Source organism: Caretta caretta, chromosome 1 (genome assembly GCF_965140235.1).
Source record: "Caretta caretta isolate rCarCar2 chromosome 1, rCarCar1.hap1, whole genome shotgun sequence".
In the NCBI taxonomy this organism is placed as follows: domain Eukaryota; kingdom Metazoa; phylum Chordata; order Testudines; family Cheloniidae; genus Caretta; species Caretta caretta.
The window spans coordinates 85,145,403-85,217,491 of record NC_134206.1 but is presented as its reverse complement, the minus strand read 5'-3'; the positions used below and the strand labels follow the sequence as shown (position 1 = coordinate 85,217,491).

At 43.3% G+C, this 72,089-nt stretch overlaps 1 protein-coding gene across 1 annotated transcript; it reads left to right on the top strand.

Annotated features, from left to right (window-relative positions):
• Positions 1–51,707: 51,707 nt before the first annotated feature.
• Positions 51,708–53,586, top strand: LOC125628225 (uncharacterized). Its single transcript, XM_048833158.2, has 2 exons — positions 51,708–52,597; positions 52,980–53,586. The coding sequence occupies exons 1-2, from the start codon at positions 52,018–52,020 to the stop codon at positions 53,129–53,131; spliced, it is 732 nt and encodes a 243-aa protein (XP_048689115.2). The 5' UTR covers positions 51,708–52,017; the 3' UTR covers positions 53,132–53,586.
• Positions 53,587–72,089: the final 18,503 nt, after the last annotated feature.

Genomic DNA, 72,089 nt, shown 5'->3' with positions numbered 1-72,089 from the left:
CTTGAATATTACACTACTCTTATTGCCAACTGCCAATAAAGCCTCCCCTAGGAGCCCTCTTGTCAGGTTTTGGCATCACAGGTCTCTTCAGTTATCACTGGTCATGTGAAAGCGAAAGTGGAAAAGGAGGATGGCAGGTGCACTAGTGACTGAAATCTTAACTTGAACCAGATGGATTATGAAAAAGGTATTTTAAAGTTATATGTTATGGTTCTGACAGAGACAAAGAAAAAATGTTTGCAGCCACTATAGCACCCGCAGTCAGCAAATTTTTTTCAGGTTGAGGGCAGCATGGGTTAATATAATTTCTTACTTCTTTTGACCTCTCATTGTGAGAAAACAGTTTCCTATTTTACAAAGGAAACTCTGATTTTGTACATTTTGTAGAAATGTGGAAGCAGACTACATATTTGAGGGAACAAATCCTATCTTCTTAGCTTGAATTTTGACCAATGTCATTCTCTGAAGAACTGGAGGGGCTAGGAACGCTGACTTTTAAATTGTACATGAGATCCATATCTTTCCTGGCTGGTAAAGGCCTGCAGAGATGTTTCAGGCCCATTGTTGTCAGAGATTGCCCATGCCTACTTGAGGGAGCGCAGAAGAATGAAAGAGGAGGAGGAGATGGAGATGTAGGCCGGAGTGAAGTTGTGCATAACTTTGGCAGTGATACTGAGGAGTTTTAATATGATGCAGAATTGGAGGTGTGGGACAATAGAGCCCCTCCCCCTTCCTCTCCTCCCCTTCCTCCTGCCAGTCCGGAGTCTTTAGGGGGTGGGTGTATTTATCCATCAAATGCACAATTCCAGAATGGGGGCAGAAAACATAGGACACAGAATGATCAAATTCTCTTTGGAAGACCTATGATATTTATTATATCCAGGAGAAGAAGAGGAGGAGGTGTCAGTTACTCAATGGGTAAGGGAGTTACTGACAGAACTTAAGAAAATGGAGTTTAAAGTGTCTGATACCATTGAAAAAGCAAGAGACTATGTGGATTCTTGTGTGGCTCATAACAGTAAATTATGGAAAATTGGGGATAGAGTAATGTATTTGAAATTAACATAGAAAAATCATGTCCTGGAGCAGGGGTGGACAAACTATGGCCTGCGGGCTGGATCCGGTCCCTCAGGGCTTTCAATCTGGCCTGCAGATTTGCCACCCCCACGGTGCCATGGGCTCCACGCTGCTCCGGGAAGTGGCCAGCACCACATCCCTGCAGCCCATGAGGGACAAGAAGGGGGACAGAGGGCTCCGCGTGCTGCTCTTGCCTGTGGGTATCTCCCCTGAGGTTCCCATTGGCTCGGAACAGGGAACCGCGGCCAATGGGAGCTTCGGGGGAGGTACCCACAGGCGAACAGAGTCCTCTGCGCCCTGTCCCCCAGGGGCTGCAGGGACAGTGTGCCCTTGTTGCCAAGAAGGCCAATGGCATTTTGGGATGTATAAGTAGGGGCATAGCCAGCAGATCAAGGGACGTGATCGTTCCCCTCTATTCGACATTGGTGAGGCCTCATCTGGAGTATTGTGTCCAGTTTTGGGCCCCGCACTACAAGAAGGATGTGGATAAATTGGAGAGAGTCCAGCGAAGGGCAACAAAAATGATTAGGGATCTGGAACACATGACTTATGAGGAGAGGCTGAGGGAACTGGGATTGTTTAGTCTGCAGAAGAGAAGAATGAGGGGGGATTTGATAGCTGCTTTCAACTACCTGAGAGGTGGTTCCAAAGAGGATGGTTCTAGACTCTTCTCAGTGGTAGAAGAGGACAGGACAAGGAGTAATGGTCTCAAGTTGCAGTGGGGGAGGTTTAGGTTGGATATTAGGAAAAACTTTTTCACTAGGAGGGTGGTGAAACTCTGGAATGCGTTACCTAGGGAGGTGGTAGAATCTCCTTCTGTCAAGGTTCCTCCCCCACTCTGAACTCTAGGGTACAGATGTGGGGACCTGCATGAAAACCTCCTAAGCTTACTTTTACCAGCTTAGGTTAAAACTTCCCCAAAGTACAAATTAATTTTATCCTTTGTCCTTGGAATAACAACTGCCACAACCAAACTCTAACTGGGTTTACTGGGAAACGTAGTTTGGACATGTCTTTTCCCCCAAAATCCTCCCAACCCTTGCACCTCACTTTCTGGGAAAGGTTTGGTAAAAATCCTCACCAATTTGCATAGGTGACCACAGACCCAAACCATTGGATCTGAGAAGAATGAAAAAACATTCAGTTTTCTTACAAGAAGACTTTTAATTGAAATAGAAGTAAATAGAAGCAAAGGAATCACCTCTGTAAAATCAGGATGGTAGATACCTTACAGGGTAATTAGATTCAAAACATAGAGAATCCCTCTAGGCAAAACCTTAAGTTACAAAAAAGACACACAGACAGAAATAGTCATTCTATTCAGCACAATTCTTTTCTCAGCCATTTAAAGAAATCATAATCTAACACATACCTAGCTAGATTACTTATTAAAGTTCTAAGACTCCATTCCTGTTCTATCCCTGGCAAAGCAGCATACCGACAGACACAGACCCTTTGTTTCTCTCCCTTCTCCCAGCTTTTGAAAGTATCTTGTCTCCTCATTGGTCAGTTTGGTCAGGTGCCAGCGAGGTTACCTTTAGCTTCTTAACCCTTTACAGGTGAGAGGATTTTTCCTCTGGCCAGGAGAGATTTTAAAGGGGTTTACCATTTCCTTTACATTTATGACATGTCCCCCCAAATCTCAGCTAGGGTGAAACACTGGCTGGGATTTCTTCCTGGAGCTCTAGGAAAAACAGAGTTAATAAGACACATGCATCTCTAAATATACTACCAAGTACATAAAGACTAACAATATTTTCCACATCTCAAGGACAATTTTAACCAGTTGATTCTGGGAAACTTTCACGGGAGAGTGCATCAGCCACTTTGTTAGAAGCTCCTGAGATGTGTTGGATGTTGGTTGTTTCTTTTTGGTTAGGTCTGTCAGTGGGGCGGCAATTTGGCTGTATTGCGGTACAAATTGTCTGTAATAACCAGCCAAGCCTAAGAAGGATTGAACCTGTTTCTTTGACTTTGGGATAGGCCACTTTTGGATAGCATCCACTTTGGCCTGTAGGGGGCTGATAGTTCCTTGACCCACCTGGTGTTCAAGGTAAGTCACTCTGTTTAGGCCTATTTGACACTTCTTAGACTTAACAGTTAGTCCTGACTCCCTTATGCGCTCAAGGACTTTTTGTAGATGTTCCAGGTGGTCTGCCCAAGAATCCGAAAATATGGCCACATCGTCAAGGTAGGCGACTGCATATTCTCCTAATCCCGCTAAGAGACCACCTACAAGTCTTTGGAAGGTGGCGGGTGCATTTCGCAGCCCGAAAGGGAGTATATTAAATTCATACAGCCCGAGACGTGTGGTGAAGTCTGACCTTTCCTTGGCAGATTCATCTAGCGGTACCTGCCGGTACCCCTTGGTTAAGTCCAAGGTAGAGATGAACTGGGCCCGTCCCAGTTTCTCTAATAGTTCATCTGTGCATGGCATTGGATAGTTGTCTGGGCGAGTTACAGCATTTAGCTTATGGTAGTCCACGCAAAAACGTATTTCCTCATCTGGTTTGGGAACTAGAACCACTGGAGATGCCCATGCACTTCCAGAGGGGCGGATTACACCCATCTGTAACATATCCTGGATCTCCCATTCTATAGCAGTTTTAGCTTGAGGAGACACGCGGTAAGGTTGGTCTCTAATTGGGTAAGCATTACCTGTGTCAATGGAGTGGTATGCCCACTCAGTCAGTCCTGGGGTGGCAGAGAACGTTGGCGCATACCTAGTGCACAGCTCCTGGATCTTATGTCGCTGCATACGCCCAAGTGTCATGGAGAGGTTCACCTCTTCCACACCACCAGCACTTTTCCCTTCGTAGTAGACTCCTTCAGGCCACTCAGCGTCGTCTCCTTCCTGGGCTGTAAACTGACAAACATTTAATTCTCTAAAAAAGAAAAGGAGTACTTGTGGCACCTTAGAGACTAACCAATTTATTTGAGCATAAGCTTTCGTGAGCTACAGCTCACTTCATCGGATGCATACTGTGGAAACTGCAGAAGACATTATATACACAGAGACCATGAAACAAAACCTCCTCCCATCCCACTCTCCTGCTGGTAATAGCTTATCTAAAGTGATCACTCTCCTTACAATGTGTATGATAATCAAGTTAGGCCATTTCCAGCACAAATCCGGGTTTTCTCACCCTCCGCCCCCCCGCACACAAACTCACTCTCCTGCTGGTAATAGCCCATCCAAAGTGACCACTCTCTTTACAATGTGTATGATAATCAAGGTGGGCCATTTCCAGCACAGATCAAGGTTTTCTCACACCCCCCCACCAAAACACACACACACAAACTGACTCTCCTGCTAGTAATAGCTTATCCAAAGTGACCACTCTCCCTACAATGTGCATGATAATCAAGGTGTGCCATTTCCAGCACAAATCCAGGTTTTCTCACCCCCCCCACCCCCATACACACACAAACTCACTCTCCTGCTGGTAATAGCTCATCCAAACTGACCACTCTCCTTACAATGTGTATGATAATCAAGGTGGGCCATTTCAAGCATAAATCCAAGTTTAACCAGAACGTCGGGGGGGGGGGGTAGGAAAAAACAAGGGGAAATAGGCTATCAAGCATTCTTACAACTACAATACCCACCTGCGGAAGTGAAGAAACAGATTGATAGAGCCAGAAGAGTACCCAGAAGTCACCTACTACAGGACAGGCCTAACAAAGAAAATAACAGAATGCCACTAGCCGTCACCTTCAGCCCCCAACTAAAACCCCTCCAACGCATTATTAAGGATCTACAACCTATCCTGAAGGATGACCCAACACTCTCACAAATCTTGGGAGACAGGTCAGTCCTTGCCTACAGACAGCCCCCCAACCTGAAGCAAATACTCACCCACAACCATATACCACACAACACAACCACTAGCCCAGGAACCTATCCTTGCAACAAAGCCCGTTGCCAACTGTGCCCACATATCTATTCAGGGGACACCATCACAGGGCCTAATAACATCAGCCACACTATCAGAGGCTCGTTCACCTGCACATCCACCAATGTGATATATGCCATCATGTGCCAGCAATGCCCCTCTGCCATGTACATTGGTCAAACTGGACAGTCTCTACGTAAAAGAATAAATGGACACAAATCAGATGTCAAGAATTATAACATTCAGAAACCAGTTGGAGAACACTTCAATCTCTCTGGTCACGCAATTACAGACATGAAGGTCGCTATCTTACAACAAAAAACTTCAAATCCAGACTGCAGCGAGAAACTGCTGAATTGGAGTTCATTTGCAAATTGGATACTATTAATTTAGGCTTAAATAGAGACTGGGAGTAGCTAAGTCATTATGCAAGGTAGCCTATTTCCCCTTGTTTTTTCCTCCCTCCCTCCCCCCCGCCCCCGACGTTCTGGTTAAACTTGGATTTATGCTGGAAATGGCCTACCTTGATTATCGTGCACATTGTGGGGAGAGTGGTCGCTTTGGATGGGCTGTTACCAGCAAGAGAGTGAGTTTGTGTGTATGGGGGTGGGGGAGTGAGAAAACCTGGATTTGTGCTGGAAGTGGCCCACCTTGATTATCATGCACATTGTAGGGAGAGTGGTCACTTTGAATAACTTATTACCAGCAGGAGAGTGAGTTTGTGTGTGTGGTTTTTGGAGGGGGTGTGGGGGGTGAGAAAACCTGGATTTGTGCTGGAAATGGCCCACCTTGATTATCATGCACATTGTAGGGAGAGTGGTCACTTTGGATGGGCTATTACCAGCAGGAGAGTGGGGTGGGAGGAGGTATTGTTTCATGGTCTATGTGTATATAATGTCTTCTTCAGTTTCCACAGTATGCATCCGATGAAGTGAGCTGTAGCTCACGAAAGCTTATGCTCAAATAAATTGGTTAGTCTCTAAGGTGCCACAAGTACTCCTTTTCTTTTTGCGAATACAGGCTAACATGGCTGTTACTCTGAAACCTTTAATTCTCTGGAATAAAAGGGCTTTAGAGAATTAATATGGTACACCTTAGGCTTTCGGTTGGAGGTGGGGAATGCTATGAGATAATTAACAGCTCCCAGGCGTTCCTGGACCGTGAATGGCCCTTCCCACAATGCTTCCATTTTATGGGCCTGGAACGCCTTTAAGACCATGACCTGGTCCCCTACTTTGAAGGAACGCTCTCTGGCATGTTTATCATACCAGGCTTTTTGCTCTTTTTGAGCATCCTGTAAGTTTTCTCTAGCAAGGGCTAAAGAGGTTCAGAGGGTGTTTTGTAGGTTGGTTACAAAGTCCAGAATGTTAGTTCCTGGAGAAGGTGTAAATCCCTCCCATTGCTGCTTCACCAACTGTAATGGCCCCTTAACCTCATGGCCATATACAAGTTCAAATGGGGAAAACCCTAAACTGGGATGTGGTACAGCTCTGTAGGCAAAGAGCAACTACTGCAACACTAGGTCCCAATCATTGGAGTGCTCATTTACGAATTTACGTATCATGGCCCCCAAAGTTCCATTAAACTTCTCCACCATGCCATTTGTTTGATGGTGGTAAGGAGTGGCAACCAAGTGATTTACCCCATGAGCTTCCCAAAGGTTTTCCGTGGTTCCTGCCAGGAAATTAGTCCCTGCATCTGTGAGGATGTCGGAGGGCCAACCTACCCTGGCAAAAATGTCTGCTAGTGCCTGGCACACACTTTTAGCCCTGGTGTTGCTTAGAGCTACTGCTTCCGGCCATCGGGTGGCAAAATCCATGAAAATCAGTATGTACTGCTTTCCTCTGGGTGTCTTTTTCGGAAAAGGACCCAGAATATCCACAGCTACTCTCTGAAATGGAACTTCAATGATGGGGAGTGGCTAGAGAGGGGCTTTGACCTGGTCTTGGGGTTTTCCCACTCTTTGGCATACTTCACAAGACCGGACATAGGTAGAAACATCCTTGCCCATTCCCTCCCAGTGGAATGACCCCCCCAAACAGTCTTTGGTCCTGTTCACCCCAGCATGGCCACTAGGGTTATCGTGGGCTAAGCTTGAGAGCTTGGCCCGGTATTTAGTTGGAACTATCAACTGTATATGAGGATGCCAGTCTTCCCGGTGTCCACCAGAAAGAGTTTCCTTGTAAAAAAGTCCTCTTTCTACAAACCTGGATCAATTAGAAGAGCTGAGAGGTGGTGGGTTGCTCCGTGCCGCCGTCCAAGCTCTCTGGAGGCTTTCATCTGCTTCCTGTTCAGTCTGGAACTGTTCCCTTGATGCTGGAGACATCAGTTCCTCATTGTATTGTGGACCTATGCTTGGTCCCTCTGGAAGATATAGGGGATGGGGCTGTTTCCGTTGACTGTGAACTGCTCTCCACTGGGACACTGTGTTGGGATTCAGGCTCCGGCTGAGCCTCTTGTGTAGGGTTATAGGCTGCTGCCGGTTCAGGTTCGGTGGGGCCCTCTGGTGTTGAGGTTGCAAGTACTGGATTCAGTGCTGGCAATGGGTCTGGTGTTGGTTGTTCGGCTGGTTCCGGTTCTGGGATTGGTTCCATCTGGGTCTCTGGAACTGGATCCACTACTGCTGTTGCAGACATTGGCCTGGGGTCTGAGTCCATCACCTCTGACTGGTTCTGATAGAAGTTTCCGGAACAGAGCTAGGCCTCACGGCTTGTTTAGCCTGGCTACGGGTGACATTCCCACCCTCTTGGCCCGCTTCACATGATTGGCCAAGTCTTCCCCCAACAGCATGGGGATGGGATAATCATCATAGACTGCAAAAATCCACGTTCCTGACCAGCCCTGGTACTGGACAGGCAACTTGGCTGTAGGCAAATTGAAAGAGTTGGACTTGAAGGGTTGAATCGTCACTTGGATCTCTGGGTTGATTAAACTGGGGTCCACTGAGGAAGCATGGATAGCTGACACTTGTGCTCTGGTGTCCCTCCATGCGGTGACCTTCTTCCCGCCCACACTCACAGTTTCCCCCCGCTCCAAGGGTATCTGGGAGGTATCTGGGCCTGCGGACCTCTGGTGTGATCCCGGTGCAATGAACTGTAATCTGTTGGGGTTCTTGGGGCAGTTGGCCTTTTCATGCCCCAGTTAGTTACATTTAAAACATCGTCCAGCTGACGGGTCACTGGGGCGAGGTGGGTTGCTGGAGAACGGGGTAGTGGGACGATAAGGGGTCTGGAGGGTTCTTTGGGAGGTAGGTGGGGCTTTGGGTGGCCCCCGGTAATAGGGTGTGGTCTGGGGTTGTCCCTTCTGCTCTCCGCTCCAACTGCATGACCAGTTTTCTTCTTCTCTGCCACCTCCACCCATCTGGCTCCAATCTCTCCTGCCTCGATTACAGTTTTGGGCTTCCCATCTAGGATGTATCTTTGTATTTCCTCAGGAACACCCTCTAAGAATTGTTCCATTTGCATTAGGAAGGGCACATTTACTGGAGATTCAACACTTGCTCCTGATATCCAGGCATCCCAATGTTTCACAATGTGGTAGGCATGTCGGGTAAATGACACGTCTAGCTTCCACCTTAAGGCTCTGAACCTCCGACGAGACTGCTCGGGTGTTATCCCCATTCTGACTCTCGCCTTGGATTTAAACAGTTCATACTTGTTCATGTGTTCTTTAGGCATTTCAGCTGCCACCTCAGCTCAGGGTCCACTGAGCTGTGGCCTCAGCTCTACCATGTATTGGTCAGTAGAAATGTTGTACCCAAGGCAGGCCCTTTCGAAGTTTTCTAGGAAGGCCTCAGTATCATTGCCTGCCTTGTAGGTGGGGAACTTTCTGGGATGGGGAGTGGTACCTGGAGAAGGATTGCTAGGGTTTGTTGGTATATTCTGCTGAGCATTTACCTTCTCCATCTCCAGTGCATGCTTCCTCTCTTTTTCCCTTTCCTCCTCCACATGCTTCCTCTCTTCTTCCACATGCTTCCTCTCTTCTTCCTTCTCCTCCTTCTTCAGCCACATGAGTTCTATCTGTCTTTCATGTTCCCTTTGTTTTTCCTTAGCCTGAAATCTGGCTAATTCCAGCTTTTGTCGATCCATGGATTTTGTCATCCTAACCTCTCTGTTTTTTAACTAACTTTACACCCGAGGTTTAGAAATAAACAAACAAAACTTGGCTGTAAAATTTTGCTGTGCTGGAATAGAATACCTATTCTCTGATAGTGATTATCAACCTACAGAAAAAGACAATTCTCTTGTCTCTGCTCTTTCCCCAAATCAAAGCAAAAAACCTCCAACTACTTGGAAACCTGCTTACCAGCAGCCCAAAGGAGAAAAAAAAATTCCTTTTCAAACTTGTGCTCCTTGTAAAAAAAAATCAAAATCCTAAAAAAAAAGCCTCTGCCACTTTTATCTCCAGGCAAATGGGTAGAACCCCCCCCCCCATTTACTTTTAGGGGAAAAAAAAACCCTTCTGGTTTGGAAGACTGTGAATTTCCCTGCAGGAGTTAAGTACCTTGCCTCCGGGTAAAGAAAACCTGCAATTCACAAAGATAATCCCCATTTGTCTCTTCTCTGGCTTCAAAGCAGAGAAAAAACAAGCTGCTTTCAGTTGCAGCTGCTTTCTGGACCTCTTTTCCAGCAGCCCCAAAGGAAAAAAAAATTCCTTTTTAAAATCTGTATTTCTAGTTCAAAAAATCTCAAATTGATCTCAAAATGATTTCAGGTTAATCCCACCACTCTGCCACCCTGTCAAGGTTCCTCCCCCACTGGGGCAGGCAGGCAGGGAACCTTCCCTGGCCCTGCTGCTCGCTTCTGCCACCCCAGAGCTGCTCCAGGTAAGTGGCACCAAACGCCTTCTGCACCCTGAACCCCAATCCCCTGCCCTGATTTCCCTGCTGCATCTTGCACCCCTCTTGCACCCCAACCCCCTGCCCTGAATCCCCTGATGCACCCCACACCCCTCCTGCACCCCAACCCCCTGCCGTGAGCCCCCTCCTGCACTCCACACCCCTCCATGCACCACTGCACTGAGCCCCCTCCCGCATTGTGCACCCTCTCATGCACCCCAACCCCCTTCCCTGAGCCCCCTTGTACATCCCACACCCCTCCTGTGCCCCAACTCCTTGCCCTTAGCCCCTTCCTGCACACCTCATCCCCTCCCACACCCCACACTCCCTCCCGCAGCCCAAGTTCCTGCCCCAGCCCTACATTCATGGCCCTGCAAGCAATCTCCCCACCCTAATGTGACCCTCATGCCAAAAAGTTTTCCCACCCCTGTCCTGGAGTCTAGATGGGTTGGACTATTTTACATCATGAATAAAATTTCACCTGCTATAATGCAGATTAACCTGGGAGAATAGGGAAAGTGGGTCCATATATCGCAATTAAAGTTATGGCCTGAAGATTAAATAATGTCCCTTTCTTTTTCTTTTTAGTTTATTTTGCAGAGGGGAAGGAATGCCCAATTGCACCAGAAATCATCCTATACAGACCTTGGATTTTGAGTGTGAATATGGTGCTGGAATTTTTGTAATTGGCTAACTGCTTATGCTTGCTTGGCTTTGCATTTTTTGCTTAGTAGAAGAATTGTGTTGTGTGCGTTATATTTTAGGATGAAAAAAAATACCAGAGTTCGAGCAAAGATAGAAGAGGTCAGTGTAAGTGTTTAAAATAATACAGCCAGAAGCATCAGACATTATTCCTATGGAATGATGGCAATGGCTTCAATATCAAGGATCCTAATAATTCAGGAGAAATGGAAAAATCTATGTCACTCTGAAGAGTGGATAATGTGATTTTTGGCTTTTATGTTTTATGAATATTTGGGGAAATTTAAAGGTATATGGATATACATATGGGAGCACCTCTCGGACGGAGGTATGGATTAAAGGGGACAATACATTTAACTACTTGCGGGACAGAATGGGAAAAACAGGACCAAATTTGAAGAAAAACCTTTTGAGGTAAAATGTGAAATATGGTGGGAAATTTGACATGGGAAGATGTAAAACCAAAATATTTGGAAGACTAATGGAAATATTTGTATATATTGAGGGGAGAAGGTTGGCTAATGTTTAGATTTAGTTATGATGAAAATAATCTGAATATGAGTACTCTGAATTGTACCTCTTGGAGTTTGGGATTTGATGTAGCCACCCTAGATGTGATTCATGAACAAGAATTGACTAATATTCATGTGGGATGGAATGAATCAATGGCTCTCAAATTATGGGAGTATGGTATAATGGTGCATTCTTCCATAATGATAAAATTGAGTTGCTTCCAAAAAATTAATGAGTGAATATATTTTGGGGGATATGGTCGGGTTTTTTATGTTTATTAATCAAATACCAGTAAACAAAATTGCACCAAGAATCACGGCAGATGAGCACCCATATAGAAGGGGAGAAGTAATTGAGTCCCCAACTATTGTGGACCAAACAATTTGGTTGCAAGGAATGCAAATAAACATAAGTGCATCCAGAGTGTATGCCATATACCTTACCTGTATTACGAGCATGGCAACAACAATGGGGGGACAAAGGGGACTATATTGTTGCTGGAACTGGAGTTTTAAACCCATTTAATATTGAAAGACAGTACAAGAGAAAATGTCAACCTTAGGTAAAATTTGTAGTGCAAAAATTTGGTGCATTTTTGGAGAAAGGAATAAGAAGTATGGAGCTCCAGTTGAAACAAACTCAAGCCTTGGAAACATCTCGACATGTAAATCTGTTTGGTGTGTCTGAAATTAACAATAAAACTGTACTAGCAATACGATGTGTACAGATGCAAACTTATGGGATATAATATATAGAAAGAATGGTCAATCTGTAAAGTAATGGGCAATGGCCTTTTGAAGGGTTCAAAGATCCTTGTATATGGAACCAACTAATTGCGAGATGGAAGAAATATATGGAGTTTAATTGGAATCAAGCCACTCTGAGAGTGGAAAGGCAGAATGATGTGACACTACCCAGGGAAGCAGAGAAAAGCAGCAATGGTCTGGGTGTTGCCAAAAATTATTAGTGAAGAATTATGGCAAATATAAATAAGTTGGACCCACTTCATTCAAGAAGAAAGAGGTTATAAATTAGTAGAATTAACAAAACATTGTGAGGAGTGGGAGCAAAATAAATGGGTGTGCCTACAGCTAACTTGGTCTGTAGAGGGATGTCATTTGGACCATTCAAATGGACAATGTACCATGGAATATTTAGCCTCTAATGGCAGAAGAGTGTCTGATTTGGCAATGGGTGTATTTGTGTGGCAACCATTAAAAAAACATATATTTTGGGGAAGTATGTCAGAAAAAGACCCAACTGAGTCATGTAACTGTAATGTAACAGAGGTCATTATTGATGGAATTATTTATTGAGGTCTTCTATTTTTTAAAAAGGAAATTGTTTTGGAATCAAAAGATGTGGACTGGGCCTTTGATTTGGGGATACATTGGGAACAACGGAAAAAATGATTGATGAAAGTGAAAAAAATAAGGCAATATGCAAAAGACATACCTAAGTCTGCTCAACTGGGCAAAGTAAACATTCTGGTCCACAATGCTCAAATATTAAAATTGGGGAAAGAAGGAGAAGAACTGGCAATTTCTCATTGGTATGATGGTTTTTAAAGGATGGTCTCCTAGTGTCACAACTCTTCTAAATGTAACGCTACATTCTATTGTGATATTATTTGCACTAATGATTTTGTTAACCTTTATTATGCTATGTCTATATTGTCAAATAAGAAAACAATAAAAATTTCTGAAGCAAGTGATATATAAAGTTGAATTGCTTCCAAAATTATAAAGTGATACAATAATTAATGGTATTAATCAGGTATCAAAGGGGGGAAATGTTGGGATATGTATATATATTGTGACAGGGCAAGGCCAGATGGCTATAGAAAAATAGTGGGAGATAGATATATTACCTCCAGGCTAAACAAATCCCTGGTACCAGGATAAGTGAAATGGCAGCTGTTCCAGGTCAATTAAGACATCTGGGGCTAATTAAGAACGTTCCAGAAGGCAGGGAGAATGCTAGGTTGATTGGGACACCTGAAGCCAATCAGGGGCTGGCTGAAACTAGTTAAAAGCCTCCCAGTTAGTCAGGTGGGTGTGCATGTCAGGAGCTGTGGGAGGAAGTTGTGCTGTTGGAGAGACTGAGTAGTACACACCATATCAGGCACAAGGAAGGAGGCCCTGAGGTAAGGGTGAAGTGGAGCTTGAGGAAGTGAGGGCTGCTGTGAGGGAAGTAGCCCAGGGAATTGTACATGTCCTGTTTCTAAAAGGTCAGCTACCATAGCTGATACTATTAGATCTTTGGGATGGAGCCCAGAGTAGAGGGTGGGCCTGGGCTCTCCCCCCCCACATGCCCTCCCCCGCTTTGTCCCCTGATTAATCACTGAGACTGGGAGACAACAGAGGCTGTGCAAGGAATGATAACTTCTCCTCACCTCCCTCACTGGCTTATGATGAAAATGGCTCAGTAGACTGTGACCCTTGTCTCTAGAGAGAGAAGCGTTATGTGGAGTGTCACAGTGAGCCTCTGAGGCTAGTGAGATCCGCCAGGAAACGCGGGACCCACGGAGGCAAGGACAGAGCTTTGTCACAATATATATATAACTTATTACATGAATATAAAACCATATATCCATGTAATAAGTTATAGGCCATCAAGGCCTAGTGTGGATGGAGTCTGTTTGACATAAGTACATACACTGCAAGTTGGCAAGTGAAGCAACAACTTAAGTTTCAAGTGGTCAAGGACTATTTCTACAAAACAACTTTTTTATGTCCCTGGGAAATATATGAAGAATCAGCAAATAAGGAAACAACACCAGCTGGACCTCTATAAAAAATGTATAAGAATTGGAACACCTTGGATCATGGCTGTCTGCCTGGAACTGAATTGTGGGTGAAATGCCCAGACAACAGAGACAAAAGGCTAATGCCATCACAAAGTGGATTATAAATGGAGGCTTCACACATTTGCGATTTGGAGTCAGAAATCGATCCAGAGCCCTGATTTTGAAGAGGGGTAGAGCGCAAGCTTCCCACACCTTCTGATGGGAAGCAGAACTCAACTGGCCATTGAGTCTTTGTTCTAATCTCTGGTGCAGTATGAAAGAGGTGTGAATGTGGAATGAAAGAGGTTTATGTTGTTAGCAATAAAGGGTACTTAGAGTATTATATACCAAAACTGTGTCCAGTATCTGCCTTCTCCCCCATCCCGTAGGGAGGCCACTGTTGCAGATCTAACAATGATAGTTACAGAAATGAAGCCAAGAAGTGCATATCAAAATTAGATAGTAGCAAAAATACATAGCTCTGTGACCAACTGGAAGTGTCTGGAGAATGACAATTCCATTTTGTGACTGATTTTAAGGTTTTGAAATTTGTTTTTGTTCTGCATTGGAATGAAAACAAAACCTTCTGCCTATTTTTGAAAAATTGAATTGTAGAGGAGTGTCAGTTCAGATTGAAAAGGTCAGGATTTTGACTTGAATCTCTCTGAAAGTGATTGGCCAGTCCCCCTGGGACCTCAGAAATCTTCCAATTGATAACTTAATTGAAATAACTATGTCACTGCTAAATGTTTTGGATTTGATGAAACAGCATATTTCAACAAAGATAATCTTATAATCAAAAATGTTCCAACCAGCTCAGTTACCTAGTTTTGTCCAAAATACTCATCCTCCTATCGAATACTAAGTGATTGTTACCGAAAATGTTATGGAATTGGTTCCAACTTTCAATCTGTAGAATAGAATCTTTGTCATTTTGGTGTATGTTAATTAATAGAGAACTATAGTGGAAAAATTACTACAAGATATATCTATTTACATAGCTTCAAAGGACCAGGTAAACTCAGATTAAGAAAAGGCAGAGTATTTTTGTAGGTTGTATATATGTTTGGAAGAGTTTCATAATTCTTGTTGTTGTTTTTTAAGAGTACATTTTGCTTTGTTCAGTAGGCTAAAGCTATGCTCTTCACAGTATATAACTGTTCAATGGTCAGATTTCACATGAGTCCAAATTGAAAGAAACCATAATAGAAACAAAGGGATAAATGTTTTTGAACAAATATACCAAGATCCTTTCAAGTATTCGGAAAATAAAAGTAATTTTGAAATGTATTTTTCTTCTTATCTGATACAAGTTGTCAGGTCTTCCTGACATTAAAAATACAAACTTAAATATTTCAAAGCAAAATCACTACCAAAAAAGGTTATATCTACTTACTCTTTAGGGTCTAACAAAAATAAAGTCCAACAAAAATAAAAAAAAGAACTTTTCTTCTAAATTACAATAAACTTCTCTAGTCAAAAAGCATTAATGATGTGTATGACTCTTCCATTTCTTGAGCCAATCTTCCCTCTTTATTTTTCCCTCACCTCAAGGTCTCATGTATTTATTAGCCATTTCATTTACATATTTTGGCAATTTGATATTTACTGTAGTCAAAGCAGAGGAACAGCACACAATTATTATAATTTCCACAGCATAAAACAGTTAGTCATTAACTTTTCATATCCTTTGTGCTTTCTAGCAATGTTTATAAGATGAGACATAAACAGGTTCAGCATATTTGTCAATAGATTTTTGAGCCTGTGTTTGGCTATGTGTTTCTTAAATGCTTGTTATCAGTATTTTGGTTGTGGTTCAGATGCAGAGAGTTCCCCCGCCATATGCTTCACAGGTCAGAAATAAAAAAAAAACCCAAAACTTGAGTGTCTTTCTTGATTTTTGTAGAACTGTCATAACAGACCCTTTTCTGGTCATTCAGGGCATTCAAGGAATCCCACTCATTAATTCATGGCAACACAAAAGCTGTTCAAAATAGCAGCCCCTGTCCTCTTTAGTTTCATAGCTTTGCTCCCCCTTCTAAATGATGATTTAAATGGGAATTGATGATTTAAATGGGAATTGGTCCTGCTTCGAGCAGGGGGTTGGACTAGATGACCTTCTGGGGTCCCTTCCAACCCTTATATTCTATGATTCTATGATTCTATGATTCTCCACTGGCTCAGAGACAAAAGCTGCCACACCTGGAGAAGTGATCTGCTCCATCTTAGTGTGCGTCCCCTGTAATTAAGGGACAGCACTGGGAGAGATTGTGCATCTCCATGGGGATCAAAGGTTAGCAGTATTTTGTGGAAGTCATTAGAGAAGTAATGGCTGATATGATTACCATGAATCAGATAAATTTGAAAATACTAACTATATGTTAGCAAGGGAAGAGCCTTCCACACTTCAGCTTGATTTTCAAAGGTCCTAAGCACATAGCATCTTTTTTTCACCTCAGCACCAATCTTGTGGAGGGTCTGGGTTTACAGTTCTCTTCAGGGATGCATGGCAGTGAAAATAAACATACACTGATTTTATAAGGCTTCCAAAAACCCATCATCCTTTGGCTACATCTGCACTTGGAGCTAGGGGTACAATTCCTAGCTCAAATAGGTACCCTCACACAAGCTCTGAGAGATAGCATGCCACAAATAGTGTAGCCACAGCAGTACGGGTAGCAATCAGCAGCGGCACAGGATGGCCGCCCCAAGTACAAACCCACCCAGACCCCATGGGAAAGTACTAGCCCTCATCCAGCCACTTTCCTTCTTCCTTAGCTGAGCATGGAGTGAAAAAGGACCTCTTTGATACAAAAGCATCCTCCTCTCTCCAGCTCAAGCTTCAAGTTTATCTGTGAGTCCCCTAAGTTTCCCCTGAGCCTTTCATGCCCTGTGGTACTTAAGACCCAGCATTAACATTTTACTTTAGTTCTCCTGTTTGAAGATTTTCCAAATGTCCTCCCCTGCAGACTAAGATGGTTGGACTTTTTTTCCTAAGCTTCAGACATCCTAGTCTCCCACTTGAATGGGATCCACCAAGCTTTAAGAACCATCCTTTGTTCCTAGTTAGGGGGATACACGACACAGCCTTGACAGCACATGATTGACTCCAAGTATGCCAAGACATCCAATGATACAGCAATTTCATAACAGACAGAATTCATAAGTTTCACATAGACTCTCAATACAGCTGTAATGGCTGTATTCCTTGGTAGGTACATGGAGCTTACACAAACCATCAGCAACAGAGGCAATAGTTTCATAGCAGTACTGAAAATTGATAACAGAGGACTCTTCAGTCTAGTGGATAAAAGATATAACAAGATCAAATAGCTGGAAGTTGAAGATAGACAAAGTAAGAACAGAAAAAGGTGCCATTTTTTTAACAAATAGTTCAGTTAATCACTGAAACAACTCACCAAGGATTGTGGTGGCTTCTCCATTGCTGAACATTTTAAAATCAAAATTGTATTTTTTTTTTTTTTGCTAAAAGATGTTTTAGTTCAAGCACAGCTTTTGGACTAGAAGCTGGAATTCATACAGGGAAATCTTGTTTTCTGTGTCATGCAGGAGGTCAGTCTAGATGATCACAATGTTCCCTTCTGGTCTTAGAAAAAAAACAAAATATATATATTACTCTCCTATACCAATTGTTTCTGTACAGGCTAGAGTTGACTGTTTTGTGAATAAAATACTAGCAAGCAGACCAAAGATTCTGTAAGTTTCGAGTAAAAGTGTCCTATACCATACTTTGATTAAAATTCCCAAGTCCCTCAACAAATGTTTGTTCACAGTGACTGATCAGTAATGCTGGTAACTGGTTGGAAAACTGGTATTTCCCCCCCATTCAAGAGAAAGTTCAAATAAAAATTGTTTAAAATATTTTGTTGTTGCTTTTCCCATGGGAAATTTTGTACCAATTTGAAAATAAAAACTTTTCTTTTCAGTTGACAAACAAAACTATCATTTTAAGTTGAAATGATAATATAATTAAGAATTTTGTGAAAATGTTGAATAAGTGACATTTTAAATGTAAGCTAATATAGTTATGATTGTGTTTGTAATGACATGATGGCAGAAACAGAACAAAAGAAAAAATTCTTGGGGTAGAAAGGGGAGCGAACCAGTGCTAAAGGAAATGTAGCTAGATGTTGATTCAAGATTATTTTCCACCTTTGATGGTTAGCAGAGTTTGGAACAACATGGGGCATTTTATAGCCTAGGGAGCTTAGCTAACAATGGCATCTTAATAGCACACTTCCTGTAGCTACAGAAAATAGAACTTTTAAAAACAATGCAAGGGTTATTTTTACAATAGCTAATAAAGAAAAATTGTGAGCAAAGCTGATTTTCAGTGCTTGGGCACAACAGGGTGCCTCAATAACTACTTAATTCACCATACTGCTACTAGGTGGATGCTAATTTCCATGCTCTTAATGTAGCCTGTCAAATCCTAAATGCTTTTACAACATACCTTTTGATTAGTAAATATACATAAATATACATAATTTACATTACTGTTGTCTTTGAACTGTCAAATTATTTATCACTAGTCACATTAATAAAACCTGCATTTGTATAACCATAATGGTGAAACTAGGGAAGAGGGGGAAATCACATTTAAAAGCCATTGTACATTTCTGTTTGCCTACATACATTGTAATTCAATGTATATGCAAACGTCAAGAAATATTTAAAAAAATCAATTGCAGGGGTCAAACAATGTGGTAAGGCTTTGACTCTCCTGAAAGACAAAACTGAAAAGATGACAGTGCTTAGATTGTATCCTGAATTTCCTTTCTGTTGTGGTTTTGGTCAAATTGTTCTCATTGTGTAGACTCTATGGTATTTAAGGTATCCAGGGCATTCATGTAAATTGCTAGCATCCTTTGAAGATTGGTAAAGGACCACTTTGATATAGAATCATAGAATATCAGGATTGGAAGGGACCTCAGGAGGTCATCTAGTCCAACCCCCTGCTCAAAGCAGGACCAAGCCCCAGTTTTTGCCCCAAATCCCTAAATGGCCCCCTCGAGGATTGAACTCACAACTCTGGGTTTAGCAGGCCAATGCTCAAACCACTGAGCTCCAGCTGAAGCTTCAAGTGTATCTGTTTCAGAGGAACAGCCGTGTTAGTCTGTATTCGCAAAAAGAAAAGGAGTACTTCTCTAAGGTGCCACAAGTACTCCTTTTCTTTAAGTGTATCTGTGAGTCCCTTAAGTTTCCCCTGAGCCTTTCATGTCCTGTGGTATGAACCAGTTTAAGGCTTGGAGTGAAAAGCAAAGGTGTGAAACCGTTGGCAGATAGGAATTTTGTCTTCTAAGGGCAAAACAAAAAGAGAAGCACAGCAGAGCTGTGGAGTAGACTTTAAACAAGTATGGCAGGGTAACATTAAAGAGGATTTTGGTAGTTATCTAACACACTGGACAAGCTCCGGAGGAAATGGGAGCACTGAAGAGGTACTACTAAAGCAGTGGTTCCCAAACTTGTTCCACCGCTGGTGCAGGGAAAGCCCCTGGCGGGTTGGGCTGGTTTGTTTACCTGCCGCGTCCACAGGTTCAGCCGATCGCGGCTCCCAGTGGCTGCGGTTCGCTGTTCCAGGACAATGGGAGCTGCTGGAAGCGGCGGCCAGTATGTCCCTCAGCCCGTGCCGCTTCCAGAAGCTCCCATTGGCCTGGAGCAGTGAACCACAGTCAATGGGAGCCACGAATGGCCGAACCTGAAGATGCGGAAGGTAAACACAGCAGCCCGGCCCACCAGGAAATTTTCCTGCACAAGCGGCAGAACAAATTTGGGAACCACTGTACTAAAGCAATGATGGCTTCATTAAGGAGAACTGATACGCAAGTCCCAGGAAGCAAGACAATTCTGATCAAAGGAACAGGAATGGGAACATTTTCTGGAAAAGTTTTACTGTTGGTTGAAAAGCCATTTTTTTCTAAAAAAAATTATATATATGTTTTGATGAAAAAATGTCAGCCAACTCTGATTCTGTTCTTTTGTTTTCTCCAACACAGTACATGTCTATTACACTGAACAAGAATCATGTTTCTTGATTATTATCTTTTTAAAAAGTCTGGCACATACTGGTACTATCATAAAATATTAATAATGAGCATTCTCCTGTCTGCCCAAGAACTACAGATTCATAGATTCCAAGGCCAGATCTGACCATTGATCAGCTAATCTGACCTCCTGTATAAAACATGCCATGACTTCCCTGGATTAATTCCTGTTGAAACTAGAGTATATCTTTTCTAAAAGCACAGAATCTTGATCTAAATATTGCCAGTGACTGAGAATCTACCGCAACCCTTGGTATGTTATTCCAATGATTAATTACCCTCACTGTTAAAAATTTACACTTTATTTCCAGGCTGAGATGTACTGATAATGGCTAGAATTGCCACCATTTCTTCTGAACCCCTCCTACATTGTGGTTTCTGAGAGAAGGAAAGTTTGAGCAGCTCCTAGATTCAGCAATTAATAGTTGCAAAGCTACTAATGTCTATTTTTCTTATACTTTTTTTTTCAAAAGAGATACATATTTAAATTTTTTTCCCAGAGGAAATTTGTTCCTGTCTTCATATCACACATATCACATAACATGCAATTGTATTTTGTAAGGTATCCATTCAAATTTTAGCCCTGATCCTGCAATACCCTGGAAATGAGCTATCCTTCGTGTCAGTGACAACCTGAACAGACGCAGGGCTCTGCCTTCACAGAACTAATTGCAGGGTCAGGGTTTATCTTAAATCATATTGAGTGATATAACACAAGGCAGCAGATGATATATTGTTTACATTATACAAAACAGGGGACACATACACTCATACCACAAGGTAGGTACATTTTCTTAGAAGACAAAATGCCAATTCTATGAAATAGAAATTACATAGCTAATGTGGCTACGTTTTAAGCAACATAAATTTGCCATCTGATCTTAGCTTGATGAAGGGACAATTTGGTTTATGTCCTTCTAAGATTAGGAATGTGCATTCATATTCTCTTTGAAATTGTTCCAACAATATATTTTAATAAGGTTCAGTTGACTACTTTAACTATAATAGGACTTCCAACAGAAAAATATCAAACTTTCTTCCACCTATCTTGACCTTCCCATTAGCATATAAGAAATGTGTGTGTGGAGAAAGGAGGAAGGAGGTGAATTTTTTATTAGACATACTCGCATATGCAGTTTTTAATCTAATACTGAACAAAGGTGTCAAGATGTTGCCTTATTTTGTATTATTATTATTATTATTATTATTATTTCAGAGGCATTAGTTATGTATTATTAAAATAAAGTATACCATAGGAGGATGAAGAATTATTTGCTGCTTATGCATGTATGTTCTCTAGTGGCTTACCATGAAATGTAATCAATTTTGTATCTTTTTTGGTAAAATGAGTTAGCTACAAGTAATTTATATTCAGAAAAAATAAGACAGGATGTTTTATTAAGCTAAACATTAACCATATAATGGACTATTAACTATGGCAATTTCTAAGGATCAAATCCAGTTGTCCTTCTTCAGCCAAGAATACTATTAAATTCTAATTAACATCAATTCCACTGTTTAGTTGATTTCCAAACCTGATTTTTATTCATTTAAAATATTTACACCAGATTTTGATATTTATATTACAGTAACACCTAGAGTCCTCTTCTGAGATTGTACAGTTGCTACCATAATGGGGATGCAGATGCAGAAAAAGACAGTGCCTGCCCCAAATAGATCAGAAAATGAAAGTAGTGGGAGAAAGGAAATTATACCATTACACAAGCACTTCCCTCTGCATACATAAAAATCCACATTTGTATATACAAATTTGTACTAAAAGTGGCATTATTCGAGTGACATTTGGAATCCATGACAATCAAAAAGCAAATATGATAAAATTGTTTCACACTCAAATTTGTATTTCAGCATTCACAAACATTCTGATTATTTGGATTGGATACAGTAATTGTAACTAAATAACTAGCTAGTAAAATATTATGCAGATTTTTAAAACACAGACATTAAAAAGCAAACAAACAGCATGAACAGGTTTATCTTGTAATTACCAGAGATAGAAAATAAATTTGTTTTGAGGTGCCCAAATGCTGCCTTTTCTATTGTTCACTCCTTATTGTATAACAACTTAATTTCACAAGCTGTCCTGTTAATTCTGTTTCTGTAGTGTGGTATGTAATTTAGAGTCAGTACCTACTATACAAGCTTCTGATTTATTTTTTAATAACTTTTTGGCAATGCGAGCGCATACAGTAACAAACATTCATGAGGCCAAATGCAGTTGACATTAGTATTTCAGCCCACTGGAGTTCTACAGTCTCATTCTTCAGCTATTGAATATAAGAACAATTTTATTTGGGAACACCATTATTTTCCATCTGCGAGGTGCTGAATTAGGGAATTTGCTCCCCACTCCACGAGCATGATCTTGAGTCAGGAGAGTAGGCCCAGCACAGTTTTCATATAATTGAAAATCAGAGAAGATGAAAAATACCATTCAGTCATCTAAATCTCCATCTCTTCTCTTAAAGCTGTTCCAACTTGTATAAATAACTAAATATTAATTAAAATAATGAGGACTCCTTGTGGCACCTTAGAGACTAAGATATTTATTTGGGCATAAGTTTTCGTGGGTTAGAATCCACTTCATCAGATGCATGGAGTGAAAATATAGGAGCAGGTATAAATACATGAAAGGATGGGGGTTGCTTTACCAAATGTGAGGTTAGTCTAATGAAATAAATCAACAGAGGTGTTTCCTCCATCTCCCCTCCCCTTCCAGGTGAGAGCCCTAACCATCAGGCTATAATATGTCTCACTCTCTGGTCCTATGAATATTGAATTATTTATACAAAATGTAACAGCTTCAACAGCAGAGAGTGAAAGCCACCTACTCGGAATAGCCAATAGCCTAGTAATGGGGGACTCACCTGGGATATGGGAGACCAAGATTAAAGTCCCTGATTTGAACCCAGGTGTCCCACATTCCAGGTGAGTACTCAATAGCCCTGTGGCTAGGGCATAATGAGAGCACCACCACCTCTTCTTCAATTTTCTGAAGGACACCTAAGTCCCCCCATAAATCTAGACCTTCATTTCTAAGTTTCTTTTTTTTTCCAGGTCCCCAAAATTTAAATGAAATGCTGTGTTTGACCTTTTTTGGTTTTTGGATATTGGCTCACCAGAAATTCTGGTGGACTCAAAACATATTGTTTTTAATTTTCAAAACTGCCAGCAAACAAAAAAAAAAAAAAAAGTTATTGGCACAGCTCTTGTCTCATTTAACAATCTGATAGCTAGTAATAATGAGCCCGAGGCTTTTTAAAATGTTCTTTATTAAGAAAAATAATCTTTGAAACAACAGCGGATGGTCGCTGAGGTAAGGGCCCCTAGAAGTATCTGTACTTTTTCAGTTCCTCTCTCTGTCCTGTGAGACTTATTACAAGCTGAATGGGCGCATCTAGTTAAACTTAGGTCCAAATAAGAGTCATATTACCTACCAATGGTGATGACAAATTATCTAGATTCATTGATTAAGGCAAAAAGGGGTCATTACAATCATCTAGACCAGTGGTTCCCAAACTTGGTTTGCTGCTTGTTAAGGGTAAGCCCCTGGCAGGCCGTGAGACACTTTGTTTATCTGAGGGTCCACAGGTACGACTGCTCCCAGTTCCCAGTGTCCATGGGTTTGCCGTTCCCGGCCAACGGGAGCTGCGGGAAGCGGCACGGGCCAGACCACCGCTTCCTGCAGCTCCCATTGGCTGGGAACGGCGAACCATGGCCACTGGGAGCTATGAGTGGCCATACCTGCAGAAGCTCAGGTAAACAAAGTGTCTCGCGGCCCACCGGGGGCTTATCCTGAACAAGTCACAAACCAAGTTTGGGAACCACTGGTCTAGACTAATCTCCTGCATAAAAAAATGTAGCATAGAATTTCATCCAGTAATTCCTGCATCAAGGCCATAACTTCTGATTGAGGTATAGCATATGTTTTAGAAAGATTTACGTTTAAGTGCATGGAGTTGAAACATGTGGGCCTTATAAGGCATGTTTCTCACATGATGCTGCATCATTTGTTAGAATATGTTGTTTGTGACTCTGCTGCTCTTTTGCATACAAGTATTACCAAGATCAAAATATCTATTTCTTTGTTCTTATTCCCTTAATCTCTGTGTGAGGTATTTCAGCTCTGGGATGAAATAGCATATTTGTCTTCTAGGCATAATGTTGAGATCCATGACTGAAAAGGTCACATCCTTTTCTTTGATAATCCATGATGACAAAAACAAAGCTGCTCTTCTTTTTGTTATTTTAGGATATGGGCACATTTCAGCAGGGATGAGATTCCAGAATTTAGAGGTTTGGGTTTAAGTTAGGCCAAGACCACTGGCAAGTCCGGTATCATGAACACAAGTTATATTAATAATATATTAATAAATCCACATCAATCTGTATCCTCTTTACAAGAAGGTGGCCAATAATTTTACTAATGTGACTTATATGGTAGGTCAGGACCATTAGTCTTTCTGTGCCATGAAAAGGAAAGGTACAGTGGGTTGGTGTGCTGGTGCCGAGGACAGGACAGACCAAAAACTACACAGGGTCAGATTTCCAAAACCGCAAGACAACCGATGTCTCAACACCTGTACTGGGGCAGATGTGTAGATGAGGGAGGGCAATCACCCATCATCTGGGAAAGCAGATGTTTTGGAAGAATAGAAATTAAAGAACTGAACAAAGTGGACAGTATACTGCCTCTTCCAGATCCTTTCTTTACTATCATGGTTGCTGTCATTCCATATGGGTCTCAGCAGATACCAGTCTAAGTATTGATTCAGGAGGAATGGGGAGTAGGAAAGTGAACTCCCAAGGACTGCAGCAAGACAGGAATTACAGGGAAGATGGCCATCAAACTATCCACATATGCTGTCCTTTGAGCTCTGAAACCCTATCCTTCATATATCTGCAACAACCTGCCAGATGGCATGAAGAAGAGTCTCAGTGGCTTGAGACAAGTAAAATCCATGCCTGCCTCCAGCCTGTAACCCAACTGTGCCACCAGCACCCTCATTATCAGTCCTGGTTCTCCTGCAAGGCATCTTAAATATGTCTGGCCAACAGCAGGCAGTAGGAATGGCTTCCAGCTATCTTGATGGATGGGAAGAGAGAGGAACCAAACAGTAGAGATTCAGACTTAAAACCCAGAAGTTCTGTAAAGGCCCTTGCCTTATACATCCAAAGTAGCCAATCTCTGGGCCAGCAAATCATTGTTGGTCCCACCTACCACCACAGTGTGATCCCAAGTGCAGCAAGAACCCACCCACATTCAGGAACATTTTTGAAAGCATGTTAAAATGATCTGGTTCTGAAATAAATCAGTACTGTTTAGCTCATAACAAAATGAATTCTCCTGTGCCCAACTTTTTGTTTACTAAACTAGAATCTGCTAAAACACAGGATCATTATAGGTTAGTGGGTTAATGTCACATTTTATAACAAATTAAATAAAAGTTAAATTAAACATTGGCATATCTACTCCAGATTTATCCATAGTAATGACTTCTGAAGACAAGAATGAGCATCCAATAATTAAGCAATTAAGATGCAACAGTGCATGAATTATCCTTAGATAACACCACATCTTTAGGGCATTATGAGAGATGAAGCAAAGCAGAGTTTTTTCCACTATCCCAAATCTGATATTATCAGACTCCTTGGGGAGTCTCACTATAATTATAAAATAAAATCATTGTAATTAATGTAAACAGTGAATTTCATTTTTAACCTCTTTATTTGTGTATCATAGTGATAATTACAGATAAGTACACACCTAAGTGTACACACACACATACACACACTTCCTACAAATATAATATAGTTTATGAACTCTCTAGTGGCCCTCATTGTCTTCTAGATTTCCGAAGACACAAGAATCCTGCCAGAGCAGTAGCGTGCATGTAGATAGGCCTTGTATGTTATATGTTTTAAATAGTTATTTGGACCCCACAAGGTCCAGGCAGTTTCTTCTGGTTTCTAGTGGTGCAGGAGTGCAATTATAGTCAAAGTGGCATCATGACATCTTTACAAAGATGGACAATTCTAGATCCTGTAAAATCCCCATGCTTAGTTAAATTTCCTTGAAATTTGGTATGTATCAGAAGGCTGCAGGATAGGGTTAATGACCCAAATTTGAAGTAATTTGAGCCTGGAGTTCCAGAGATATAATTCCACACACCACACACCAAAATAGTCATAAGACATTTCTTGGCTTCTGTTGCTGTTGTTGTTTTCCCAGAGCTAGAAATGAAACTATTGATGTGATGTGGGTAAAAATTGTCTTTCACCCAAGTTTTATCCATGGCAGAGCAGAGCCCCATTGAAGTCTTTGTGACACCCAAAGAATGGTATTTAAGAAAGTGTACTTTTTACAATATGCATGTGTCGATACAGAAAAACAGATAAAGGGTTCCCATTCCCACCATTTTACGTGCTTAAGACTTAAGTGCTCTAAAATCCAAATAGTTGATCAGATTGCTTTGATATTTGCTGTGCCTCAGGGGGCACAGTGTAGCATTAGTAATCCAAATTTGGGTTCATTTTGACTGTGGGGTTCCAGAGCTACAGCCCCCACACCCCAAAACCCCCAGTTTCCTTCTGCTGCCTTGTACTGGTAAATGCCATTCACCTGCAACAACAGGTAGGGGAAATTGATGGGGCTAGCAGTGAAAGGGGTACAGTCTGAGTACCAAGGGAGGGAGGCACTTGCAAAGGGACATTAGGTAGCTCCTCCAGTTAAAGTTTCTGGCACCCATTGATCAACTAGGGCAGAGGGGTGCTGATTGGCTAGCATTCCCCAGCTCCCAGGATTTAGCCCAGTGCAAGACTCATGTGGAGACTCTTTCACCTCTGTTCCAGCAGTATATGCTACCCACCCAACTAAGAATGGGAACCCAGCCTAACAGACACTGTGGGACTAGTCAATCACATCTTTAGAGGATCAGGAAGGAATTTTTTTCTCCCCTGGGTCATACTGGCAGAGGACCAGTAGTTTTTGCCTTCCTAGCAGGTCATGCAAGCCAGAAAGGGTTATGTAGGGATGTGCGTGGTACCTAAGTGAGGTACTGGGGTGCTGCTGCTTACTCCTAGCAACTCACAGCCTGTTTCCAGTGTGATTAAGAGAACAAAATGAATGGTTCCCAGAGGTAAAAGACCTGGGATTTGACTTTTCAGGCCCAGGCCAGACCTCGTGTCCCTGGCTGGACGAGTTGCTCACCCTGCTGTAACCTTTGTCCTCCTCATGGGGGGCTAGGTCTCAGAGAGCACTGATTATAGGGGCGGGGGTGAGATAGGCTGAGGAAAGCCTATCCCAGGCTGTATGGTAAGAAGCCCTATAATCTCCACACTGGAACCAATTAAATGCCTGGCATGGGAGAATATGGGCGAGGGGCACATAATGACCCTCCTTGGTGCTAAAGATTTCATAAAAGTTGTGGCCCACCACTTAATTCCATGCATGTGTCTGTCCTCATTTTGCTGCTGTGTCAACATCAAACTGAGAGGAATTGATGACAGGATGAATCACAAACCTCTTGATGGCTGTGAACTCACCCTTCAATTAACATATCTAAGGATTAGATAAACACAAGCCCCCACTTCAGAGAAAAAGGGGTTTGAACTGGATGGCTAGAGGTTGCTACACTGTGAATCACAAGTGGCAGTTTTATTTTGTGGAAATTTAATCAAATTATTTTTGAGAGGGGAGAATTAGACATGTGCAAGCTGCCTAAGAGAAGAGGGGTACTAGGGGATGCATACAGGAGAAGGGCTTGGGGCTGCATGAGGAGAGGCTGGATGGGAGGCTAGAGAGGTTGGAGATTCAGGTGAAGGGGGCATGGCACCTGGTTTGGCAATTGGTTTCTTTGGAAGTAACTTTTTATCAAAATGTGATATCATATTAGACTTTTTGTATTTTAATTTTTAAAGTCAGTTAAAAATCATTTCAACTTTCTGAAAATGGAATATTTTGATTGTCTGACAACAAAATGTTTTTGAAAGTTTTGTTTAAAGGAAAACTTACTTTTTTCACTGTTTTGATTCAGAATAAAACAAATTTCAATTCACTCTGATTAGAATAGCTTATATTCAAAATACCCATATCTTTTCACTGATTGAGTTTATTAGCTCGATGCTTCAGAATTAGACAATCACATGTTCTTGCTTATTGCCTCAAAGGAAAGCTTTCTTCTTAATGGAAGTTGTTCATCTGTCTTTGTCAAATTTCATTTTATTGTCTATAGCCCAGTTCTCCAATTTATCAAGTTCCCTCTGAATTTTAGCTTTATCCTCCAAAGTGTTGGCAACCCCCCTAGCTTGGTGTCATCTACAAATTTGATCAATATGATTTTTATTCCTACATTCAGGTCATTAATAAAGATGTTAAACAAGATCCAGAACCCCTCCCTATGGGACTCTACTTGAGACCTCCCTCCAATCTGTCATCATTCCATTACTAGTTACTCTTTGTCTGTGGTTGGTTAACCAATTATGATCCACTTAATGGTAGTTCTGCCCAGTTAGCATTCCTCCAGCTTACCTATCAGAAAATCATGTGGGACTGTATCAAAAGCCTTGCGGAAGTCCAGGTATATTATGTCCATTGCGTTCCTCCTATCCACCAAACTGCTTACCCTATCAAAGAAGGAAATCAAGCTGGTTTGGCATGATTTGTTCTTAGTAAATTCATGCTGGCTGCTAGTGATTATCCCTTCATCCACGAGGTATTTGCACATTGAATATTTTATACATTGCTCTAGTAGCTCCTCATGTATTGAATTCAGGCTCATTGGTCTATAGTTCCCAGCTCCTTTTCCCCCTTTTTAAAGATGGGGACTACATTAGCCCTTCTCCAGTCTTCTGGGACATCTGCTGTCATCAAGTTTGCAAATATTATTGCCAGTGGCTCCAAGAGTTCTTTAACTAATTCCTTCAGTACCGTAAGATAAATAGCATCCGACACCGCTGACTTGAATTCATTCAAATTGGTCAGAAGATCTCTCACATGTTCCTTATTTCTCCCCATCTGCATCCCTTCCCCTTCATTGTCTATGATAGCTTTGCTAGTCTTCTGGTCACATGTTATTTTCTGTGAGAAGACTGATGCAAAGTAGGCATTGAGCAGCTCTGTCTTCCTATCATCTTCCATTGCCAACTCACCTTCTCCCTTGAGAAGTAGACACACACCATCCCTGATCTTTCTTTTTTCTCTGACATATTTGAAGAACCCCTTATTATTGACTCTAACATTCCTTGCCAGCTATAACTCATTCTTTCCCTTGTCTTTCTTGATATTGTCCCCACATACTCATGCTATTCCCATGTATACTTCCTTATCATAGAATCATAGAAAATCAGGGTTGGAAGGGACCTCAGGAGGTCATCTAGTCCAACCCCCTGCTCAAAGCAGCACCAATCCCCAACTAAATCATTCTAGCCAGGGCTTTGTCAAGCCTGACCTTAAAAACCTCAAAGGAAGGAGATTCCACCACCTCCCTAGGTAACCCATTCCAGTGCTTCACCACCCTCCTATGAAAAAGTTTTTCCTAATATCTAACCTTAACCTCACCCACCGCAACTTGAGACCATTACTCCTTGTTCTGTCATCTGCTACCACTGAGAACAGTCTAGAGCCATCCTCTTTGGAACCCCCTTTCAGGTAGTTGAAAGCAGCTATCAAATCCCCCCTCATTCTTCTCTTCCGCAGACTAAACAATCCCTGTTCCCTCAGCCTCTCCTCATAACTCATGTGTTCCAGTCCCCTAATAATTTTTGTTGCCCTCTGCTGGATGCTTTCCAATTTTTTCACACCCTTCTTGTAGTGTGGGGCTCAAAACTGGACACAGTACTCCAGATGAGGCCTCACCAATGTCGAATAGAGGGGAACAATCACGTCCCTCGATCTGCTGGCAATGCCCCTACTTATACAGCCCAAAATGCCATTGGCCTACTTTGCAACAAGGGCACACTGTTGACTCATATCCAACTTATCATCCACTGCAACCCCTAGGTCCTTTTCTGCAGAACTGCTGCCTAGCCATTCGGACCCTAGTCTGTAGTAGTGCATGGGATTCTTCCATCCTAAGTGCAGTACTTTGAACTTGTCCTTGCTGAACCTGATCAGATTTCTTTTGGCCTAATCTTCTAATTTGTGTGGATCTCTCCATATCCTATCCCTACCCTCCAGTATTTCTACCTCTCCTCCCAGTTTAGAGTCATCTGCAAACTTGCTGAGGGTGCAATCCACGCCATCCCCCAGATCATTAATGAAGATATTGAACAAAACTGGCCCCAGGACCGACCCTTGGGGCACTCCACTTGATACCGGCTGCCAACTAGACATGGAGCCATTGATCATTACCCGTTGAGCCTGATGATCTAGTCAGCTTTCTATCCACCTTATAGTCCATTCATCCAGCTCATACCTTAACTTGCTGGCAAGAATACTGTGGGAGACCTTGTCAAAAGCTTTGCTAAAGTCAAGAAATAACACATCCACTGCTTTCCCCTCATCCACAGAGCCAGTTATCTCATCTTAGAAGGCAATTAGATTAGTCAGGCATGACTTGCCCTTGGTGAATCCATGCTGACTGTTACTGATCACTTTCCTCTCCTCTAAGTGCTTCAGAATTGATTCCTTGAGGACCTGCTCCATGATTTTTCCAGGGACTGAGGTGAGGCTGACTGGCCTGTAGTTCTCTGGATCCTCCTCCTTCCCTTTTTTAAAGATGGGCACTACATTAGCCTTTTTCCATTCATCCGGGACCTCCCCCGATCGCCATGAGTTTTCAAAGATAATGGCCAATGGCTCTGCAATCACATCTGCCAACTTCTTTAGCATTCTCAGATGCAGCACATCTGGCCCCATGGACTTGTGCTCGTCCAGCTTTTCTAAATAGTCCCGAGCCACTTCTTTCTCCACAGAGGGCTGGTCACCTCCTCCCCATGCTGTGCTGCCCAGTGCAGTAGTCTGGGAGCTGACCTTGTTCGTGAAGACAGAGGCAAAAATAGCAATGAGTACATTAGCTTTTTCCACATCCTGTCACTAGGTTGCCTCCCTCATTCAGTAATGGGCCCATACTTTCCTTAACTTTCTTCTTGTTGCTAACATTCCTGAAGAAGCCCTTCTTGCTACTCTTAACATCTCTTGCTACCTGCAACTCTAAGGCCTGGTCTACTCTACGAGTTTATGTCGGATTTAGCAGCGTTAAATCTGAATTAACCCTGCACCTGTCCACACAACAAAGCCATTTTTTCAACACAAAGAGCTCTTAAAATCAATTTCTGTACTCCTCCCCAACAAGGGGATTAGTGCTGAAATCGACATCGCCATTTTGAATTCTGGTTCGTGTGGATGCAATTCGAAGATATTGGCCTCCGGGAGCTATCCCACAGTGCACCATTTTGACGGCTCTGGACAGTGCTCTGAACTCAGATGCACTGGCCAGGTATACAGGAAAAGCCCTGGGAACTTTTGAATCTCATTTCCTGTTTGGCCAGGCGAGCTCATCAGCACAGGCGACCATGCAGTCCCAGAATCGAAAAAGAGCTCCAGCATGGACCTAATGGGAGCTACTGGATCTGATCACTGTTTGGGGAGAGGAATCCATGCTATCAGAACTACGTTCCAAAGGACGGAATGTCAAAACATTTCAAAAAATCTCAGAGGCCATGAGGGACAGAGGCTACATCAGGGATGCAACACAGTGCAGCGTGAAACTTAAGGAGCTCAGACAAGCATACCAGAAAACCAAAGAATCAAACGGATGCTGCGGGAGAGCCCCAGACATGCTGTTTCTACGCTGAGCTGCATGCAATTCTAGGGGGGGCCGCCACCACTACCCCACCCCTGTCCGTGGACTCCGATGATGGGGTACTCTCCACCATGGCTGAGGATTTTGCAGATAGGGAAGATGATGATTCGGAGGAAGAGCTTGAGGAGAGCACACAGCATACCCTTCTCCCCGACAGTCAGAATCTTTTTATCACCCTGACTGAAATACCCTCCCAACCCAACGAAGCCAGAGAAGGGACCTCTGGTGAGTGTACCTTTTTAAATAAAATACATGTTATAAAAGCAAGCATTTTCTAATGATTAAGTAGCCCTGAGGACTTGGGATGCATTCGTGGCCAGTACTGCTACTGGAAAAGTCTGTTAACGTGTCTGGGGATGGAGCGGAAATCCTCCAGGGACATCTCCATGAAGCTCTCCTGGAGGTACTCTAAAAGCCTTTGCAGAAGATTTCTGGGGAAAGCAGCCTGATTCCGTCCTCCATGGTAGGACACTTTACCATGCCTGGCTAGTAGCAAGTAATCTGGTATCATTGCATGACAAAGCCTGGCAGCATATGGTCCCAGTATTTGCTGGCATTCAAGCAACATCTGTTCTTTATCTCTCTGTGTTATCCTCAGGAGAGTGATATCATTCATGGTAACCTGGTTGAAATAGGGGAATTTAATTAAGGGGACATTCAGAGGTGCCCATTCCTACTGGACTGTTTGCCTGTGGCTGAAAAGAAATCCTACCTGCAGTTAGCCATGTGTGTGGGCAGGGGGATGGGGGGGCATTGGCGCTGAACTGTTAGCATTTGGCTAGCAGGGATCTTCCCTGATACCAGCCAGACAGTGGGGGGGAGGGGGAAAGCGATCATCCCAGAGAATTGGATGGGGGGAGAGGGGTAGTTTGGTTTCTTCTGCTGCACGTTAACAAGAAAACTGCAGCACTAAATGACCAACTCAATGCCCTTTGCTTGGTATAGGAAAGGAGGGGGCTGCTGTTATGAAGATTGCAGAAGCCGAAAGACTATGGCTTACCATGGCCGCCTGCAAGCCGAATTCTGTTGCCCGGCCCTGCGTGTGTTAGAGATCACACACGCAGGGCCGGGCAACAGAATTCGGCTTGCAGGCACTCAATATAATATGCAAAATGCAGCAGGCACTCAATATAAGATGCAAAATGCGACCTTGTACCAAAATCACATGTGCTATGTAATGTGAATAGTGTTGTTCACCGTGAAAGAGCATAGCCATTGTTCTGTAAAATGTATTTTTTAAATACTTCACTCCTTTTTTTTTCCTCCAGCAGCTGCAAATGTTTCAAGCCTCCCTCCTCCGTCCCAAAGGCTAACTCAGATAAGGCGGCGAAAAAAACCGCATGAGCGATGAAATGTTCTCTGAGCTCATGCAGTCGTCCGGCACTGACAGAGCTGTGAGGAGGGATACAATAGCAGAATACAGGACAGTGACCAAAGAATGTGAGGAGAGATGGCAGCAGGAAGATGAGAGGAGGCATTAGGCAACGCTGGGGCTACTGCAGGATCCAACGGATGTTTTGGCGTCTGGTGGAGGTTCGTGAACGGCAGGATCACAGACTGCCGCTGCAATCCCTGCTTAACCACCCTCCATCTTCCCCAAGTTCCATAGCCTCCTCTCCCAGACGCCCAAGAACGCGGGGGTGGGAGGCTCCGGACACCCAACCACTCCATCCCAGTGGACAGCCCAAGCAACAGAATGCTGACATTCAACAAGTTTTAAAGTGGCCTTTTACTTCCCTCCTACCCTCCTCCCACACCCCACCCAGGCTACCTAGTGAGTTATCTCCCTATTTTCATAATCAATTAATAAAGAATACATGTTTTTTAAATTATAGTGACTTTATTTCCTTTGAAAGCAAGCTGTGATCGAAGGGGGGAGGGCGGGTGACTTACAGGGAATTTAGAGGCAACCAAGGGGGCGGGTTTTCATCAAGAAGAAACAAACAGAAGTGTCACACAGTACTCTGTCCAGTCATGAAACTGGTTTTCAAAGCTTCTCTGATGTGCACCGCTTCCTGCTGTGCTCTACTAACTGCCCTGGTGTCTGGCTGCCATTCAGCGGCCAGGCGATTTGCATCAATCTCCCCCTCACTCTCACAGAGATTATGGAGCACACAGCAAGCAGCAATAACAATGGGAATATTGGTTTCACTGAGGTCTGAGCGAGTCAGTAAACTGTGCCAGAAACCCTTTAAATGTCCTAATGCACACTCTACCACCATTCTGCACTTGCTCAGCCTATAGCTGAACAGCTCCTTACTACTGTCCAGGCTGCCTGTGTATGGCTTCATGAGCCAGGGCATTAAGGGGTGGGCTGGGTCCCCAAGGATAACTACAGGCATTTCAACAACCCCAAAAGTTATTTTCTGCTCTGGGAAGTAAATCTCTTCCTGCAGCCGTTTAAACAGACCAGAGTTCCTAAAGACGCGAGCATCATGAACCTTTCCTGGCCATCCCACCTTGATGCTGGTGAAACATCCCTTGTGATCCACCAGTGCTTGCAGCACCATTGAAAAGTACCCCTTGCGGTTTATGTACTGGCTGCTCTGGTGGTCCGGTCCCAAGACAGGGATATGCATTCCTTTTATAGCCCCACCACAGTTAGGGAATCCTATTGCAGCAAAGCCATCTAGTATGACCTGCACATTTCCCAGAGTCACTACCTTTGATAGAAGCAGCTCAATAATTGCGTTGGCTACTTGCATCACAGCAAACCCCACAGTAGATTTGCCCACTCCAAATTGATTCCCGACTGACCGGTAGCTGTCTGGCATTGCAAGCTTCCACAGGGTTATTGCCACTCGCTTGTGAACTGTGAGGGCTTCTCTTATCTTGGTATTCTTGAGCTTCAGGGCAGGGGAAAGCAAGTCACAAAGTTCCATGAAAGTGCCCTTATGCATGCGAAAGTTCCGGAGCCACTGGGAATCATCCCAGACCTGCAACACTATGCGGTCCCACCACTCTGTGCTTATTTCCCGGGCCCAGAATCAGAGTTCCACGGCATGAGCCTGCCCCATTAACACCATGATCTCCAAATTGCAGGGGAACGCGGTTTTAGAGAAAAGTGTGTTCATGTCCTCATCACCGTGCTCCCGTCGCCTCCTTACCTGGTTTTTCAGGTGTTGGTTCTGCATACATTGCACAATAATGCACAAGGTGTTTACAATGGTCATAACTGCTGTGGTGAGCTGAATGGGCTCCATGCTTGCTGTGCCCTTGCATATGCTCCTGCTCAGGCAATCCAGGGAAAAGGGTGTGAAACGATTGTTTGCCGTTGTTCTGACGGAGGGAGGGGTGACTGACAACATGGCTTACAGGGTTGGCTTACAGGGAATTAAAATCAACAAAGGGGGTGGTTTTGTGAGAAACAGAATGGCCCCCTCAAGGATAGAACTCAAAACCTCAAAGATAGAACTCAAAATCTCAAGGATAGGACTCATAACTGGGTTTAGCAGGCCATTGATTTCATGGAGGGAGGGAGGAGAAAATGAATACAAAACAAATCTGGTCTATTTCTTGTTTTGATCCACTTCATCTACCTTCATCTTGCTGGCAGCAGACTGCGCAGTATGACCACTAGCTATAGTCATCTCCTGGGTGCTCGGCAGAAGACGGTGCAGTATGACTGCTGTCCATAATCTTCTCCTGGATGCTGATTAAAAGACAGTGCACTGCCGGTAGGACTGAATTGCCATGAGATGAAACTTAAAAGGGAAATGACCTGGCTGAGTCACTCCCATGTTTGCCCAGGTGCCCCTGACCTCATCAAGGTCAGTTAAAAGAGCACCCTGGACTAGGTAAACGATGGCTACCAGTCATACTGCACTGTCTGCTGCCAAAAGGCAATAAACTGCTGCTGTGTGGTAATGCAGTACCACGTCTGCCAGCGACCAGGAGACATATGGTGACGGTTAGCTGAGCGGGCTCCATGCTTGCTGTGGTATGGCATCTGCACAGGTAACCCAGGAAAAAAGGTGCAAAACGATTGTCTGCCATTGCTTTCACGGAGGGAGGGAGAGAAAGGGGGGCCTGACGATATGTACCCAGAACCACCCGCGACAATGTTTTAGCCCCATCAGGCATTGGGATTTCTACCCAGAATTCAAATGGGCAGCGGAGACTGCAGGAACTGTGCGATAGCTACCCATAGTGCAACACTCCAGAAGTCGACAGTTGCCTCGGTACTGTGGACACACTCCGCTGACTAAATGCACTTAGAGCATTTGTGTGGGGACACACGCAATCAACTGTATAAAAACACTTTCTACGAAACCGACTTCTATAAATTCAACCTAATTTTGTAGTGTAGACAAGGCCTAAGTGTGATTTGGCCTTCCTGATTTCACTCCTGCATGCCTGAGAAATATTTTTATACTCCTCCCTGGTCATTTGTCCAATCTTCCACTTCTTGTAAGCTTCTTTTTTGTGTTTAAGATCAGCAAGGATTTCACTGTTAAGTCATGCTGGTCACCTGCCATATTTACTATTCTTTCTACACATCAGGATAGTTTGTCCCTGTAACCTCAATGAGGATTCTTTAAAATACAGCCAGCTCTCTCCTTGGTGACATGTCCCTCCTTCCATTTCCTGTATGTATCCTTTTGCAGCCACATTGGCCTCTTATGGCTCTTCTTATCATTCCTCTGCATCAAAATAGCTTGATTTTGAGCCTCTAGTATTACATCTTTTAGGAATTGTCAGCCACCCTTGACTCCTTTTCTTCCTAACTAGTCATTCCATGGGACCTTGCTTGCTATATCTCTGAGTTGGCTGAAATCCAAATTTCTGAAGTCCAGTGTCCTTGTTGTGCTGTTCTTTGTTTCTAAGCTGTTCCCTTTTAGTTAAAACAGATTGGCAGTGCCTTGTGGAGCTGTGTAATTTTAATTAAAAACTCCACATGTCAAGGATCTTCCCCCACTCTGAACTCTAGGGTACAGATGTGGGAACCTGCATGAAAAACCTCCTAAGCTTATCTTTACCAGCTTAGGTCAAAACTTCCCCAAGGTACAAAATATTCCACCCGTTGTCCTTGGATTGGCCGCTACCACCACCAAACTAATACTGGTTACTGGGGAAGAGCTGTTTGGACGCGTCTTTCCCCCAAAATACTTCCCAAAACCTTGCACCCCACTTCCTGGACAAGGTTTGCTAAAGAGCCTCACCAATTTGCCTAGGTGACTACAGACCCAGACCCTTGGATCTTCAGAACAATGAACAATCCTCCCAACACTTGCACCCCCCCCCTTTCCTGGGAAATGTTGGATAAAAAGCCTCACCAATTTGCATAGGTGACCACCGACCCAAGCCCTTGGATCTGAGAACAATGAAAAAGCATTCAGTTTTCTTACAAGAAGACTTTTAATAAAAATAGAAGTAAATAGAAATAAAGAAATCCCCCCTGTAAAATCAGGATGATAGATATCTTACAGGGTAGTTAGATTAAAAAAACATAGAGAACCCCTCTAGGCAAAACCTTAAGTTACAAAAAAGATACACAGACAGAAATAGTTATTCTATTCAGCACAATTCTTTTCTCAGTCATTTAAAGAAATCATAATCTAACACATACCTAGCTAGATTACTTACTAAAAGTTCTAAGACTCCATTCCTGGTCTATCCCTGGCAGAAAACCCAGCATAAGACAGACACAAAGACCCTTTGTTTCTCTCCCTCCTCCCAGCTTTTGAAAGTATCTTGTCATTTTGGTCAGGTGCCAACGAGGTTACCTTTAGCTTCTTAACCCTTTACAGGTAAGAGGAGCTTTCCCCTGGCCAGGAGGGATTTCAAAGGGGTTTACCCTTCCCTTTATATTTATGACAAACTGACTGGTGGTAGGTTCAATGTTTTTGGTGGACAGCACAACCACTGCAGGGTAAAAGGGCGTTAGAAGAAGTATATGTGAGAGAAACTGTGAGGGGACTAGTTCAACTGGAGAAGCTCAACAAAAAGTTATACTGCTGGAGTTCTGAGAATGATACTACAATTGTGTAAGTTTCTATTGATTTTGTTGATTACATTAATCTTTTTCAAAGTTGTCATAAATATAAAGGGAAGGGTAAACCCCTTTGAAATCCCTCCTGGCCAGGGGAAAGCTCCTCTCACCTGTAAAGTGTTAAGAAGCTAAAGGTAACCTCGCTGGCACCTGATCAAAATGACCAATGAGGAGACAAGATACTTTCAAAAGCTGGGAGGAGGGAGAGAAACAAAGGGTCTGTGTGTCTGTCTATAGTCTGTCTATATGCTGGTCTTTACCGGGGATAGACCAGGAATGGAGTCTTAGAACTTTTAGTAAGTAATCTAGCTAGGTATGTGTTAGATTATGATTTCTTTAAATGACTGAGAAAAGAATTGTGCTGAATAGAATAACTATTTCTGTCTGTGTATCTTTTTTGTAACTTAAAGTTTTGCCTAGAGGGGTTCTCTATGTTTTTGAATCTAATTACCCTGTAAGATATCTACCATCCTGATTTTACAGGGGGGATTTCTTTATTTCTATTTACTTCTATTTTTATTAAAAGTCTTCTTGTAAGAAAACTGAATGCTTTTTCATTGTTCTCAGATCCAAGGGCTTGGATCGGTGGTCACCTATGCAAATTGGTGAGGCTTTTTATCCAACATTTCCCAGGAAAGGGGGGGGGTGCAAGTGTTGGGAGGATTGTTCATTGTTCTGAAGATCCAAGGGTCTGGGTCTGTAGTCACCTAGGCAAATTGGTGAGGCTCTTTAGCAAACCTTGTCCAGGAAGTGGGGTGCAAGGTTTTGGGAAGTATTTTGGGGGAAGGACGCGTCCAAACAGCTCTTCCCCAGTAACCAGTATTAGTTTGGTGGTGGTAGCGGCCAGTCCAAGGACAACAGGTGGAATATTTTGTACCTTGGGGAAGTTTTGACCTAAGATGGTAAAGATAAGCTTAGGAGGTTTTTCATGCAGGTTCCCACATCTGTACCCTAGAGTTCAGAGTGGGGGAGGAACCTTGACAAAAGTATTAATACAAACTATGTGCATAGTGAAAAGAAAAAGAGTACTTGTGGCACCTTAGAGACTAACCAATTTATTTGAACATGAGCTTTCGTGAGCTACAGCTCACTTCATCGGATGCATACCGTGGAAACTGCAGCAGACTTTATATATACACAGAGAATATGAAACAATACCTCCTCCCACCCCACTGTCCTGCTGGTTATAGCTTCTCTAAAGTGATCATCTAAAGTGATAGTGTAAATACATATATGTAACCCTTCTGACAGGTGAAGCCAGCAGCAACAAGGGCTGGGTTCAGTATCTCGGGGTTCCTTTTCAACAATACAACACAAAACCAGCTGGTGCCTCCACCCAGTGACCTGCTACAATTATGCACCACCCCCTGGGTGCCTCTAAGAGGCAATACTTCCCCTCTCGCAAGCACAGAGTCTGAGTCTGAGTGTAAAAAAAAGCAGGGAATTAACTCAGCATTAAATTGGGAAAACAACAGAACTAGGGTTCATTAACGCAAACCACGAGGAAAAGACCCACCCCTAAGTAAGTTGGGCAGTGTCCTTTTCCCCTCAGATTCTTAAGTCCAGCAACCCAAACGTCCCTTTAACATGCCCATCCCTTCTTTGCACTCCACTCACAGTTGCTGTCCTTGGCCAGTGCAGTCCCAGAAGTGGGGTGGGGGGTAAAGAGGCACCTTACACACTCCAGTGTGCTTGGGCACTTCCTTGTCACTCCAACAGCTTATTGCTGGGACTCTCTGTGGGGCTCTGCTCTTGCTCTCTCTGACAGCTGCCCTGCTGGCCATGCCTCTTTACCAGGCGCACAGCTGGCCACTCACCAAGATGTCTTCAGGGCCCCCCACTTAACACAGCTCTCAGTGGTTTCAGGATAACCACCCTTTATTACTCTTTATTACCCTCTTTATTACTCCTGCCCCAATAACAAGGAGACTGGGGATCCAACACCAGCCATAAGTGATCATTTGGGCAAGCAATCCCATCATGCTGAGCACCCAGGCAGGGTGGGTGTGTCCATGCAAACAAGAGCAGCTCCTGAAGTCCTTTTCCACACGTCACCACTAGATGTCTGGGAGAGCTCATTCACGCTCTGTTTGCATATAGTTTCTGTTCAGCTGCATCAACGGATGGAGAAAATTGATGTGGCCACCTCAGTGAAAGGGAGGGAGGCACTTGCCAAGGGACAGTAGGTGTCTCCTCCTTAGGAGTCTCTGGCACCTATTGGACAGTACGGGGAGAGAGGTGCTGATTGGTCAACAGTCCCCAGCTCCCAGGATTTAGCCCATTGCAGGTACTAGGGTGGTGTTGCTTGCTCGTTGCAACTCATGACTAGTTTACAATGTGGTTAAGAGAATAAAATGAATGGTTCCCAGAGATAAAAGACCTGTGATTTTGGTGATGAGCCTTAGTCTTATGTGATAGGGTTAAACTTTGTGGACTTCGCAGGCTGAAGTCAGACCTTGTGGGATGAGGTTCCCATTCTGCTGTACCCTCTGTCCCCCATGCAAAGGGTTGCAGGGAAGGGATAGCTGAGTCCCGGGGTAGGCTGAGGAAAGCCTAGTATACATTATGGGTTATATGGTACAGAGCCCAGTAACCCTGGCACCAATTATGGGTTATATGGTTAAGAACCCTGAAAGAGTCAAGAGAAGAGTTATTGTACAATACAATATGTTAATCATTGCTATATCATGGATTTCAAACAATAGGTACTACTCAGTATGAATAAGACTTACTCCATGAGTAGCCCATTTAAATCAGAAAGACTATTTAAAAATAAGCCACTACTCAACAGGAGTAAGGATGACAAAATCTGGTTTTAAATTATTTGTAGGGAGGTTGATTTACTGAGGCTGTAATTTGCACCAGATGTACCTTTAGGCACTGCCTTGAGCAACGGTTGGTGCATAAACAGACATTCCTTCCTCAATTCCTCCCAGCTTCACTGGTGTGGGAGGATAAAGGTGTGTGTGCAGGGAGAATAGGAAATATATTACTTGCAGCCCTTGAAAGAGTGCTGTTTACTTCATCCCAAATACCTTATCAGCTTGCTCTGGCCAACCAGTAGCAGACTGGATCCAAGGTTCCACCTACTCTGCTTTGTTCCTTCCCTGTCCACTTACTAACAAGAGGAAGTATCTGGAAGACAGAGGAAGTTTCTGATTGAGGTCCAAGGTCTATGTAAGTCTTCTTTTTGGCTGAACAGGATATAAATGGCCTTATTCTTGTACTCGGCAGGTAAGACAAAAACACAGCATGGCCCTTTATGTTTCTGGTCTATTTTTTTCTACTTTAACACTTTTAATCCATTAATTAAAAGGTTTGCACTGTACCTAAAATCTAATTTTAACAGTAAATAGCTATGATTCAGAGAAAAGGAATGCAACATTATATGAAAACTCTTACTGATATAGAGCTAAATTAATGCATTTCATAGTAATGTCATTAAAAAATCCGCTAAACACTAAACAAGATCACTATATAGTTATCCAGAGGTTATGCTGCAATAGTCCTGTGTGTGCTTTGAGTTTTTAAACATAAAGGATGTCCCCAGCTTCTACTGGGAATATGTCCTAGCAGAAGTATCATTTGCTGGGTTTGACACTAGTAGTAGTTTTCACTTTCCTGATGCTTGCCCGTCATCATTTTTATACTGTTTAATTGATAATTTTGCAATTCAAAGGTTTGAAGTTTGCAGAGAACTGACTGAAGTATGTGTAAATAGTTCTTTAAACTGGTCAGAATGCAGACAATTATGAGATCTGTATCCAAGTGAGTGTTCTTTTGACTGTGCATTCTTTCTTCTCTCGATAGAAGAGGTATATGCAGAATATGAAATTTCTATTACAAATTTATGTCTCTGCTGTCAGGCAAGGTTTCTATGTTCAGCTAATTTTACACTCCTGTTTCCATTGAAGTCAATGAGAGTTTTACCACCCACTTCTGTGGATGCAGGATCTAATCCTTAGCAAGGATTTTAAAGTCATTAAAATGATTTCACCTACCTCATTAGTTGCTATGCTGTTTTTTCTCCTGAAATGAGAATTTTACAAGAAGGTTATTTTGTGTGTGAAACTTTGTAAATTCATGTTTGGGGTGAGAAATGTAAATGCTAGCACAGGGAAGTTCTTTAGTAGAATCTTAGGGTATTCCCATGGAGTTGCATCAACTGCTGAGGAGCTGGCCCATGAGGTCAGATTCTATAGGAGTTTCACAGGACTGCAGGGATGAGTCCAGAGGAAATCCATTGAGAAGCTCATCTATTATGTACATTATCACTAAAGAAATTAGAATTATTCCCCCGCAATGTGAAAGTTGCATATCATGGTTCCTAAGATAACATTTTCCATTTTGCTTCTTCCTTTCAACAATATACTTCCTTCTATAAAATGGGCTATTTTGCTTATCTGAACAGAATAAGGCTAGCTTGTGTCAACACCTAATGCAGCAATGCAGACAAAAATAAAGACCTCTTCCCTCACATGGATACTCTGAATCCTAGGGTTGACCAGACTGCATTCCCAAGTGTGTGTTAGAGAGCCAGTAGGAGGAGAATGAGCAGGTAGAAGGCAGAGATAGCTGGATGTATGGCTTAGTAGGCAGTGTGGGGTGTAGAACCAAGCTATTTCATAAAGTAATCATACATGTCACGTTCCCAAGTTCATCAGGGAACCCCTAGAAGGAATTACTCCTCTTAGGGTGTCTCTGAAACACGTTTCTCACTTTCCAAGAGCAATATTCCGATACTGTATCATTTCCTCAGGTTGTATTTACAGGCACACTGTAGCCCTTAGATAGCAGTGTATCTACTTTGCCTTCTCTCCTATATTTAGTTGAAGCTAAAGATTAGCTTATTATAAAAATTATCTATGAACATCTGCAGGTAAATTGGAGGTTTGAAGCCCCTACTTATCTCAGATGTGTTGTGAAGTTCCATTTTGCAATTATATGTTTAGGGTTTGGTTTTGTTTTTAAACAGTCTCTAAAAGAGGTGTTGCATTTTCTGGAGAGACATTAATTTTCCACCCCCATGTACAGTAGCTCCCAACTTCCATGGATCTCAAAATGCTTTTGCAAATATTAACCACCACAATACTCTTGTGAGGAAAGCTGTATACCTATTTTATTGGTTAAATATATTTAAAATATATGTAGATTGCCTGTTATTGATTTTAAACCATTGTAGCTAATAAAGTTATAAACTATACACACATTCTTCCTAAAAAAATTGAAATTCAATAAATCAAGTTTATGTATGTTCTTAAATGTGTGCAGTTTTCCACAGCTAGAGTATGTATTTATCTACACAAAGATAGCATGTAATAAGAAGTGTGTGACAAACTCATGTTTACATGTTGTTCTCTGTATGGAATGGGGGAGTACCAGTATTATGATATTTTTATTCTGTCTCACTTCCAATCTCCTTCCATAGCCACATATGCTATGGTGTCACTTTTATTATGTTATTGGGACCATGAAGGCCTTGATCTTGCAAACATGTGTTTAACTTGACATATTTCAGCATCCAGTTGATTTCAATGGGACTATCCAGATGTCTATAGTTAAGCACATGGATAAGAGTTTGTAGGATTAGGGCCTTAGCTTGTAAACTCCTCAAGGATATTGCATTTTTATATGCCTGTCAGGTATCAAGCTTCATTACATGGAAGTGAGTAATGATTGTTCAGGGGTGAAATAAAGGAGGATGGTATAAAAAAAAAAGGCTCTAGCTTAGTTGAAAGGATAGAGACAGAAGAGAGCTCAGAAGATTTAGATGTGAGCATTAGATAGAGACTGAACTCAGGGTCAAAGTCTATGCCGGCACTGATCCATTTGTTGGCTGAAAGTACAGTCTTAAAGTACTTTAGCTCAGCCTGTCAAGGTATAATTGTGAAACAAAAGTCCAATGAGAGAGAGAGAGAATAATTTAGGATGGTTCAGTTTGATGACTTAGCATTTCTGAAAGTAAGAATCCACAATAGTAGAAGCAAGATATCATCAGGTTTGTATGGGACACAAGGTACATTTTCTTCAAATAGCCCGATATGAGACTCCTCATCTCCTCCCCTGCTTTTTCCCCTGCGCCCTGCACCCTGCCCCTGCCCCCACTCCCCCAGGTCTTACAATATGTCCAGTAGAAAACTGCAGCTTCCTGATTCTGGCTGCTGAAATCCCAGCATAGAAACAACTAAAATCCCATCTTGGATAATATTTGACTTACTTAATATTATGACCATATGATCCCTACAGTTTCTCCTCTTAACCTATAGCAAGTCCCCATACTGTACCCATTCCCAATAGGGAATTTGAAGATGCCTGTCCTCAGAACACCTCCACTTCAAGGAACATTAATATCAGGGCCTGCCACATGGGCAAAACCCCAAGCACCAATAAAGACATGCAACTATCTATTAACAGTGTCTGCTATCACAGGGTCGACTTCATCTGCATCTTTCAAGTTGAGGGGTATGCAATTAAACCTACTGGTCTGAGTCTTATGAAAATCATGAAGACTTCCATGTTCAGAGACATGGGGCTTATAATTACTACAACTTTTTGGTTACTTTGTAGAATAGAGATAAGGGCAATTACTGCTCCTCTCCATAAGGCACTGTTCTTGTTTGATTTCACTACACTGTTTTACAGACTGGGAAAGTAAAATATACCCAGCTGATAAAACTGACTTCACAGACCTGGAGTCTTCCTGTACCATTTTTCATTCCCTTATTTGTGCTGAGCACCTTTAACATTGTATTTTGATCTTGTGTAGGAAATCTTTCTAATCCTCTATGAGCTGCAGGACTGAGTTTGGCAATCTTTCATCCTTTTCTCAATGCACAACTGTACAAAACATTTACAAACCTTTTTATACAGGACACCAGAGGGTATGGAGAGACAGAAAGGGGCGGGGGGGGAGGAGCAGCATCATGCTATTTTGAAAGCAGTAAAGGTGACTATGAGGGCAACACACCCTTTTCCCTCCGCTCCAAAATTGTTGTTTATAATAATGTGAAGACTGCTACTTTTGAGATATATATACTGATATGTACATATCAGGAAATTGCTATTTGGATGGAGTTGGAATTAAATGGTTTGTGATCACAAACAATTCATCCAGTCGCTGCAGAGTTTGTTCGTAGAATATTCCTCCTGACCAGGATATAATTTCTAATGATCAGTTTTTCTCTCCAAAGCCTTTACAAAACCGTCTTGTTTTTTTTAAAAAAATACTCTGTCTTATTTTCTCAATGCAAGAGAAAAAATATTCTTCACACCACAGACATTTTAATTACATAAGGGCTATTTTAGTAGCATATCTGAAGTGTACAAATCTACTCTCACATCCTTGATCTATTGTTCCTCCGTGTTACCCTACATACAGAACCATCTTAAACATAAAAAAGAAGCTTACAAGAAGTGGAAGGTTGGACATATGACCAGGGAAGAGTATAAAAATATTGCTCGGGCATGTAGGAATGATATCAGGAGGGCCAAATCGCACCTGGAGCTGCAGCTAGCAAGAGATGTCAAGAGTAACAAGAAGGGTTTCTTCAGGTATGTTGGCAACAAGAAGAAAGCCAAGGAAAGTGTGGGCCCCTTACTGAATGAGGGAGGCAACCTAGTGACAGAGGATGTGGAAAAAGCTAATGTACTCAATGCTTTTTTTGCCTCTGTCTTCACTAACAAGGTCAGCTCCCAGACTGCTGCGCTGGGCATCACAAAATGGGGAAGAGATGGCCAGCCCTCTGTGGAGATAGAGGTGGTTAGGGACTATTTAGAAAAGCTGGGCGTGCACAAGTCCATGGGGCCGGACGAGTTGCATTCGAGAGTGCTGAAGGAATTGGCGGCTGTGATTGCAGAGCCATTGGCCATTATCTTTGAAAACTCGTGGCGAACGGGGGAAGTCCCGGATGACTGGAAAAAGGCTAATGTAGTGCCAATCTTTAAAAAAGGGAAGAAGGAGGATCCTGGGAACTACAGGCCAGTCAGCCTCACCTCAGTCCCTGGAAAAATCATGGAGCAGGTCCTCAAAGAATCAATCCTGAAGCACTTGCATGAGAGGAAAGTGATCAGGAACAGCCAGCATGGATTCACCAAGGGAAGGTCATGCCTGACTAATCTAATCGCCTTCTATGATAAGATTACTGGTTCTGTGGATGAAGGGAAAGCAGTGGATTTATTGTTTCTTGACTTTAGCAAAGCTTTTGACACGGTCTCCCACAGTATTCTTGTCAGCAAGTTAAAGAAGTATGGGCTGGATGAATGCACTATAAGCTGTGTAGAAAGCTGGCTAGATTGTCGGGCTCAACGGGTAGTGATCAATGGCTCCATGTCTAGTTGGCAGCCGGTGTCAAGTGGAGTGCCCCAGGGGTCGGTCCTGGGGCCGGTTTTGTTCAATATCTTCATAAATGATCTGGAGGATGTTGTGGATTGCACTCTCAGCAAATTTGCGGATGATACTAAACTGGGAGGAGTGGTAGATACGCTGGAGGGGAGGGATAGGATACAGAAGGACCTAGACAAATTGGAGGATTGGGCCAAAAGAAATCTGATGAGGTTCAATAAGGATAAGTGCAGGGTCCTGCACTTAGGACGGAAGAATCCAATGCACCGCTACAGACTAGGGGCCGAATGGCTAGGCAGCAGTTCTGCGGAAAAGGACCTAGGGGTGACAGTGGACGAGAAGCTGGATATGAGTCAGCAGTGTGCCCTTGTTGCCAAGAAGGCCAATGGCATTTTGGGCTGTATAAGTAGGGGCATAGCGAGCAGATCTAGGGATGTGATCGTTCCCCTCTATTCGACATTGGTGAGGCCTCATCTGGAGTACTGTGTCCAGTTTTGGGCCCCACACTGCAAGAAGGATGTGGATAAATTGGAGAGAGTCCAGCGAAGGGCAACAAAAATGATTAGGGGTCTAGAACAAATGACTTATGAGGAGAGGCTGAGGGAGCTGGGATTGTTTAGTCTGCAGAAGAGAAGAATGAGGGGGGATTTGATAGCTGCTTTCAACTACCTGAAAGGGGGTTCCAAAGAGGATGGCTCTAGACTGTTCTCAATGGTAGCAGATGACAGAACGAGGAGTAATGGTCTCAAGTTGCAGTGGGGGAGGTTTAGATTGGATATTAGGAAAAACTTTTTCACTATGAGGGTGGTGAAACACTGGAATGCGTTACCTAGGGAGGTGGTAGAATCTCCTTCCTTAGAGGTTTTTAAGGTCAGGCTTGACAAAGCCCCGGCTGGGATGATTAACTGGGAATTGGTCCTGCTTCGAGCAGGGGGTTGGACTAGATGACCTTCAGAGGTCCCTTCCAACCCTGATAGTCTATGATTCTCTATGATTCTATCCTTGCTGGCCCCAGAAGAAAATAGTAATTGGTATATTGACCCTATAAATGTAAAAAAGGGTCAATTTACATTAACAAGTAAGCCTCTAGCAGAGATGGCCTTGAAAATGTGAACTCATCTGTAGCGCTGGACCTTTGTCATAATGATTTTTCATTATGGGCTGGTCTTTATAGTCAGGGGTTTCTCGATTTTGGGGGTAATCACAGAATAATTTGAAGGGATAGTTGGTGTTACCTGGGCTGAAGCCAGTTATGCCAGGACCACAAGTCTCCTCAGACATACCTGCCTGCAGCTCAACCACCAGCTCTGTTAACTGGCCATTGTAGCCCTTATTGGGAATAGGAGTGTACGTAGTACTCCTGGGGGAATTCTGCACCACTGCACAGGAACAGAATGTATGTTTCCTGCAGATTACTTTGCTTCTCCACAGAAAAATGACTTTCTGACTGGGAAGCAAAGGGAATTCACAAGAGCAGTCATGCGACCATCCCCAGCAGTATGATTTGGGTGCCCAGGGCTGCTGGCAGAGAGATAAATCACTGTGAAGCAGAGGGCAGGACTGGAGAACATCTGACTAGTGGCCCCTACCTTGCGCCGGCCTCAGTTCCTAGTCCTGGCTGGGGAGGACAGGATTTCCTCTTTCCCTGCATGGCATCCAAGGCTGTTTCAGACCTATGCCCAGATTTCCATCCTGGTTGTAGGAATCTCTGCAAACTCCCCTCCCCAGCCACCCTGTGTGCTTCCTGAGCCCATCACTCCTCAGCTGCAGGGGCAGGGATCACTCTACAGGGAGCCTCTCCCCCATCCACCCAACCCCTGTGCATCCAGACCTCTCATACTCAGACCCTCCTGCCAACCCCCCCTCCACAACCAGAACCCCTCCCCCCCCGATTAGCCTCATTCCCCCTGCACCATCCTGATGAGCCACCCGCACATGGATCCCCACCCTACCAAGCCTCAACTGTAGAATCAAAGAAGATTAGGGTTGGAAGAGACTTCAGGAGGTCATCTAATCCAACCCCCTGCTCAAAGCAGAACCATCACCAACTAAAGAATCCCAGTCAGGGTTTTGTTAAGCCAGGTCTTAAAAAAACCTCTCAGGATGGAGATTCCACCACCTCCCTATGTAACACATTCCAGTGCTTCACAACCCTCCTAATGAATTAGTTTTTCCTAATATCCAACCTAGCCCTCCCCCACTGCAACTTGAGATCATTGCTCCTTGTTCTGTCATCTGCCACCACTGAAAACATCCTAGCTCCATCCTCTTTGGAACCCCCATTCAGGTAGCTGAAGGCTGCTATCAAATCCCCCCTCACTCTTCTCTTCTGCAGACTAAATAACCCCAGTTCCCTCAGCCTCTCCTCATAAATCATGTGCCCCAGCCCTCTAATCATTTCTGTTGCCCCCTGCTGGACTCTCTCCAATTTGTCCACATCCTTTCTGCAGTGTGGGGGACCAAAACTGGATGCAGTACTCCAGATGTGGCCTCACTAGTACTGAAAAGAGGGGAATAATCACTGCTCTCAATCTTCTGGCAACGCTCCTACTAATGCATCCCAATATGCCATTAGCCTTCCTGGCAACAGGGCGCACTGTTGACTCATATCCAGCTTCTCATCCACTGTACTCCCCAGGTCCTTTTCTGCAGAACTGCCTCTTAGCCAGTAGGTCCCCAGACTGTAGCGGTGCATGGGATTCTTTCATCATAAGTGCAGGACTCTGCATTTGTCCTTGTTGAACTTAATCAGATTTTTTTTGGCCCAATCCTCCAATTTATCTGGGTCACTCTGAACCCTATCCCTACCATCTAGTGTATCTACCTCTCCCCCCAGGTTAGTGTCATCTGTGAACTTGCTGAGGGTGCAATCCATCCCATCATCCAGATCATTAATGAAGATGTTGAACTAAACTGGCCTCAGAACCAACCCCTCTGCTTCATACTGGCTGCCAACTCGACATCAAGCCTTTGATCACTACCCATCAAACACAATGATCTAGACAGTTCCCTACACCTTATAGTCCATTCATCCAATCCATACTTCTTTAACTTGCTGGCAAGAATACTGTGGGAGACCGTATCAAAAGCTTTGCCAAAGTCAAGGAATAACACGTCCACTGCTTTCCCCTCATCCACAGATCTATCTATCTCATCATAGAAGGCAATCAGGTTGGTCAGGTATTATACCAATAAAATAAAAAACAGCAGGATCTTAAAGGGGAAAAGGCAAAATGCCAGATTTATTGTGAATACAGAAAGACTCATAGTAAGCAGTTAGTTATAGCTATAACATTCCATTCAATTTCATATTTATTCACACATTCATTCATACACACACACACACACGTTCTGCAAGGTTGTCATCATAGTTACCAGCTTTAGAGTTGCTCAGGCCAAGCCACTGGCCAGGTGGCCTGGACATGAGGAGGGATCACGGCCTTGTCAGATGCTCATCTGATGCTCCTGGAAGTTGGTTTGCAGAATCAGACCCCAAAGTTCTCATTTTCTAGAGTCCATTTTTATCGGAATTTCTTCCTATGCCAGTCTATGGGAATTGCTTCATCATGCGGTTGCTGAATCAATCAGCAGATGGCACATTCCTGATGGCTCCGTGCTGCCAGATGTTATCTTCTTCGTTGGTTCTCCCATCCTTGAGGCTGTTGGGTGGATTCCAGTCTGCCCTTCGGGGGTCCTCTGGTTATTGCCACCTGACGCCTTCTTCAGCCGATGGACACTGGATTCTTAGGCTGGCACCACCCTGATCATTCAGTTATTATCCACACCAGCATCCATCCACATACATCTTCTATGTCTATTTTAATCACAATTGTTAACAAAGCGAGATGAATATAACAAAAGGGTGGGGAGTCTCTGGGTGCTGTTTGTGTTGTTACAGAGTATTGCTTTGAGTCTCTCTCTGTGTGAGTAGTTGTTGTTACAAAGAATTGCTTTGAGAACAGACTCTGTCTTAGAATGTACTAACACAATTAGCAGCTTGCAAGTTTCACACATAGAGGAGAGAAACAGTACCAAAAACCAAGAGACCTCTTATTTAGTAATACCCTGGAATTTAAACTATGGGGAATCAAACTCATTTGTGATTTTCATACAGAACTTCTTTAATATGATCCAACATAATCCCCCTTTTGACAATAAGATTTATAATCATCAGTGTCACTTTCTATGTAGCCTATTCAAGAGAAGGTACTGTGCAATTTGAGTTTGTGATTCCAATTCATCCCACATACACGATCCTAGTGATGTATCTTTACTACAAGGTTCTGGGGCAACAGGCAAGGTGAGGCACACCCACATTTGAGGACTCCATTCGGTACAACCTCTAGTGTCTAATAGCTTCCTTCCCTCCCCAGCCTACTGACTCGAGGTCCAGGGTAGCCAGAAGGATCCCATGTGTAATATGGGGAGTGGGCTAACCTTCAATACCTTTTCCTCCAGGGACTGTTGGTGTGCAATTTTGACAACAATTTCTCCCACTAACAAGTCTGGTTTTACAATACTGGAAAATGTATTGCATCCATTCATATTGATAAGTGTCAAACAATGATCTCTTTCTTTGTTTTAACAAATGCATCAAACACTTAATATTTCCCAATATGACCCAGAACATTGTGTTCCAAAGTTGCTAGGGCAAGTATCTGCATTTCAGTGAATCCCATAGCTATGGCTGTGTAGTTTCCTATTTCTATTTTTTTTTCTTATGCATAAGCCATGTGGTAATATTAAGCCATTGCCAAAGATTCCATCGGGCTTTTAGGTTACCCAGACCAATTTGGACCAAGTCTACATTGGCATGTATTTGTTTTTGTTTCAGGCTGTCCTGTAGCTGGGACAGAGCGCTTAATTTATTTTTAATTATCTGCAGGTCTGCAGTATTTTTTTTAAACACACAACAGTGCTAGCAACAAGACAACACAAAACATAGAACACAAAACACAGTTTCTATTGTGACAGTAGATTCATGGTATTGGGTTGCTCTTCAGCTGGCATCAGCTTTTCCTGATTTTCTGAAAGACAAAAGAACATGTTTCTACCCCTTTTTGGGGTGGCAGATTATTGCTTAAAATATTTCTTTTACAAATACCCTTGCTGATTGCAGGCAAAACAGAGGAATTACCCCCATATTTTCCTGTTTTTGTTCTATAGGCAGGCCAGGTTTCAATGGCTTCTATCTTTTAAGGGTTATGGGGAAATTATCCCACTGTTTAGTCATTAAATCCCTGAGGTGGGATACCTCAGTTTTCCTTCTTATACAGGAGACCAAGTTTATAATGTTTTTCCTGCTGTGTTAAGCTTTAAGTTTATTTACAGGTAATTGCTGAGAAGCATCATTACCATATGACCTTAAAGGATTTTTCCAAAAATCATACACGCTATACATTGTTACAGGGGTACTTATTATCAAATTTATTAAAATTATCTTGTTATCCCATGCCTTTTATTTAGGCAATTTGTTTGCTGATTGGGTGTGTCCTTTATCTGCAGCTCCTTTGTGCTGCTAGTTCTTTTCTTCCTTTATCACTTAGGTAATTTGCATGTTCACAGATGCTTCCTGCTTTTGGAGCCATTAGCAGCTCAAAGAAAAGGAGTACTTGTGGCACCTCAGCCCTGGTCTACACTAGGACTTTAGGTCGAATTTAGCAGCGTTAAATCGATTTAAACCTGCACCCGTCCACACAATGAAGCCCTTTATTTCGACTTAAAGGGCTCTTAAAATCGATTTCCTTACTCCACCCCTGACAAGTGGATTAGCGCTTAAATCGACGTTGCCGGCTCGAATTTGGGGTACTGTGGACACAATTCGATGGTATTGGCCTCCGGGAGCTATCCCAGAGTGCTCCATTCTGACCGCTCTGGACAGCGCTCTCAACTCAGATGCACTGGCCAGGTAGACAGGAAAAGAACCGCGAACTTTTGAATCTCATTTCCTGTTTGGCCAGCGTGGCAAGCTGCAGGTGACCATGCAGAGCTCATCAGCAGAGGTGACCATGATGGAGTCCCAGAATCGCAAAAGAGCTCCAGCATGGACTGAACGGGAGGTACGGGATCTGATCGCTGTTTGGGGAGAGGAATCCGTGCTATCAGAACTCCGTTCCAGTTTTCGAAATGCCAAAACCTTTCTGAAAATCTCCCAGGGCATGAAGGACAGAGGCCATAACAGGGACCCGAAGCAGTGCCGCGTGAAACTGAAGGAGCTGAGGCAAGCCTACCAGAAAACCAGAGAGGCGAACAGCCGCTCTGGGTCAGAGCCCCAAACATGCCGCTTCTATGATGAGCTGCATGCCATTTTAGGGGGTTCAGCCACCACTACCCCAGCCGTGTTGTTTGACTCCTTCAATGGAGATGGAGGCAATACAGAAGTAGGTTTTGGGGACGAAGAAGATGATGATGATGAGGTTGTAGATAGCTCACAGCAAGCAAGCGGAGAAACCGGTTTTCCCGACAGCCAGGAACTGTTTCTCACCCTAGACCTGGAGCCAGTACCCCCCGAACCCACCCAAGGCTGCTTCCTGGACTCAGCAGGCGGAGAAGGGACCTCTGGTGAGTGTACCTTTTAAAATGCTATCCATGGTTTAAAAGCAAGCATGTGAAAGGATTACTTTGCCCTGGCATTTGCGGTTCTGCCTTTGCAAAAGGTTTCTGGGGAGGGCAGCCTTATTTCGTCCTTCATGGTAGGACACTTTACCACTCCAGGCCAGCAACACGTACTGGGGAATCACTGTAGAACAAAGCATTGCAGTGTATGTTTGCTGGCATTCAACCAAAATCACGCGGTGGGAGGAGGCAAAATGCGACCTTGTAACGAAAGCACATGTGCTATGTATGTAATGTTAACAGCAAGGTTTACCCTGAAAGAGTGTAGCCACTGTTTTATAGAATGTGTCTTTTTAAATACCGCTGTCCCTTTTTTTTTCTCCACCAGCTGCATGTGTTTCAATGATCACAGGATCTTCTCCTTCCCAGAGGCTAGTGAAGCTTAGAAAGAAAAAAAACGCACTCGCGATGAAATGTTCTCCGAGCTCATGCTGTCCTCCCACACTGACAGAGCACAGACGAATGCGTGGAGGCAAATAATGTCAGAGTGCAGGAAAGCACAAAATGACCGGGAGGAGAGGTGGAGGGCTGAAGAGAGTAAGTGGCGGGCTGAAGAGAGTAAGTGGCGGGCTGAAGACAGGGCTGAAGCTCAAAGGTGGCGGCAGCGTGATGAGAGGAGGCAGGATTCAATGCTGAGGCTGCTGCAGGACCAAACCAGTATGCTCCAGTGTATGGTTGAGCTGCAGCAAAGGCAGCTGGAGCACAGACTGCCACTGCAGCCCCTCTGTAACCAACCGCCCTCCTCCCCAAGTTCCATAGCCTCCACACCCAGACGCCCAAGAACGCGGTGGGGAGGCCTCCGGCCAACCAGCCACTCCCCCACAGAGGATTGCCCAAAAAAAAGAAGGCTGTCATTCAATAAATTTTAAAGTTGTAAACTTTTAAAGTGCTGTGCTTAAAGTGCTGTGTGGCATTTTCCTTTCCTCCTCCACCACCCCTCCTGGGATACCTTGGTAGTCATCCCCCTATTTGTGTGATGAATGAATAACGAATGCATGACTGTGAAGCAGCAATGACTTTATTGGCTCTGCAAGCAATGACTAAAGGGAGGAGGGGAGGGTGGTTAGCTTACAGGGAAGTAGAGTGAACCAAGGGGTGGGGGGGTTCATCAAGGAGAAACAAACAGAACTTTCACACCGTAGCCTGGCCAGTCATGAAACTGTTTTTCAAAGCTTCTCTGATGCGTACCGCGCCCTCCTGTGCTCTTCTAACCGCCCTGGTGTCTGGCTGCGCGTAACCAGCAGCCAGGCGATTTGCCTCAACCTCCCACCCCGCCATAAACGTCTTCCCCTTACTCTCACAGATATTGTGGAGCACACAGCAAGCAGTAATAACAGTGGGAATATTGGTTTCGCTGAGGTCTAAGCGAGTCAATAAACTGCGCCAGCGCGCCTTTAAACGTCCAAATGCACATTCTACCACCATTCTGCACTTGCTCAGCCTGTAGTTGAACAGCTCCTGACCACTGTCCAGGCTGCCTGTGTACGGCTTCATGAGCCATGGCATTAAGGGGTAGGCTGGGTCCCCAAGGATACATATAGGCATTTCAACATCCCCAACAGTTATTTTCTGGTCTGGGAATAAAGTCCCTTCCTGCAGCTTTTGAAACAGACCAGAGTTCCTGAAGATGCGAGCATCATCCACCTTTCCCGGCCATCCCACGTTGATGTTGCTGAAACGTCCCTTGTGATCCACCAGAGCTTGCAGCACTATCGAAAAGTACCCCTTGCGGTTTATGTACTCGGCGGCTTGGTGCTCCGGTGCCAAGATAGGGATATGGGTTCCATCTATAGCCCCACCACAGTTAGGGAATCCCATTGCAGCAAAGCCATCCACTATGACCTGCACATTTCCCAGGGTCACTACCCTTGATATCAGCAGATCTTTGATTGCGTGGGCTACTTGCATCACAGCAGCCCCCACAGTAGATTTGCCCACTCCAAATTGATTCCCAACTGACCGGTAGCTGTCTGGCGTTGCAAGCTTCCACAGGGCTATCGCCACTCGCTTCTCAACTGTGAGGGCTGCTCTCATCTTGGTATTCATGCGCTTCAGGACAGGGGAAAGCAAGTCACAAAGTTCCATGAAAGTGCCCTTACGCATGCGAAAGTTTCGTAGCCACTGGGAATCGTCCCAGACCTGCAACACTATGCGGTCCCACCAGTCTGTGCTTGTTTCCCGAGCCCAGAATCGGCGTTCCACAGCATGAACCTGCCCCATTAGCACCATGATGCATGCATTGTCAGGGCCCATGCTTTCAGAGAAATCTGTGTCCATGTCCTGATCACTCACGGGACCGCGCTGACGTCGCCTCCTCGCCCGGTATCGCGTTGCCATGTTCTGGTGCTGCATATACTGCTGAATAATGCGTGTGGTGGTTAATGTGCTCCTAATTGCCAAAGTGAGCTGAGCGGGCTCCATGCTTGCCGTGGTATGGCGTCCGCACAGAAAAAAGGCGCGGAACGATTGTCTGCCGTTGCTCTGACGGAGGGAGGGGCGACTGACGACACGGCTTACAGGGTTGGCTTCAGGGAGCTAAAATCAACAAAGGGGGTGCCTGTACATCAAGGAGTATTTCAGGCAGGACTTCACGGAGGGTTCCAATAAGAAATGGTGCACCTAAGTTATCGTTGTTATTGGAACAAGGAGGTTAGCCTGGCCTCTGATTGATACATGGCTAGATTTACCTCACTGCACCTTCTCTGTGAGTGACTGCAGTGTGACCTAGAGGAATGAGTCCCCTAGACAGGGGAGGAGGCAAATGAGTACAAAACAAATCTGGTCTATTTCTTGTTTTGACCCACTCCATCTATCTTTTACATCTTTGGCTGGCAGCAGACGGTGCAGAAGGACTGCATGCCATCCACATCTCATGGCTGCTCGGCAGAAGATGGTACAGTACGACTGCTAGCCATCCCCATCTCTTGCCTGCCTGGCAGAAGATGGTGCAATACGACTGCTAGCAATCCTCATCTCTTGCCTGCCTGGCAGAAGATGGTACAGTACGACTGCTAGCAGTCCGTATCGCCTGCCTGCTCACCATAAGACGGTTCAATAGGACTGACTGCAGGACTAAAGAGAATGACCTGGTCAAGTCACTCCAAATTTAGTCCCTGCGCCCATGTCTGCCCAGGCGCTCCCAGCCGACGCGGCCAGGAGCACCTCGGACACGATGAGGACGACTACCAATCGTATTGCACCGTCTGCTGCCAGAAGGCAAGGGGTTGCTGCTACTGTGCAGCAAAGCCGTACCGCGTCTGCCAGCACCCAGGAGACATAGGGTGACGGTTACCTGAGCGGGCTCCATGCTTGCTGTGGTATGGCGTCTGCACAGGTAACTCAGGAAAAAAGGCGCGAAATGATTGTCTGCCCTTGCTTTCACGGAGGGAGGGAGGGAACGGGGGCCTGACGACACGTACCCAGAACCACCCGCGACAATGTTTTAGCCCCATCAGAGCGCTCCATTGTGACTGCTCTGGACAGCACTCTCAGGTGCCCGATTGTTTGCCATTGCTCTGACGCTGGGAGGGGCGCTTACAGGGTTGGCTTCAGGGAGCTAAAATCAACAAAGGGGGTGGCTTTACATCAAGGAGTATTTCAGGCAGGACTTCACAGAGGGTTCCAATAAGAAATGGTGCACCTAAGTTATTGTCCTTATTGGAGCAAGAAGGTTAGCCTGGCCTCTGATTGATACATGGCTAGATTTACCTCGCTGCACCTTGACTGCAGTGTGATCTAGAAGAATGAGTCCCCTAGACAGGGGAGGGGGGGGAAGCAAATGAGTACAAAACAAATCTGGTCTATTTCTTGTTTTGACCCACTCCATCTATCTTTTACATCTTTGGCTGGCAGCAGACGGTGCAGAAGGACTGCATGCCATCCACATCTCATGACTGCTCGGCAGAAGATGGTACAGCACGACTGCTAGCAGTCCGTATCGCCTGCCCGCTCACCATAAGACGGTTCAATAGGACTGACTGCAGGACTAAAGAGAATGACCTGGTCAAGTCACTCCAAATTTAGTCCCTGTGCCCATGTCTGCCCAGGCGCTCCTGATCGACCTCACAGAGGCGACCAGGAGCACCTCAGACATGACGATGACGGCTACCAGTCGTACTGTACCGTCTGCTGCCACAAGGCAAGGGGTTGCTGCTACTGTGTAGCAATGCAGTACCACGTCTGCCAGCACCCAGGAGACATAGGGTGACGGTTACCTGAGCGGGCTCCATGCTTGCCATGGTATGGCATCTGCACAGGTAACTCAGGAAAAAAGGCGCGAAATGATTGTCTGCCCTTGCTTTCACGGGGGGAGGGAGGGAACGGGAGGCTGACGATATGTACCCAGAACCACCCGCGACAATGTTTTAGCCCCATCAGGCATTGGGATCTCAACCCAGAATTCCAATGGGCAGCAGAGACTGCGGGAACTGTGGGATAGCTACCCACAGTGCAACGCTCCGGAAGTCGACGCTTGCCTCGGTACTGTGGAAGCGCTCCGCCGAGTTAATGCACTTAATGCACTTAGAGCATTTTCTGTGGGGACACACACACTCGAATTTATAAAACCGATTTCTAAAAAAACGACTTCTATAAATTCGACCTTATTCCGTAGTGTAGACATACCCTTAGAGACTAACCAATTTATTTGAGCATGAGCTTTCGTGAGCTACAGCTCACTTCATCAGATGTTTACCGTGGAAACTGCAGCAGACTTTATATACACACAGAGAATATGAAACAATACCTCCTCCCACCCCACTGTCCTGCTGGTAATAGCTTATCTAAAGTGATCAACAGGTGGGCCATTTCCAGCACAAATCCAGGTTTTCTCACCCTCCACCACCCCACACAAATTCACTCTCCTGCTGGTGCTAGCCCATCCAAAGTGACAACTCTTTACATAATCAAGTCGGGCTATTTCCTGCATAGATCAAGGTTTTCTCACATCCCCCCCCACCCCCATACACACACAAACTCACTCTCCTGCTGGTAATAGCTCATCTAAACTGACCACTCTCCAGGTTTAAATCCAAGTTAAACCAGAACATCTGGGGGGGGGGGGGAAACAAGAGGAAACAGGCTACCTTGCATAATGACTTAGCCACTCCCAGTCTCTATTTAAGCTGTAGCTCACGAAAGCTCATGCTCAAATACATTGGTTAGTCTCTAAGGTGCCACAAGTACTCCATTCCTTCCATAGTTTAACTTCTATAACATTATCCATATCCATTTTTACATAAGGTATAACTATTTCTTTTTTTGCTTACAGAGTTTTCATGTACCTTTATCAAAGTGACAGTCTGATTACTCAGAGCCATTTTAAGACTCTGTGTTTCTAACATTGATTCTTTTTGTTTTGTGCACCTCACCCCTGCTGTTGCTTCAGAGGGGCACTGTCTTTTTTAATTTCATATTTATTTTTTTACTACAGCTCTCATCTGCTATTTTGTTACAAAAAAAACAAACAAACAAAAAGAATCCAGATTTTTTTTCTATTCTCCTGATTTTGACTGCCCTGCTGCAGCCACAACTTAAAAACATTTTAAATTTTGTAAAGCATTGAGTTACCTTTTAAGGGTTAAATGCCAAATCCCAAACTATGGGGAATCAAACTCATTTGTGATTTTAATACAGAATGTCTTTAATATGATCCAACACAGGCATGACTTACCCTTGGTGAATCCATGTTGACTGTTCCTGGTCAGCTTCCTCTTCTCTAAGTGCTTCAAAATGGATTACTGGAGGACCTGCTCCAGAATATTTCCGGAGACTGAGGTGGTGCTGATTGGTCTGTAGTTCCACAGATTCTCCTTCCATTTTTTGTAAATATGAGCACTATATTTGCCTTTTTCCAATTGTCTGGGACCTCCCGCAATCACCACGAATTTTCAGAAATAATGGCTAATGGCTCTGCAATCACAATAGCCAACTCCCTCACCACCCTCAGATGCATTGCATCCAGCCCCATGGACTTGTGCATGTCCAGCTTTTCTCAATCATCCTTAACCTGTTCCTTCACCACTGAGGGCTGCTCACCTCCTCCCCATACCGTGCTTCCTAGTGCAGCAGTCTGGAAGCTGACCTTGTCTGTGAAGACAGAGACAAAAAAAACCAAAACAACAAAGAGTACTTCAGCTTTTTCCACTATAACTTGTGATCCGTGAAGCATTTGAGTTTGAGAAATTTCACCATAATGTACACCACACTTGTCAGTATGGGAACTCTAGATCTCTGGCTTAACTGGAGATTTGGACCTTATTTGTTGTTTAAAATACTGGCAACTGTACATAGGTCCCAGCATAATCAACTGTGCTTCATTTCTCCCAAACAAAGGAGGAAGGTGCTTGCCTGAACACTTAATATAACAAGTTTGGAAGGCATCCCAAAGAATCACTTTGCTGACCTTCCCAATAGTCCAGTGTTTCCCAAACTTGGGACCCTGCTTGTTCAAGGAAAGCCCCTGGCAGGCCAGGCCAGTTTGCTTACTGCGGGAAGTGACGCGGCCCTAGAGACATACTGGCCACCGCTTCCCGCAGCCCCCATTTGCTGGGCACAGCGAACCGTGGCCAGTGAGAGTTACGATTGGCCGAACCTGAGGATGCGGCAGGTAAACAAACCGGCCCGGCCCACCAGGGGCTTTCCCTGAACAAGCGGCGTCCCAGGTTTGGGAAACACTGCAATAGTCTAAGGTTACTTCTGCCTGTATAAATTTCTGTGCTTACAGTGTAAGAATACTGTCTCTTTAAGGTTATCATTCAGCTGCAAACTGAGATCCCTAGACTTGTGCAGTGCGGAACATGCTAGTCATACAGTGTGAAACAGAACCATCTGCTAATAAAATATTGTAGGACCCTTTCCTTTGTGTGTGCATTGATTTACATCTCACAAGACAAAAGGGGTCCATTTGTTTGTTTTTTAAACAGCTGAAGCAGACTATTTCCATCTCAAATAGAAATACTAGAAACGTCATTGTATGTGTACCAGACCTATATCAAAATAAACCACTCCACCACTCAGAAAAGAGATCCCTATTGTTACCATCTATAAAATTGTGGTTCTCTTTGTTGTTTGGGATCTCATCTTTCTATCATACTTCTACATTATTTACAATATCAAAAGGAATATCTGCATTAATAGGAGATTTTTCTTAATGACAATAAAAAGAACTTATATATGAACCAAATTTAAATAATGTTTAGCCCATCTGCAGAGTGGAGGTACAATCCACAAGGAATGTGGATTGAGTGTGATCCAATTTATGCTCCTGTTACTTCACTAACTGTATGGAACTAATCAAAAGGGTAACATATTTACTTAAAAAAACATTTTGCACAAAATCCACAAAAATCTGAGTTTTATTTTAATTAAGGAAAAAGTTAAAGGGTGAAAGCATGCTTTTTTGGAATCCAGCTAACTCCCTAAAACAATATCTCATTTGTGTAACCAATGTAATGTTTATAAAAACCAAACATTAATTTGTCTGGAAGTGAACATTTAACAGATCCAGCCTGTTCCCTATAGCCACATAATCCTTAAATACTCAGTCACTTACCCAAACTTAATTTGCCCTCTTAAGTCTGCATGCATTTCCTTTTCTTCTTTCTGCTCAGTGCCTTTCCCTCAGCATTCCAATGATTCTATTTTTATACCCCTGCTTTACTGAAGCTGTAGTTAATCCCTTTTCTGCCTGTCTTAATGGATAAGTATCATAAACTGGATTTTTGTTTGATGTCCCTGTACTTCCCCCAAAAAGCATTTTATTAAAAGTCACTTTTGGGCAAGGATGACAAAGTAAATTTGGAGTTCCTAGACCAAACCACTTTGAAGATGTCTCAAAAGAGTTACACCATTTTAAAATTAAATTTCAGGTACATTTTCTCAACATCAGAGGCCTGATTTTCTGTTGCCCTGCACCATTTGCAGTCATGTAGAGCAGGGCAAAGACTGTGTAAAACAGCATGATAATGACTTTACGCCCACCTTGTACTGGTGTAAGTTAGGACACAAGGCTCATTGTAATGGAGAAACTTGAGACCATAACTTTGAAATCCCTCTGATTCTTTCCAGGTTTTGCAGCAGAACACTACCCTGGGATGATGCACATGATGCAAAATTTCAGAAATAATTGTTTCTTTCTGGGGAAATTTGTGGTTGGGGAAGGGGGAATTGGGCTTATTAAGAAGTGAACCAGCCTGATTCTGGAACAGCCATTGCTGCTTCCTATAAGGTAGACATTTAGATTCTCTTATTGTAAAATAAAAACCTCTCATACTTAACTATTTTAGAAATAACGTGGTTCCAAAAGGAGGGAGAAAAGAACTGATCATCAGTTAAGTGATGCTCCACAACATGGGCTTGGGTTTAAGTGAACCTACTTCTGAACAAGCGGCAAAGAATCCTGTGGCAGCTTACACACTAACAGATGAAGTAAAAAAGCTTATGCTCCAATATGTCTGTTAGTATATAAGGTGCCACACGACTCTTTGCAGCTTTTATAGATCCAGACTAACACGGCTACCCCTCTGATACTTCTGAGCAGTGAACGGAACAGAATATTGTATTTAAAAATATATCAGATGCAACTTTTGATGAATGCATATTCACAGTCTCTTCACCCAGATGTATAAGCTGGGTGAATAATGGGAGAAAAGTTGATTTTTTAAAATCACACAAAATTCATTAAATAAGTTAATTAATATTATTCAAGCAGCTCTAATCACCTTATTTTTTTTTTCCAGTTGGAGGCATTCAAGTATATTCCCTGTCATTGGCATGTATCACAATTCTAAAAATGAGTCCAGATCAGTCACTGGTAGCATATTTCATCTGGGTGTTTTAAAGCTCAAAAGTAGTTAGGATAAAATATATATATATAAACATTGAAAAAAAATAGCATTGTATAAGTCTATGTTTTTTAACTGAAAATAAGAAACAACTGAAATGTTATTTTTGCTATTGTCACAAAAAACAGTGTGTAAACAACACTGATATTTAGCCCATTCTGCCTTGCCTACAAGAGGTGCTAAGTGGAAAGAAAACTAATGAAAATTAAGGAATGTAATTAATAAAGACAAGCCACTTCAGCATTTGACATTTCATAGACAAGCAGAACAAATATGCTAATGAAGAGCACAGACAAGAGTGTTTGATGCAATTAAAGAGTTGATTTTAGCATAGGTGCTATTTTAAATAGCTGGTAGCATAGTTGAGTACAACTTTGTTATGTTCAATCTGTTAAAAACAAGCTAACAAAAACTTATCAGCTGCCTGATAAGCCTCTTTGCTCTCTTAAGACAGATTATGAAGGACATTCTTAAATCTTTAAAATAAAAAAAAAGCAGTGTCCAATCATATTTAAATCTGAAATTGACATATGGGTGAGACCCACCAGCCATACACCTGGGGAAAAAATATCTGTAATAACTCAGAGCCTTTCCCCATCTAGTATCCCATATCCATCAATCGGAGACATTTCGTATTAGATGCTGATGGGTCATATGCCATTGTTTGCAACCTCATCATTGCACCCCTCAAATGTACTAAGCTTAGTCTTGAAACAAGTTGGGGCAAAAAACCCTCACTGTTCCCTTTGGAAAGGGGTTCAATAACTTCATTCCTCTGATGATTAGAAACCTTTATCTAATTTCAATCCTAAACTTGCTGATGGCCAGTTTATAGCAATTTGTTCTTGTGTCAACTGTCAGACTATCTGAAGTGGATCAAGAACATGAGTACCAACCTCAGGGCAGACAGTTAAGAAGCAGGGTACAAACACCAAGCTGGCTGGGAGTTCTATATTTAGATTCCACAAATCAAGTGTGACTTCCTCAAGCACTATAACAGTCTAACCATAGAGTCAGACAGTCCCATTGGGTACTCCGATGTATCTTGCCACCCAGGCAAGCTTGCCTTTTTGATAGATGGTCCCTTCCACCAAAGAAGGTCACAACGATATTTAGTTACTCCCACTCCCAGAGAACCAGTCACTTACCCCTGGTCAATTTCACTTTTGATCTTATACCAAAGACCATGCCTGTAGCCAATCCTAAAATAAGTCAAATATTTATTAACTAAGAAAAAGAAAATTTACAAGGTTAAAACAAGTAAACAAACACAAATGAGTTACTGTCTTACGTTTGTAGCAGTAATAGAAGCTGCTGAAACATGCAAGCTCTATATGTCCTTTAGGGCTAACCCAGGCTAAGCAGCTGTGGATCCCTTGCTTATGCTTTCCCAAAGGCCAGCATAGACATGAAGTTTCTTCCTGTCAGAGACTTTTATTCCCTTTCCCCAGTTCAAGATGATGGGACAAGTCCTGTTGCATATCTATTCTTCATAAGTGTGGGGAGCACTCAAAGCCTTTTGTCCTCTGATGTTCCATAATGGTTTCTCTGATGTCTATGGACCTTCTTTTGTTGGGCAGAAGTTAACACCTCCTGTGGTAAGGTAGTATTTCACACTTGAAGAAAAGGGAGTACTTGTGGCACCTTAGAGACTAACCAATTTATTTGAGCATAAGCTTTCGTGCGCTACAGCTTATGCTCAAATAAATTGGTTAGTCTCTAAGGTGCCACAAATACTCCTTTTCTTTTTGTGAATACAGACTAACATGGCTGCTACTCTGAAATATTTCACTCTTGGTAGTGCTTGTCTCCTGACTGTGGGCATTTACAATTTCAGAGCAAACGCTTAAATATTACCTTATAACATGGGATACAGATATCATAATGAGATTAGTGCATGCAAAATTTACAAGCATTTCATAATGTCTAAACATTAAACACATTTTCATAAACTTAATACCCATTTTAACAATAGTAACAAGAGTGAGCCAGATGGATTTCCAGCTATGCTTTTGATGGTGTTCAAACCTTGGCATGAGTTGGCACCTGGTCTGCCAGCATCACACCAAGATTTGCACTTAAATAACTCCTCTTTCCCAAGTATTTATCTATCTGATGTATTTATAGAGATCAACCATATCTCCTCTCTGCCCTTCTGTGCATCTGTTTCAGTTTTAATTCATCTTTCTTAAAGATGGGAAACCAGATTGTACACAGAATTGCAGATAAAGTCTCACCAGTACTTTGTACAAATGATAATGCTTGCCTATCTCTACTGGGAATACCTTACCTAATGCATTTTAGGACTGAAAAAGCCTTTTTCACAGCCTTGTACCATTGGTGAAAAAGGTCTTTCTCCTCCTCTGTCACTTCCAACTGGTAAATCTTCAATTTACAATAAATATTTTTTGTTGTTAGTCCCCAAGTGCATGACCTTGCACTATTAAATTTAAACCCATTTCTATTTCTCCAGTTTAATGTCATCCAAATCTTCTATAATATTCAAGTCCTCCTCCATATTGGTAATACCTCCCACCTTTGTGTCACTCACAAATTTTATTGGCACTTTCCCACTTTTTGTGGGAAGGCCATTAATGAGAATGTTAATAAAAGACTGGTCCCAAGAACAATCCCTGTGGAACTCCACAAGTAACATCCCACCAGCCTAACAGTTTGCCTTTCAGTATGATCCATTGTAATCTACTTTTTAACCAGTTTCTTACCCAACTTTCAATTCTTGTGTCAATCCCCATCTTCTCTAATTGAATTAATATTTTCACCAGGTGGAAGTGTACCAGAATGACAAAGATGAACATTACTTTTTTGCATCATAGAGAGACATTACATCTAACTAACAATACTTACATTCATGCACTTGTGGTATATCAGAGAAAAACAAAAACACCTTTAAAGTGATCTGTTAGGCCCAATGCTTTTAATCTTCACACGTGCTTTATAGGAGAAAGCCTGTCTTAACTAAACCACCAAAGTTAGAATAATAGAATCATAGAATTCCAGCTTCTCGTCCACTGTATCCCCAGGTCCTTTTCTGCCGAACTGCTGCCGAGCCATTTGGTCCTTAGTCTGTAGCGGTGCATGAGATTCTTCCGTCCTAGGTGCAGGACTCTGCACTTGTCCTTACTGAACCTCATCAGATTTCTTTTGGCCCAATTCTCTAATTTGTCTAGGGCCCTCTGTATCCTATCCCTACCCTCCAGTGTATCTACCTCTCCTCCCAGTTTAGTGTCATCTGCAAACTTGCTGACGGTGCAATCCACACCAACCTCCAGATCATTTATGAAGATACTGAACAAAACCAGCCCGAGGACCAACCCTTGGAGAACTCCACTTGATACCGGCTGCCAACTAGACATGGAGCCATTGATCACTACCCGTTGAGCCTGATGATCTAGCCAGCTTTCTATCCACCTTATAGTCCATTCGCCCAGCCCATACTTCTTTAACTTGCTGGCAAGAATACTGTGGGAGACCTTGTCAAAAGCTTTGCTAAAGTCAAGGAACAACACGTCCATCACTTTCCCCTCATCCACAGAGCCAGTTATCTCATCATAGAAGGCAATTAGATTAGTCAGGCATGACTTGCCTTTGGTGAATCCATGCTGAGTGTTCCTGATCACTTTCCTCTCCTCTAAGTGCTTCAGAATTGATTCCTTGAGGACCTGTTCCATGATTTTTCCGGGGACTGAGATGAGGCTGACTGGCCTGTAGTCCCAGGATCCTCCTTCTTCCTTTTTTAAAGATGGGCACTACATTAGCCTTTTTCCAGTTGTCCGGGACTTCCCCCAATCGCCATGAGTATTCAAAGATAATGGCCAATGGCTCTGCAATCACATCCACCAAATCCTTTAGTACCCTCAGATGCAGCACATCCGGTCCCATGGACTTGTGCTCGTCCAGCTTTTCTAAATAGTCCCAAAAACACTTCTTTCTCCACAGAGGGATGGTCACCTCCTCCCCACTCTGTGCTGCCCAGAGCAGTAGTCTGGGAGCTGACCTTGTTCGTGAAGACAGAGGCAAAAAAAGCATTGAGTACGTTAGCTTTTTCCACATCCTCTGTCACTAGGTTGCCTCATTCATTCAGTAATGGGCCCACACTTTCCTTGACTTTCTTCTTGTTGCTAACATATTTGAAGAAACCCTTCTTCTCACTCTTAATATCCCTTGCTAGCTGCAACTCCAGGTGTGATTTGGCCTTCCTGATTTCACTCCTGCATGCCCGAGCAATATTTTTATACTCTTCCCTGGTCATTTGTCCAATCCTCCACTTCTTGTAAGCTTCTTTTTTGTGTTTAAGATCAGCAAGGATTTCACTGTTAAGCCAAGCTGGTCGCCTGCTATATTTACTATTCTTTCTACACATCGGGATGGTTTGTCCCTGTAACCTCAATAAGGATTCTTTAAAATACAACCAGCTCTCCTGGACTCCTTTCCCCCTCATGTTATTCTCTCAGGGGATCCTGCCCATCAGTTCCCTGAGGGAGTCAAAGTCTGCTTTTCTGAAGTCCAGGGTCTGTATTCTGCTGCTCTCCTTTCCTCCCTGTGTCAGGATCCTGAGCTCTACCATCTCATGGTCAGCCTCCGAGGTTCCCATCCACTTTAGCTTCCCCTACTAATTCTTCCCGGTTTGTGAGCAGCAGGTCAAGAAGAGCTCTGCCCTGAGATGGTTCCTCCAGCACTTGCACCAGGAAATTGTCCCCTACACTTTCCAAAGACTTCCTGGATTGTCTGTGCAACTCTGTATTGCTCTCCCAGAAGATATCAGGGTGATCAAAGTCTCCCATGGGAACCAGGGCCTGCGATCTAGTAACTTCCATTAGTTGCCAGAAGAAAGCCTCGTCCACCTCATCCCCCTGGTCCGGTGGTCTATAGCAGACTCCCACCACAACATCACCCTTGTTGCGCACACTTCTAAACTTAATCCAGAGATTCTCAGATTTTTCTGCAGTTTCATACTTGAGCTCTGAGGAGTCATTCTGCTCCCTTACATACAGTGCAACTCCCCCACCTTTTCTGCCCTGCCTGTCCTTCCTGACCAGTTTATATCCATCCATGACAGTACTCCAGTCTTGTGATTTATCCCACCAAGTCTCTGTTATTCCAATCACATCATAATTCCTTGACTGTTCCAGGACTTCCAGTTCTCCCTTCTCATTTTCCAGGCTTCTTGCATTTGTGTATACGCACTTGAGATAACTCGCTGATCGTCCCTCTTTCTCAGTAGGAGGCAGGAGCCCTGCCCTCTCGCGCATTCCTGCGCGTGCTTCCTCCCGGTATCCCACTTACCTCAGGGCTTTGGTCTCCATCCCCCGGTGAACCTAGTTTAAAGCCCTCCTCACGAAGTTAGCCAGCCTGCTTGCGCAGATTCCTCAAAGAATCAATCCTGAAGCACTTGCATGAGAGGAAAGTGATCAGGAACAGCCAGCATGGATTCACCAAGGGAAGGTCATGCCTGACTAATCTAATCACCTTTTATGATGAGATTACTGGTTCTGTGGATGAAGGGAAAGCAGTGGATGTATTGTTTCTTGACTTTAGCAAAGCTTTTGACACGGTCTCCCACAGTATTCTTGTCAGCAAGTTAAGGAAGTATGGGCTGGATGAATGCACTATAAGGTGGGTAGAAAGCTGGCTAGATTGTCGAGCTCAATGGGTAGTTATCAATGGCTCCATGTCTAGTTGGCAGCCGGTATCAAGTGGAGTGCCCCAAGGGTCGGTCCTGGGGCCGGTTTTGTTCAATATCTTCATAAATGATCTGGAGGATGGTGTGGATTGCACTCTCAGCAAATTTGCGGATGATACTAAACTGGGAGGAGTGGTAGATACGCTGGAGGGGAGGGATAGGATACAGAAGGACCTAGACAAATTGGAGGATTGGGCCAAAAGAAATCTGATGAGGTTCAATAAGGATAAGTGCAGGGTCCTGCACTTAGGACGGAAGAACCCAATGCACAGCTACAGACTAGGGACCGAATGGCTAGGCAGCAGTTCTGCAGAAAAGGACCTAGGGGTGACAGTGGACGAGAAGCTGGATATGAGTCAGCAGTGTGCCCTTGTTGCCAAGAAGGCCAATGGCATTTTGGGATGTATAAGTAGGGGCATAGCGAGCAGATCAAGGGATGTGATCGTTCCCCTCTATTCGACATTGGTGAGGCCTCATCTGGAGTACTGTGTCCAGTTTTGGGCCCCACACTTCAAGAAGGATGTGGAAAAACTGGAAAGAGTCCAGCGAAGGGCAACAAAAATGATTAGGGGTCTGGAACACATGAGTTATGAGGAGAGGCTGAGGGAGCTGGGATTGGTTAGCCTGCAGAAGAGAAGAATGAGGGGGGATTTGATAGCTGCTTTCAACTACCTGAAAGGGGGTTCCAAAGAGGATGGCTCTAGACTGTTCTCAATGGTAGCAGATGACAGAACGAGGAGTAATGGTCTCAAGTTGCAGTGGGGGAGGTTTAGATTGGATATTAGGAAAAACTTTTTCACTAAGAGGGTGGTGAAACACTGGAATGCGTTACCTAGGGAGGTGGTAGAATCTCCTTCCTTAGAGGTTTTTAAGGTCAGGCTTGACAAAGCCCTGGCTGGGATGATTTAACTGGGAATTGGTCCTGCTTTGAGCAGGGGGTTGGACTAGATGACCTTCTGGGGTCCCTTCCAACCCTTATATTCTATGATTCTATGATTCTATGTTCTTCTCTCTCTTCGTTAGGTGGAGCCCGTCTCTGGCTAGCGCTCCTTCTTGGAACACCATCCCATGGTCAAAGAATTCAAAGCCTTCTCTCCGACACCACCTGCGTAGCCATTCATTGACTTCCACGATTCGATGGTCTCTACCCAGGCCTTTTCCTTCCATGGGGAGTTAATGTAATGAGTCAAAATAATTAACTATGTGTCAAAACATTGTTGTTGATCTTCATATGCAGTTGCAGAGTTCACCTATATTACTAGTATTATGATATTTTCTATCTGCAGGTTTAGAATTAAGCTTTGTAAATTCCCATTTATATAAAAGTTAATGATTAAGATATTTGCATCTGGAAGAGGTGTTGATGTTGAACATTTGTTACTAGGGAAAATGGGGTGAATTATGTACATCTCTTGCTGCTCTTGCCTTCCTTCACTTTATCTTAACTCATTGCTGAAGCATAGACCAGAATTCTATCTTCTCAGAAGCATTACAATATCACATCCAGGGCTACTGTATTTAAATCCCATTAACAGCTCTCATGCACCTTCTGAGCAAGAAGTACCACATAATTGTTTGATATACAAACATTTATATGTAATACAAAGAAAACAAATACTTTGAATAGTGCTTGAAATACTCTTAAATAACTTATTACCTAGTAGCTTTTGTTTAAAATGTCTACCAATGTGTTCTTGCTATGCAGACTTTTCACAAACCCTGCTGCTTATAAATGAAAGTTAGTGGAACAGAAATACGATTTAACATCTGTATAATTGACTTACCAGTAATACTTATTTTTGCACACACACACACCTACTCATTCTCTTTCTTCCAGCTTTCTTTGGAAATATTATACATTTGTATTTCAGTAGCTAAGAGCCCCAGTTAAGTACCAAGACCCCATTAAGTTAAGAATTGTATAGACTCAGAACAAAAAGATGGTCCCTCTCCCAAAAAGTTTGAAATCTAGTTTATCCGTCTCTATTGTTGCCTGAAGTTCAATATATGTCACCTCTTTTCTTTAGAGATTGCATAATAGCAGCAATATATCTAGCCATATCCAAACACTTCAGCCATGTCAGTAAGTAGAAAGGTTGGCCAGTGAATTCTTGTGAGCAGAACTCAGTTCTTTGATAATTGTTGACTTCTTCTCCAGAAATGTATAGCCTAAATTACAAGAGGTTTCAGACATTAGGACATGGAATATTTAACCCCCGAATTTCTATAGGAACCTCATTGTATAGGGCTTTTGTCTTTTCTCTGTAAGCCCAACTGAGTCAAATAAAGGATTTGCATTTCACTGAACTCAACCTTGGTTCACTCTCTTATTAACTGAGTTAGAATCCCAATTCAAAATAGCTAGCCACTAACTAAATGTGAGTTCCACATGTTCCATAGCGTCTAAGTTTGTAAAAGCTCTCTCCTGGTCCTTCCTCTTGGTCCAGAAGACACACAGCAGTGGGTCATACCTCTTATAAATACTTCACTGCTAGGTAAAGGCTGTAACAGACCTCACCTTTAGACAAAAATGTTACATTTTTTCAGACCCAAGTCTTGCATCATTGTTGTTCAATTAAGTCCACTGAAAACTTCCAGTGCTTATATCTAACATTCCTCTCCCCCTATCAGAGGGCTGATTGGCTCATGTCTCAGAACAATACAGTGCCTGCCCACAGGAGGGATAGCAGCAGCAGCAGCTATCTCTGATAACTTCAAGTAAGCCAATGAAAATGTTCAGTAACTGCCATATCTCTCCTCTGCATTTAACAGGGCACTTCTAGCTGAATCCCTTTCTCTGTTCCTGGCATATATGTAAAAATTGAGAGAACAGAAAACTCTATCCTCCACCTCACTATGATTCTCCCTTCTTAGACTAGGGGTTCTCAAATTGGGGTTTGTGACTCCTGAGGCAATTGTGAGGTTATGAGCAGTCAGTCAAGCGTGGGGCTGACAGCCTGAGCCCTTCAGAGTTACGTAGCCGGACTGCCAGAGAGCAGCAGCCGCTGGATAGGCACCAGCTCTGAAGGTAGCACTGCCCCCAGCAGCAGTGCAGAAGGGTGGCATTATATGGGGGGGCTGTCTCTTTGGGGGGGAGAGTCATCACAGCCTGAAATATTTTCAAAGTGGGTCCCAGGGAAAAAAAAAGTTTGATAACCCCTGCTTTAGACTCTAAAATAAAATGCTTTGATAGAATAGTAGGTGAGTGGAACGCTAAGACATACAAACCCCTACAGAGACTGCAATTTTTTTATTTTTTTTTTCACAATTTGCTTTTGCACATGGACAATCTTAGTGTATTATCTTTAGTATAGGGGAACCTGCAGCAATGTTAATGACAGGCAAAAAAAATTGAAATGCAGTGTACACAACTATAATTTTCTTTTTTTGGTTTGAGAACCACATCAAACACTCTTATTCCTTTAATCAAAAAGAAAATCTAGTTCTGTCAATAAATGTCAAGTTTGCTGAGCAGATTTTGTTCTTTTATAGACACATGCTGCTTTTTTTGTTCATGACTCTGTTACCCTCTTGCTGTTTGTGATCTTTTGTGGAAGTGGAAGAAAAGAACATTATATTTTCTTCAATTAATGATGCATTGGAGTCTACCACTCAGAATACTTGAAACACCCACAGAGCAGTTACTCAGGGAGACATAACAACATCTTGCAATATATGAAAAAAAAAAAAGATTCTAGACAAATGACTGCACTGGAGTACTCCATTTTAACCTCCAACTAAATTAGGGACCCTTTTACTAGAAATATTTAAACCTTCATTAAAGCAGAATTTTTATCTTTAAGTTATCTTTTCAGAGATAAGACAAATGTTCACTTTCTTCTGTGCAAATATCTTAATATGAAAGTAGAGAAACAGGTGGCAGATTATGTTCTTATCAGGAAGAAGTCATCTTTTAAGAGTGGTCAGGTTTCATGACCCACTTATGAGATTAAGATGATGACTAGGTAGTAAAAATAATTTAGAACCGTCAAAAGAGTCACAAATCATTTCACTCAGTGTTGTAGTTCAGTGGCATTAACTCGTGAATAGTCACATAATTACAGTGTTTCATAGATTATAAAGTCAGAAAGGACCATTCTGATCATCTAGTCTGACCTCTTGTTTAACACCAGCCATGCAAATTCCCTGAATTAATTTCTGTTTGAACTAGAGCATGTTTTTGAGAAAAAAAAAATCCAATCTTCATTTAAAAGTGACTAATCATAGAATATCAGGGTTGGAAGGGACCTCAGGGGGTCATCTAGTCCAATCCCCTGCTCAAAGCAGGACCAATCCCCAATTTTTGCCCCAGATCCCAAATGGCCCCCTCAAGGATTGAACTCACAACCCTGGGTTTAGCAGGCCAATGCTCAAACCGCTGAGCTATCCCTCCCTCTGAATAATGGAGGCTAATAATGATTAGCCTCCATAGGTTAAGCCCTTTATTTAGTCATATAGAGCAAAAGAGTACAGACCATACAAAACAATAACCGCTATATACATTTGTTTGCCTCTGTTTCTTCATCACTCCAGGGCATTTTTTGGCCTGGTATCACAGTTCCTGGCCCTGTTTAGAGTCCTTCTGGCTGTCCGTGTAAGCTGCAACATGGAACCTTCTTCCCCTTGGTCCGCTTGTTTCCTTTGCTCTTGACCAGTCTGACCTCTTTCCCTGGGAGTTCCTGAGGCCATATAGGTCAGGAAATCAGGGATCGCCCCCTGCTTGATACAGGTCTCCTTTATGCTGGGTTGATTTTTTCTCTCTTTTTGATTTAGAACCAAAATGGCTAAAAGCTCCAGAAAGATCTGCCCCTCCCCCACAGTTTAGCAGACGGCACCCTTACCAGCAACCCCCATGTAAGCACAAATCCCTGCCAGGTGACTTGATTACAAAGGC

Bases quoted from the DNA above. Each gene is read 5' to 3' on its own strand.
- LOC125628225 (XM_048833158.2), top strand. From the start codon at position 52,018: ATGCAGAGCTCATCAGCAGAGGTGACCATGATGGAGTCCCAGAATCGC. The intron at 52,598-52,979 runs GTGAGTGTACCT...TTTCTCCACCAG, and splicing joins AGGCGGAGAAGGGACCTCTG to CTGCATGTGTTTCAATGATC.